The sequence below is a fragment of the Arvicola amphibius genome, chromosome 9, assembly GCF_903992535.2.
Source record: "Arvicola amphibius chromosome 9, mArvAmp1.2, whole genome shotgun sequence".
Classification (NCBI taxonomy): domain Eukaryota; kingdom Metazoa; phylum Chordata; class Mammalia; order Rodentia; family Cricetidae; genus Arvicola; species Arvicola amphibius.
The window spans coordinates 103,573,410-103,634,357 of record NC_052055.2 but is presented as its reverse complement, the minus strand read 5'-3'; the positions used below and the strand labels follow the sequence as shown (position 1 = coordinate 103,634,357).

The 60,948-nt window shown below is 44.0% G+C and overlaps 1 protein-coding gene across 1 annotated transcript; it reads right to left on the bottom strand.

The window, feature by feature from the left end:
- Nucleotides 1-1,448: 1,448 nt before the first annotated feature.
- On the bottom strand, nt 1,449-32,167 carry Ppa1 (inorganic pyrophosphatase 1). Its single transcript, XM_038343164.2, has 11 exons — nt 31,989-32,167; nt 29,070-29,128; nt 22,050-22,103; nt 20,154-20,273; nt 16,305-16,391; nt 14,862-14,988; nt 10,620-10,747; nt 10,158-10,243; nt 6,084-6,153; nt 3,364-3,406; nt 1,449-1,779 (listed from the first exon to the last, which is right to left on the bottom strand). The coding sequence occupies exons 1-11, from the start codon at nt 32,050-32,052 to the stop codon at nt 1,748-1,750; spliced, it is 870 nt and encodes a 289-aa protein (XP_038199092.1). The 5' UTR covers nt 32,053-32,167; the 3' UTR covers nt 1,449-1,747.
- Nucleotides 32,168-60,948: the final 28,781 nt, after the last annotated feature.

The window sequence follows — 60,948 nt, the reverse complement described above, 5'->3', positions numbered from 1 at the left end:
GAAGTGGGGATCAATCACTAGGTACGTTAACTTAGAAGTTATACCTTCTACCCCGCCCCTTCTTGCCTCTGCTTCCTGACTGCCACAGGGTTCCACTCAATCACTATTAGGTCTTATCATTCCTCACCTCAGGCCCCAAGCAACAGATCCAGCCAAGCTTGGCCTGAAACCTGTGAGGCCAAAATAAACCTTTCTTCCTTTAGATTTTCTCCCAGGTATTTGGCCACAAAACATAAAACAGAAACATTTTATTAAAGAGGAGACACAGGTGAGAAATGAGCACGAGATGCTTGACATCGTAAGCCGTGACAAAAAGACAAACCAAAGTAACAGGGAGACGTCACTGCGCATCACCTAATGGAGACAGGGGCATCCCTGGGGCTTGCTGGCCAGCCAGTCTAGCCAAATCAGCAAGCTCCAGGATCAATGAGATTGCCTCAAAGAAAAGGTAGAATGGAAACAGCTTGGCTCAGCAGTCAGGAGTATGCACTGACTGCTCTTACAAAGGATTGGAAGCTCAGTTTCCAGCATCCACATCAGGTAGCTCACAACCACCTGAAGTCCAGCTCCAGGAGTTACTAAGCCTCTAGCCGCAAATAACACCTGCACATACACAGGAATAATAAAGTTCAGATTGAATAAATATGAACACTTACCATTAGTCATGACCCGACCCGACATTTTTATAGATGAGGACAAACAGGTTTAGTGGTTTTGTACCTTGCCTGTGTACAGAACTGATAAGATGGGCCTCAGATCTCCCTAGCTACAAAGGCCATGAACTCATCAAAAAATTGTTCTGGCCGGGCGGTGGTGGTGCACGCCTTTAATCCCAGCACTCGGGAGGCAGAGGCAGGCGGATCTCTGAGTTCGAGGCCAGCCTGGTCTACAAGAGCTAGTTCCAGGACAGGCTCTAGAAACTACAGGGAAACCCTGTCTCGAAAAACCAAAAAAGAAAAAAAAAATTGTTCTGGCTGGTAACTTCAGTGCAATGCAAATGACTGAAGGGCTCAGTTTATTGATTAAAGAGGTAAATGCCACATTTACTAAAACTTTTGTTAAAGGTTTGGCTTTCTGCTAACACAACAGTAATTTACAAGGTTTTCTTTGGAATGCGATCCCAGGAACTAGGCATAGAACAGAACGTCTATATGCACAAGAGGTCCTATTCTCGCATGCCTCAAAACAGCTTATTTTTCTAAATAAGCACTTACAATGTTGCTTGGGTTGGCTCATAACTTGCAAAGTAGACCAGGCTGGCCTTGAACTCATGAGATATGCCTACCTCTGCCTCTTGGGTTTGAGGGTTAAAAGTGTGCACCACTGTGCAGTTTTATCTAGTAATATAAAAGGGAATTCTACGACTATTGCTAGGAAACTAATACTTTGCAGTATCTGCACCAGCTTGATAACATTGGCGCTGGAATAAAAAAATACCCTAAACCAAGTTTCAGCAAAATAACTTTATTTCCTAACACAGTAAACATATACATCCAATATGTGGTGCTTCCATGCCAACGGCTTTGAGAGTTAACATGTGTAAAAGCTGTCTTGGTTGAGATATGAAGTGTCTGCATGGCCAACCTTCTGAACATATTGGACTGGCCACAGCAGAATCTGAATCTGCTTCACTAGGTGAGTTACAGAAATTGAAAGCCTTGAAACGTTACTACGCTTTTGCATCTAATGCTTCCAGGTGAGCAGGATGCAGCAGGATCAGCTTGGATTCCAGGGCATCATCTCATCATCAGTTTTTCTGGTGATAGAACCATTTATCCACTGTAGCCAGAAAAAGAAATGCAAATTAGTCTCTGCTAAGAACGCAAATTATCAACATATAACAAAGAGTAAGCTGAGGATGTATGTGGCTCAGCAGAAGAATGCTGGCCTACCAAGGAATACTACATACAGGCCTTTGCATGGCTGCTCCTACCCATGACCTCTAGAACATGCATGTAAAGCTACAGTCCAAAAGCTAGTGCTTAGCACAGGCTAACGCCAGGGCCTCCTCACTAATTCTTATTGTTTGTTTGTTTGTTTTTGCTTTTTTCAAGACAGAGTTTATCTGTAGCTTTGAAGCCTGTCCTGGAACTCAGTACACCAGACTAGCCTTGAACTCCTGAAAATCCACCTGTCTCTGCCCCCTCCCCCACACCAGTGCCGTGATTAAAGGCGTGCACCACCACCGCCCAGCTCCTCATTCATTCTTTTCCCTTCCTTCTTTCTCTCCCTGTTTTGAGATTAGGTCTCATATAGTCTCGACTAATCTGAAACTCCTTATGGAGCCCAAGTGATCCCTGAACACTTAGGCACTAGGTGTACACCACCAGGGCAGCTTAAATTTTTTTTTAAAGCAAGCAGACTTTAAAAAAAAAAAAAAAAGAAGAAGAAGAAGAAGAAATTTAGATTCCTTTTCCTTTCCTTTCCTTTTTTTTTTTCAAGGCAGGGTCCTTCTGCAAAACCCAAGCTGGCCTTCAGCCTGTGAACATTCTGCCTCAGCTTCCAGTGGGCTGGGATTACAGGTATGTAGTACCTAACCTATCACAGAGATTTCCAAGATTGAAAGAGAGTTTAGAGCTCTTCTCCAAGTGAGGCAGGCATGTCTGCATAGAACATAGGATATAGCCCACGCTGAGCCCTCCCACAGTGGCCACAGGGAGGATACAAGTACCCAAATCAGGAAGAGGGAAGAAAAAGAGTGGCACACACTGTCCCATCCTTCACACACACACTGCAGAGCTTCAGCGTAGCTTCCCAAGTGAAGGAAAGACAGGCACAAAAAGACAAACAGCTTGACTCAACTGCAGAGTGGGGAAGGGCTGCTGGAGGCTGACGGCAGGGAGGCTTGATGCGATGGGGAGACGGGAGCTAATCAAACAGCCCATGCCAGTCACAGCAGTCAGCTTTATTTAAGGGAATGGGGACTATACTACTAATAATGTACTGCCTATTAATATCTTCTTCCTGCTGATGGGGAACAAACACAGATCTTCTAGCATGTTAGCACACTCTATATCTATCTACATATACTATATATATATATATATATATATAGTATATATAGATATACTCTATCTATCTATCTATCTATCTATCTATCTATCCATCCATGCATCCATCCATCCTCCCTGGGTCCCATTATATATTTCAAAGCGGCTACAACTGTAATTTTAAATGTTCGCCCACAAATAAGTATGTAAGGTGATAGATTTGCTAACTTGATTTAAGCTTTCCATATTATAAACATACAGCAAAACTTATACCCATAACTGTATGGAATTATTTTCCAAGTAAAAAAATACATATGTAATATATAATTTCATACAGACACACAACTAATAACTGTATTGACTCAGGTCTTACCATCTGTTGGTAGTGAGCAGGCAGATTCACATGGTGGTGGCAACTAAAATAAAACATTAAAATATTAAAATGTAGTCTAACCCCTAGAGGGAAATTTAAAAGCATACTGGTAAAATTGAAAAATAGACAGGAGACAACCAACTTTTAGTCTCTAAAACTAATTTACGGGAACAACACAGTGTGATCTGCTAAGACGGGGTTCTTAACCTGTGGGTTGTGACCCCTCTGGGGTCACATGTCAGATATTTGTATTATGATTCATAACCATAGCAAAATTAGTTATGAAGTAGCAACAGAATAATTTTATGGTTGGGGGTCACTAAAGCATGAGGGTCAGAGTACTAGGAAGGTTGAAAACCACTGGGCTAAGAGATCATGAGTCAGATCCCTGGAACCAGAATTATGGATGGTTGTAAACCACCATAAGGATGCTGGGAATTGAACCCTGCAAGACCAAGCAGTGCTCTTAACTAATTAGCCATTTCTCCAGACCCCACATCCAAGTCTCTTAATAACACACACAAAAGAATGTTCCTGAGCCACCTCACCCAGTTTTGTTTTTCCTGTTCATCTCATTGTCAGGATTCCTGTGTAAACAAAGATGAATCTAAATGCCCTGGGTTCATTACCAAGTCATTTTCCTTTGTAATGAATGACCCATTGATGAGGCCATGGAAAGTCAGTCAGGCCTCATTTGTTTTTGCTTGCTGCCTGATGGCATAAATAAATTTTTTCTTTAAAAAAATGATTTATTTTTACTTCGTGTCTATAAATGTTTTGCCTACGTGTCATCTATGCACCACGTGTACGCAAGGGCCCAGGTTGGATCCCCGCGGAGCTGGAGTTACAGGTGTTTGTAAGGCACTATGGGGTGCTGGGAACACCTGGGGACTCTGCAAACGCAGCAACTGGTCTGAACTACTGAGCCATCTTGTTCAGTCCCATAAATGAAAATAATTTTCAAATGATCTAGTTCAATCGTTTGCTAAATCCAAATCAGATTATTTTATTGTTGGTTTTGTTGTTGTTGTATTTTTGATACAGGATTTTTCAGTGAAACAAGCCTGGCTGTGCTGAAACTCACTCTGTAAACCAGGCTGGCTTCGAACCCACTGAGATCTGCCTGCCTCTGCCTTTTGAGTGCTGGGATTAAAGCATGTGCCATCACTGCCAATCCCAGCACGCAGTAAGCAGAGGTAGGCAGAGCTCTCAGTAGCTAGGACTACACAGGGAGACTATCTCAAACAACAAAACAAACAAACAAATCTCATAAAAGCCAGTGCTGCTGTCCTGGACTGTACTTCTTGTGAGATGGTTTTGTACTATACATCGCTCCTGCAATGACTCCTGAAGTGTGCTTACTCTCATGGTCTTGGCTACAAGCAAGTTAACTAACTTCCCATTTGGTCTCTTGTGGAAGACGGTTTGACAGGTGATGGGCTTGTACAGTACCCAGTACATTCAGCAATTGAAAGACAAGGATAAATCCAGATCCCTCTAGCAGGAAGAAAAGAGCCAAAAATCTAGGACTAGTTGGTTCAGTGACTGTTTCAGGAACTAGCTGAAGATAAAGTTAGATTATAATATTGAGAATAATCTTGAGAAACAGGGAGTTTCCCCCCTGTGACCATCACTGGTAATTTCAGAATTTTCCAATGATGCCCTCCCCACACCCTTTGGATTACTGGGTTGTGGTTTCTTCCCTTAAATACCCCTTCTCCCAGCTACTCGGGGTTGAACTCTTCCCCTGCGTGGGTTATGAGTCTCGGCTCCAGTGCACTGGCTCCTGTCAATAAACCTCGTGTGATTGCAGCAAGGACAGTCTCTCCTGAGTTACTGGGGGGGTCGTGTTATCCCGAAACTTGAGTGAGAGTCTCCCCACACCGGGGGTCTTTCACACTCACTCTGGTTTTTACAAGTCACCTACTTTGTATCTGTACAACTTAGGGTTGACCATGACCATTCTTCAGCTTTCCCCTCTCAAATGTCTATTCTGTCTGTGTTCATAGTTCTGACCTCAAGATGTCACACAGTCATATGCACACAAATGACATTCAAATACTTGTTGCAACAAGTATTTCTTGTTATGGTTTTGGTCCATGTCCCTTTAAGAGACAAGCCACGCCCATTCCCTCCCCATCCGCTGAGGCAGGCTGATCTTCAGCTTCTGGTCTGAGCTTGCTCTCTTTTCCATCTTCTTCTCGGACAGGCAGCTTCGCTTCTGCCTCTCTCCCCACTTCTCTGCTTCCCCTTCTCTGTCTCTCTCTCTGTGTCTCTCTCTCTCTCTCACTCTCTCCCCCTCCCCCTTCCCCCTTCATAACTCCCCTGAATAAATATTCAACCTCACCATGTCTCTGTCTTATGCCAGCCCGCCATGTGTCTCCCTGCCTGGGACCAGCCACTGCTCGGGGACCGGCAGCCATCTCTGCCTGGGACTGGCTGCTCCCAGAGCCCACTGCCTGCCACCACAAGGGCCGCCACCACTGCTCAGGCCACCGCTCCAAGACCGGCAGCCTTCTCTGCCTGGGACTGGCTGCTCGCAGGGCCCACTGTCTGCCACCACATGGCCTGCTACCACCATTTGGGACTTTATAGCATTTGCTGCTTGCCTACAGCTGCTGCCTGGGACTCTGTAGCATTTTTAAAAGAACACAACACTTCCCTTGGAGCGCCCTATCACTCAGCCGCTGAGTCATCTTTCAAAAGCAAAGGTTACGTACAGCATCCACAATGGCTTTGGCGGCATCAGGATCACACTTGAAGGGGCTCTCCGACACAGTGGTGTTCATACTAGTGAGCAAAGTGAACATAGTAAGAGGATAAAAGAACAACAGTCTCCACATCCATTCAAAAAACTAAGTTGATAATAATACACCAGATGGCTTTGAGGGGAGGGGGAAGCACAAGGTCTCATAATGTGGCCAGGCTAGCCTGGAACTCAGAGAATACTGGAATTAAAGGCGGGTACATCATGCCTAGACCAGATAGCATTTAAATTCGGTTTCACTGAAAGCTTTCTTGCTTATCCTAAACATCCTAATTATTTATTTTGTCAAGGTCCACATGCTCTTGTGGCTGATTTAGTTCAAATCTCTTAATAATTTAGACTTAAGAATCGGAGATCAAATCTGCTGTAGCATTCACTAAATAGCTGAGAAATGCAAATTAAAATCTGAAACATTTCTTCCCCAATTCTGTTTAAAAAAAAAAATGAAGCTAACAAAAACCTTGCTCCCATCAGTGTTGGTGAAACACGTAAAATATAGATACTCCTGATAGAAAAAGTACACGCCTTGACTCCCAGCACTCAGGAAGCAGAAGCAGGCAGAGCTCGGAAAACTAAACCATTTTTTGGGATTATACAGCTGAAAAATAAACAAAAACCAAACCAAAACAAACAAACAAACAAAAAACAGGCTTATCCACTAAATGGATTAGATAATCAAGTAATCTTATACACTGTATTGGGCAAATGTTTAAGATGTAGTTTCAAAATTAAAAAGCATGTTATAATCCTAATCACTTAGAATATTCTGCACACACAGAGCCGACAAAGCCTACAAACAGGTGCTTTCAGGGAAAATTATAATTTTATTTTTTTACTCATTTTTATGCAGCTGGGATCTTGCATGTATTAGGTAAGCATTCAATTAGTGCTAACACCCAAACCTTCAAAACTTGTACTTTATTATTTACTTTGAGACCAGGGACTCTTGTAGCACATGTAGGCCTCAAATTGGCTAAGGATGATCTTGGACCTGAGATACTTCTGATTATTGGAATTACAAGCATGAGCTAGCATACCTGGTTTATGAAACACTAGGATGGCATGCAGGGCTTTGTGCCCACGCTAGGCAAGCACCAACTGAGCTACATCTCAGCCTTAGAGTTAATTTTTAAATTAGAATTAATATTGTGGAACAGTAGGGCAGTAGTAGCGCACGCCTTTAATCCCAGTGCTCAGAAGGAAGAGGCAGAATCTCAGAAAAGATCTCTGAGTTTGAGGCCAGCCTGGTTTACAGAGCGAGTTCCAGGACAGAGAAACTTTCTACACAGAGAAACTGTCTTGACTAAGAAAAACAAAGAAATCCAAACACTTATTTATTTTGGGTATGTGTATATGTGTAAGCAAAGCACCATGTTAGGAGACAAATTATGAGAGTCAGATTTGGCAGGAAGTGCCTTTAAGTAGGAGCCTACAGAAGTGGGTCATCTCATCTTGAGGCGGGAGGAGGGTTAGGGGGAGTCAGAGAGCTCGTGCCTGTTCTAGCTCCTTCAAGGCTATTGACAAGAGGTCTGACTTAAGGTGCGGCTACTAACAAAGATAGCTTGACCTAGGGTGTGGTTACTTGGTGTTTTTGGTTTTAAAATGGCCCACAGAGGTGGGTCTGTTCTACCTTGAACAAAGGTCAGAGAGTTCAGGGGTATTCCGGCTCCTTCAAGGCAAGACCGGGGGTTTGACCCAGGGAGTGGCTGCCTACGGGATGCTTGGCCTAAGGAGTGGTCACTGTATGTCCCTGCCTAAACAACAGAATACTTAGGAATTAGTTGCCTGGTGCTTCAGGTATCGAAGAGGTGTAACTGCCCTGCTTGTTCTTCGTGTCATGTTAAAGCAGTCGTGCCGCCCCCCCCCCCCCCACTGCTCTTTGGATTGAGGTATATAAGCATATGGAAAATCACCGCCGGGAATTCAGCATCCACTGGATTGCCCTCGCAGTTCTACTCTGACTCTGTCTTTTTCTTTCTTATCTCTATTCTGTCTGCCTGGCAATTCTAATCCACACACCTAACCAGAAACATGTGAACCCCACTGAGGCTAGACCCCAACACCTTTACCTGATGAGCTACCTTAAGGGTTATTTTTGTTTTATTTTATTTATTTTGTCCCCCCCCCCTTGGGTATTGGGATTTAAGGTATTTAAGACAAGGCACCAACACTTATTCTGGAGTGACTTCGGTTAAGTTCAACTTCCTCTATCTATTTTACGCTTGGCAAGGATTAATTGCTCAGTTACCATTAACTATTATTACTAGTGGGAGTAAACTCAAGGAGCATGGTAGATGCTGGCATAGTAAAGACTGCTTTCTTGGTGGCAGTTAGTACAAGTCAATAACTATTGATCCCCAAAGAGCTCAGGGAGTCCTCAGCTTACAGATCTCCAGAGAGCTGACTGGAATGAAGCCACAGCCACTGACAAACGGTCTATGCCACAACTGTAAAACCACGGAGAGGACACTAGCCACCCCATCCTGCACATGCGTGAGTTCCACTGTTTGTCTGAGACAGCTTTTGTTTCTTTGGGACTCTGACTTCAAAGTCTGCATGAAGCAGTGCTGATGGTACTCCAGGCCGTCTGAAGAAGTTACCAGACTTCTTCATCCCAGCCCACACATACACATGCTCACATCAGAGATTACCAACACAGGCACTCAGCGCTATCCATTACAGAGTTCCCAAATTCTGACCTCAGGATCACCAGTATAGATCTAGTTTGTATTTGTTTAGAAAGGATTTAAAAAAAAAAAAAAAAAAGATTTCTTTTCATTTTTAATTGTGTGCACATATGTGTTAGTATGTATGTATATGCATGTGAGTGCAGGTGCCCAAGGAGGCCAGAGATGTATGATGCCCTGGAACTGGACTTGGACGGTTGTAAGCCACTTGAGATCCCAGGAACCAAACTTGAAGAACACTACTGATCCCCGCCCCCCCCCCCGCTTCCAACTCGCTTAGAAAGATCTTATGGGAAGTTTTAAGTTGTTGATGCATTAACTTTAGAAAAAAATAGCAAAATCAATCTTTTTTTAAAAAAAATTTTTTTAGTTAATTTGTTGACACAGGGTCTCAGGCCTTGTTTGGCCTGGAACTTACTATATAGACCAACTACTTTGAACTCACAGAGATCTACCTGCCTCTGCCTCTGAGTGGTGGCAATAAAGACATGCACTACCACATCCAGCATTTTAAAAAGTTTTAAAATTATTATTGTGTGCGTGCGTGTGTGTATAATGTGCCATCTGTGAAAATGCACACAGTATGGCACAAACATTGGAGGCCAGAGGAAAATTTTGTGGAGTTCTCAGGGCTTGAACTCCGATCATCAGGCTTGTGCGGCAAGCACTTTACCCCACTGAACCATCTAGCCAGACCTAGTTTTTTCTCTAAGTAAAGGTCAGTGTAGTATCTTGCAAGGCAGGCAAGGATGGGAATAATTTAGTAACCTGGGAACCTACTCGGTTTGGGCTATATACACCACCCCTAGCTAATAATGTATTGGCAACCTAGCTACTTTATGTTCAAGCATGCATATAGCCCTCTCTGAACAAGGTATCTAACTACAGTCTAACTTTCTCTGCCCCTAGCAAACATTAAATACAGACAGTCTGTATTCAAGTGTATTCCCAATATATCCAGAATGGAAACATAATTTGGCCTACTGAAATGGGTAGGAAGGCAAAACTGTGTCCTCTAATAACCTTTTAGAGAGAATCCCCTATTTAGCATCTTAAGACCATGCACAATTAGGCATGCATATGATTATGAGAAGGGACATGTCCAATAGGGAAAGTAAATGTACGACCTAATCTATCAAGACAGTGTATCCCTATCTAATCCGTATCATAGCTCCACTTTGAACAGACTTACTTTGTCATTATTTTAGTTCTTTGAATAACAGGCAACGATTCTAGAAACACTTACATAAATCCTGACCACTGGAAGCATTACAATCTCTAAAACATGTAATTTAAGCTGGCCTGTGTGTTCAAGACATAGAAAGAGAGTCAACACTTACCAACTGATTCCTTTCCCGTCTGTTTTCTTAGTCACTAATGCTTTCCAATGATCATGAGTGCTTTTAATAATGTCAACTGCAAAATTCTGTAATTTGAGGACAGGCATTAATTGGGATGGTAAAACGGAGGTCTTTTCTCATGACTTACATTTTCTCAAAATTTGATAGTATCTCTTGAGTCAGGAAGTAACTTAACAAAAGAAAGTTTTGTTAAAAAAGGAAGAGAGCACTTAAATAAAAGGCCAAGACTATCTTGCACCTTTAGAATTGTCTTATAAGATTGATTTTTGGGGGGTGGTACTAGGGATCGAGTACAGGGTCTTATGTATACTAGGCAAGCATCTACTATAGAAGTATATTCCTGGTCCCCCTCTTTCATGAATCTTTAGATGGGAACAACATACTTTTAATTATAAATCTCAATATAAATGGTCTAAAACAATGTTTTGAAAGATACATTACCTTGTCTTTAAATTCTGCATTGAACGCAAACTCATTTTCTGGTTTTCCATCAGGAACTTTATACCTTCGAAACCAGTCAACAGTGGCTTCTAAGTAGCCAGGTTTCAGCCGTTCGACATCAGAAATATCTAAGGAAAGAAAATAAACATATTGAATGATGCATAAGAAATTATTAGACATCCAACAAAAATATCGAGTGCTTACATTGAGAGAGACATGGGAAGGTTATGAAAAAGGCCAAGATAATATCAGAGCTGAGAAAAGAAAATCATCCAGTTTCTGTGAATAGCTTTGACACCAAGAGCTGAAGAGAGAGGATCAAGCATGACTAACTGCTAGTAGAGCCAAGAGAAATGAATAGGGTTATATAACCAAACCAGTTTGGCAGGTAGCCTAATTCCTATAAGGAGGTATGAGATACTAAAAAAGGCAAGTTGAGGCTGTATGTCAGAGGCTCACGTGCCAATTACACACCAAAAGACTCAATTGATACTTATGGATTACTACATTCTAATTAATTACAGCCAGGGCTACAGAGAGAAACCCTATCTTGAAAAATCAGAATAGATAAATAAGCCAGGAGTGATGGCAGATGACTTTAATCCCAGCACTCAGGAGTCAGAGGCAGGTGGATTTCTGAGTTCAAAGCCACCCTGGGCTACAGAGAAAGTTCCAGGACAGCCAGGGCTACACAGAGATTCTGCCTTGAAAAACAACAACAACAAACAACAAGCTAATCGACTTATTTTGTGGCGCTGGGCTCAAACCTAGGCCTTTGTATAAGCTAGGCGAGCATTCCACCATTGAGTTAATTGCCTAACCAGTGAGTGACATTTTGAATTCAAGTGGACTGCTTGATAGTATAGGCATTTTAAGTCACAAAATTTCTGCTCCATACAAGCAAGAGAAGCACTAAGAAGTCAAGATGGGCACGGTGGCATGCAGCGGTAATTCCAACATTCAAGGATGCTGAAGTAGTCGGATATAGAATTCAAAGCTAGCCCAGGCTACACAGTGAGACTATCCCCCAACACAAAGAAAACGAAACAATACAAAACAATAATGCCTTTAAAGCTGGGCAAAATGGCCGGGCAGTGCAATTAATCCCAGCACTCGGGAGGCAGAGGCAGGCGGATCTCTGAGTTCGAGGCCAGCCTGGTCTACAAGAGCTAGTTCCAGGACAGGCTCTAGAAACTACAGGGAAACCCTGTCTCGAAAAACCAAAAAAAAGCTGGGCAAAATGGTGCTCACCTGTGATCATATTATTTGGTAGGCTGGAGGCAGGAGAATCTGAAGTTCAAAGCCTTCCTGGGTTACAAGAGACTCTGTTTCAAGAAAAAAAGATACCAACCGGGCAGCGGTGGTGTACACCTTTAACCCCTTTAACCCCAACACTCAGGAGGCAGAGACAGGTGGATCTTTGTTAGTTTGAGGCCAGCCTGATCTACAGAGCAAGTTCCAGTACAAGCCCCAAAACTACAGAGAAATCCTGTCTCGGAAAGAAAAGAAAAGAAGGAAAAAAAAAAAAAAAGAAAACAAATAAAGTAAGAAGGAAAGCTTTAGTCCAGTTTGTCCAATTTTTGATCTACCTAAAGACCACCCAGCCAAGCATGGTGGCACGTGCTTTTAATCCTGGCAAAGAGGAGGCGGAAACAGGTGGATCTCTGTGAGTTCAAGATCAAACTGGTCTACATTTCAAGTTCCAGACCAGCCAGAGCTCCATAGTCAGACCCTGTCTCAAAAAACAAACAAACAAAAGTATGGAAAGCTTGTGAACTGGGAAATTACCCTCATAGAGGATGTAGCTAAGTTGGCAGAGTGCCTTGCCTACTTACACGAAGCCCTGGGTTCCACCCTTAGACGGCATGGACTGGATGGAGAGGAACACACCTGTTATCTCAGCTTTCAGAAAGTAGGGCTCTGTAGAACAACCCTCAAAACTCAGGAAAACGCATTACTTAAATTTTAATTAGATTTATTCATTTTATTTTATGTGACTATTGTGCTAGCATGTATGAGCACCACACATGCATGCTTGGTGCCTGTGACAACAGATTCCCTAGAACGGATTGTGAGCCACAGTGTTGGTGCTGGGAATTGAACCTAGGTCCCAAGCAAGAGCAACAAGTGCTCTCAACTACTGAGCCATCTGTCCAGCCCCACATTACTTTATAGAGTTGTTACCAATGACAGCACTCAGGAACAGCAAAAGGAGGGGATGCATGGGGACAAGCAGAGAGACAGACACTGCCTTAGGGTGACATGCGGTGTAAACAGCACGCAGCTTACTATGGCACTGACGTCCCAGGGAATTTTCAGGAGTCTATAGCTCTATTGCTGGGAACCAAAGTCTGGCAAATCAAAGCTGAAACAGTGAGTGGCTGAGCTCTACAAACTGTGGCCAGAGCATGCCACCAAGTATCTGTGATCATAGACCCTGCCCAGCACAATCAGAGCAGCACACCAGAAGGCTAACAAATGGCCCAAATATTCTACCGTACCAAGTTCAAACACAGCCCCTGTAACAGACAGATAAACCTTCTATCACTGCTTTTCAAGGACCACTGTTCTCCCAGCGTCCATGCGGTCACAGGCACACCAAAACACAAAGTACATCATTTCAAGGGCCCATGCTCAAGAAGACCTTCCCTGCTGATGAGCATAGCTATATAAACTACTTGGAATTTTGCATTAGAGACTTATCTTCCTCAGTTGCTTATTTGTTCGCTAATTTATGTGGTCTCATGGTTAGTTATCTGTTCTGGGTTACAATCCAAAATTTCAGCGTGCCTCTTTGATGGATGCGTCATTTACCGCGTTTTAAAAGCGTGTCACGACTGGTTCTACTGGTCGGTCCAGGATTACACTTTCAGTCCCTGCCCCAGATTGGAATCAACCATTTCTTCAGGGAGCCTTGATTTCTTTCTCTCTGTAAATGTTGCAAGAACCCCAGATTTGGATGCCAGGGGGTGATATCCCTACTGAGAGGGCCCCCAAACCCTTTGACTGAACAGATGTGTGGGTCCCAATACACACCTACAATCCCAGCACCTGGGTGAACTCGAGACAATATTTTGCCTGCTCGACTAAGAATACGTATAACCCTTTGCAGGAGGCGTGTGTGTGTGTGTGTGTGTGTGTGTGTGTGTGTGTGCGTGTGTGTGCGTGCGTGCGTGTGTGTGTAAAACAACATCTGGTTCCACTCGTGTAGCTCACTGTGACCTCAACTTGATCATTCTCTATAGTTACAAAGGACCCTGAACTACTACTGATCCTCCTGGCTCTGCCTCCCAAATTCTAACTACAGGAGTAGTAGCACACCTGCGAGTTGTGTACATTTGAATAGCAGACACAGGCGGACGAATGACTCTGAAAGGCAGGTAGAGAGTTAAAGCCAACCTGGTTTAGACTCTCCAAAGCAAAACAAGAGAGTCTGAGAGGCTCTGTAGATAGTTTCACAAACAGACATGAAGATTGAGTTCTATTCCCAGCTCTTAGGAAAAAGATGGCACAGCAAAGGGAGAGCTGCGCAGACCACTGGAACTTGTCAGCCAGCCTAGCCTAATTGGAGAGCTCTGTATCTGAGACAGGAGAGATCCTATCTCAAAAGACAAGGAGAGCCGGGCGGTGGTGGCGCACGCCTTTAATCCCAGCACTCGGGAGGCAGAGGCAGGCGGATCTCTGTGAGTTCGAGGCCAGCCTGGTCTACAAGAGCTAGTTCCAGGACAGGCTCTAAAAAAGCTGCAGAGAAACCCTGTCTCGAAAAACCAAAAAAAAAAAAAAAAAAAAACAAGGAGAGCCCCTAAAGAATGAAGTTGAGCTATGGCTTTCACATGCACAAGCGCCCCCTACACCCCCAAAACACCACCGAACTACATGCTTCAAAATGGCAAGTTTTATAATATATGACTATCTCAAACATGAAAAAAAAAAAAAACAAAAATAAAAACCACTATGATGGAGTGCTAAACTCCAACCGTTCTGTAGTAGAAAAAAAGTCAATGGTTGGACGCGTCACTCCTGCCTAAGAGTTTGAAGGCGTGAGCTTACAATTCCATTATCACAGGTTAAATGTGACTGTAATTTAATTCTGAACACCTTCATCCAGCAATCGACCTCTACAGTTGGTCTAAGTAGTAAGTTCAAGGACAACAAAGGCTACACAGAAAGACCCTGTCTCAACAACAGCAATAACAACAAAGAGATTATAAGGTTTTCTGTACACGCTTCAGATTTCCCTACCGTTATAATTGGCCGCATCCGGATCTTCCACATTAATGGCGATGACTTTCCAGTCAGTTTCACCTTCATCAATCATAGCCAATATGCCCAGAACTTTCACCTTGATTATCTCACCTCTTGTACACACCTGCGAGAGAACCAGAGTCAGAACAAAACCATACTACGGGGGGAACTGGAGCTTTTATTTTGGTAATAATAATAAGTAGAAAAGATGTCAATTTTTTTTCTGCACTTACTTTAGTCAAAAGTTTTCTTTTTTTGTCTTTTTTTAAGTACTTTTATTGCCAGCCATGATAGCACACACCTTTAATCCTAGCATTTAGTAGGCAGAAGTAGATGGATTTTCTTTTCGTTCAAGGCCAGCCAGCCAGGACTATACTGTGAGATCCTGTCTCAAAAATAAATTATTATTTCTGTGTGATGGATGCGGGGGTTATCCATGAGCCACTGCATTGCATGCATGTGGAGATCAGAGGACAACTGCATTAGAATTGATTCTTTCCTTCCATTTTCACGTGGGCTGTGGGGCTCAAACTCAGGGCAGCAGGCTTCTATAGCAAGCATCTTTACCCACTGAGCCATCTCACCAGCGCTATGTCTGTGAGACACAGCTTCCCTGTGTATTCAGGATAGCTTAGAATTTGCTATCCCAAGCTGGCTTCAAACTTGCAATCAGCCTGCTTCAGCCTTCTGGGTGCAAGGATCGCAGGTCATCATCTGTGTCACCACAGCCAGCTCTTGGAGTCTCAAAAGCCAGCCACATAAATAGTCCTACTTAGGTTGAAAACAGTACATACAGGACCGGTGCTCTTCTTGTTTGTTTGAGACACCTTCTCTCTACATAGTCCTGGCTGTCTGGGAACTCACTCTGTAGACCAGGCTGGCCTCAAACTCAGAGTTCTGCCTGCTTCTGCCTCCCGGGTGCTGAGATTAAAGGCGTGCACCACTACACTCTGCTCTGTATACTTTAAAAAGAAAAATAAATTAAGATATACCTCTTTGTGCTAAATAAGGCCTCTATGATTTGCTTTGGACACACCCTTTAATACATTTTGTCTTTCACAGAAGCTACTGAATTAAGCCAGTCATACATTTTTAAGTTTCTCACTTACTGACTCTGAACTTAATCCTCAGGACCACAATTAAACACAGACAGAAATTAAAAACGTAACATATTGGTTGGGTTGTTAACTACTTTGCTGAGCTTGCAATCTTGAATTTTAGAATAGCAACCCATCAGACAGAAGCCTTCCACCAGTACCTCGAGCATCAAGGGCTATTTGACTGGACTCGGTCACTGATCACCCCAAGTCCTCCAGGAAGCCTGACTATTTCACTAATGCTCATATTTCATATTTTACTCACAATAATTTTCAAAGTATAAACTTTGGTATGATTTATTAATTTCACTTTAATATTACAGAAAAAAATTGATTTCATTACCTTGCTTCCAATTTCACAAACATCAATTGGGTCATTGTCACCACAACAGCCAGTGTGTTTGTCACTGTGTGCTGGGTCTTCCCATGTCTGAAACAAAGTGAGGAGTAAAGCATACCATTCAGATACCCGCGCTGACCAAGGAGGCTTGACACTAACCAGCAACATGAGTCTTGATGCAAAATATAAACTTCAGCTGTTTTTAAAACTTTTACAATTTCCATTCAAGAACTTTAACTATACAGAAGAATTTTAATTAAATATTGGAACTATTATGCATAAAATGCTAAACCAGATCTAAGCTTCAAAACAGAGAATGAAGCTGGGTGTGTCAAGAGATGCCTTTGATCCCAGGAGACAGACGCAGGCGGGTGGATCCCTGAGTTCCAGGCTAGCCAAGGCTACAGAGTGAGAAAACATCTCAAAAACCCCAAAAACCAAACCCAGAAAATGACGTGCAAACACATCAAGGTATGATGGTGCATGCCTGCAATCCCAGCACCTGGAGTTGAGGCAGGAGGATCCCACTTTCCAGGCCACAGAGGTTTTCCCCAGCAATACCCTGTGTCAAAAACATTAAGGGCTGGGACATGTAATTCCATGGGAAAGCACTTGCCTAGCATGCACAGGGCCTTAGATTTGAGCCCGAACACTGAAAATAAAAAAAAACATGTTGATTAACTGTTCTAGGCATTTACTCTATCTGCTATCAGCTGGATTCTCTTCATAATAAATTTCTCCAACATAGATGAGGAGGCAGCAAACCTCAGATGTGAAATGATACCCTCTGATGTTGAAAGCTGCTGGCTGGGAGCCAAGGCTGAAAAGCTTAAATTACTGGCTCTCTTTCTTTGCTAAATTGCAGGCCAGAGGCACAGAGGAGCATCTCACAAAGAGCGGATGTGCGCTGCAGGTGTGAGGTGGAAAATGCAGCTGTTTAGTTAGCGTCTTTTATTCCTAAGCAGAACACATTCACGACTTGGATTGGCTTCCCCATTCAGCCGCAGGAAAAAGAACAAAGGGAACGGAGATAAAGGAAGGCTGCTTCCAACAAGAGGAAGGCAAAAGCCAGCCCCTGGAAGAAGCTCTTCCGAGCTGTTTCCCCACAGGGGCCACACTTCAAAGCTAAACACCAAAGCAATTGACTTGCAGAATAAAGTGCTGTAATTGGGGCAGACAAATGACTTTGTGATTACCCAACAAACTAGATGAGTTTGACCTATATCTGAATAACTTATGGAGTTTCACAAGGTTTCCACTTAATAATTCTACCTAATGATGAATAAACCATTATCCACAGAAAAAAACTAATTGATTGAACATGTGCTAACTGTCACAGGATCAAACGTATGCCCTTACTCTAATAACAGATACAAGCCTTTTTTTTGTTGTTGTTGTTTCTTCCTTTTTTTTTTTTTTTTTTTTTTAAATGAGACAGCATTTCTCTGTGTAGCCCTGGCTGTCCTTGAACCTGGAGACCTGTCTGCCTGTTTCCAAGTGCTGGGATTGACAGTTTATCCAATTTATCTAATGACTCTTTATCCAAACATTAAGAAAGGACCTACTATGTGCTGGGGATAGCTTGACAAACAAGGCTGGCTGTTTAAGAACACGGGAGCTCATCGTTATTTTGCCACTAAGAATCTGATCTCAAGAGAAATCAGAAGCTTACACGGCAGTAAGAATGCACATGGACAGATACTAAGGCCTCTGTCCTCTGAAATAGCTGTACAGGTTATATCTGATTTATGACTCCGAGGAACCACGGGAGACTAATGTGTCTGGCACCAAAATCTGGTGTAGTTTTGTGCTGAAGAAACAGGAATGTAGAAATAAAGAAACATAAAGTTGTAAGCCTAGGAGAATGAGAGCAGGCTGCCAGAAGCTTTCTCGGCAGCTTAAAGATTAATTGTTAACAGTGGGTTACTCTGCTTTACAACCCATAGCTCTGTTTGCAAGGCCAAAGCACCTCTCACAAACTGAGAATTAGCCTAAGATAACACCCCAGCCATCCGTGATTAAGGACGGATAAGAACTAAGTTAACTTTTAGGAGGTAGATATATGTGACCTCTGGGTTATATATTTTCCCTACTATGTGAAACTGGCAGCATCAAAGGGGAGAGCACAGGGCTTCAGTAAACACTACCTGGAAATACCAGGGAAGACAATAGAGTAAGTACAAACACTAATTTAACTGAAAAGCTTTGTTAATGAAGATTGTAAAGTATGGCAATATGTATCTGAGTTTTACCTCGAGATTTTAAAAATTCCTTTGTTCAGATATAAAGCTTGGTGCCCCTTACTATAGGAAGATGGGTTCAGAAACCGGCCTTCGCCACAGCCTTACAAACCCATCTCTGGCTGTGGTTTCAGCTAGCTGTAAGCTTTTTGTGCCCTGTGGTGGTTTTTTTTTTTTTTTCCCCCTTCCTGGAATAAAGTTTGCTTATGGTTTATTAGACTTGGTGGTCTGTTCCCATCTTTGTGTGACCCCCCCGTGGACACAACAGTGTGTGTGTGTGTGTGTGTGTGTGTGTGTGTGTGTGTGACAAGAAAGTTGCTAGAGTTCAGGCTAGGTTTTAAAAAAAAAATACTTATTTGATTGAGTGCTCTGTATCTTCCTGTTCATCTGCACAACAGAAGAGGGCACCAGATCTCATTACAGAATTACAAATGGTTCTAAGCCAACATGTAGTTGCTAGAAATTGAACTCAGGACCTCTGGAAGAGCAACCAGTGCTCTTAACCACTGAGCCACCTCTCCAGCCCTCAGGCTGCATTTCACACTCGTGGTTTTGCTTCAGCCTCTGGAATGCTGCGATTGCATGTATACGTGGTACCTGACTTAGAAATCCAGGCTGTTGTTGTGTAACTCCAGTTTAAACTGTATGTATTGTGTGTGTGTGATTCTGTGTGGGGATATGTGCCGCGGCAAACGTGGAGGTCGGAGGCCAATTGCAGCAATCAGTTCTCTCCTGCCACCATGGGACATGGAATCAGACTCAGGCTGCCACACTTGTGGTAGGCGTCAACTGCCGGGTCATCTCACTGGCTATAGCTGTGTTTGGCAGAGACAAGTCTCACTATGTAGCTGTGGCTATCCTAGAACTGGCTATCTAGACCATGGTCTCCTCGAACTGATGGCTATCCCACTAGGATCCCAGGTGTGTGCCACCACACCTGGCTAGAAAGCAAGGCTTTAACCGCTAACCCATCCTCTCTTGACTTACCACACACGCTACTAGATCTATAAAGATTGTAGTCTACAAACAGTCCATAGCGAAAGAAACTGTTCAGAAAGTCGGAATTTAAACAGAAACATATTTCTTTTAGTTAACCTTGGAAATAAGTTATTAAATGGAGCATTAAAATGTTTAAAATAATTCTGCCCCATTGCTTTTCTGCTCTATGATAGCAAACATTTTCTGTATTTAAACTTTTGAACAAGCCGGGCGGTGGTGGCGCACGCCTTTAATCCCAGCACTCGGGAGGCAGAGGCAGGCGGATCTCTGTGAGTTCGAGACCAGCCTGGTCTACAAGAGCTAGTTCCAGGACAGGCTCTAAAGCTGCAGAGAAACCCTGTCTCGAAAAACCAAAAAAAAAAAAAAAAAACTTTTGAACAAAAGTAAGTTAACTGTGGTCAAGTGGTGGAGTACACCTTTAATCCCAACATTTGAGAGGCAAAGGCAGGCAGATCTCTGTCAGTTTGAGGTCAGCCTGGTCTACAGATCGAGTTCCAGGACAACCAGGGCTACACAAAGAAACCCTGCCTTCAAAATCCCCCCCCCCCGAATAAAGCAAGTTAATTTTTACTAAGCTAAATAAACACATCTTCAGCGAACCTTGGAGGCATACCTGAGGGATGGCCCCATAATTCCAGATGTAGCCTTTGTAAGGGAACAGGTTTGTAACATAGCGGAGCTTTCCTTTCTTCACGTCTTGCTTAATTGGATTTAAGGGATCCTTTGTAGCAATCTGAAATAAAGATCAGATGGTTGTGAGACACTACTTGAATAGGATCTGAGGAAACATTTATGTATATATGTCCCTGAATTCCACCTTAATTACTTGTTTCATCCCTAACACATTGATAACTGAACTAATGGCTCCACAGTAACTATTACAGAAAATATACTTGTGTATCGCAACACTCAAGAAGAGAAAAAGAATATTTACTGATTCCAGAAAGGAAGAAGTAACATGGGCTGAGATAAATTCAAAGATTAAAGAGAAAAAGCACTGTGCTGGAGGACGGCTCAGCAGGGAAAGACCAAGCCTGACTACCTGAATTCGATCCCCACGACCACACCTACACCTTGTTCTCTGTCCTCCACAGGTGTGCCAGCACAGAAGCATCTACACACATATACAAGTGTTTAAATTATCAAAAACAAACAAATGCAATTTTAAAAAAACCAAGAATTTTAGGAGAAGCACAAAATACATATATTATCCAACTTCAGTATTCCTTTCTATTTTTCAAACATCTGAGAGCATGCCAGTGTGGGAAAGGTCTTTAATGAATTAATCCCAGCACTTGGGAGACAGAGGTAGGCAGATCCTGTAAGTAGGGGGCCAGCCAGGTCTACACAGTGAGTCTAAACCAACTGAGATGACAGAGACCTAGTGTCAAACAACAACAACAACATCCAAATGACATGAGGTGAGTGTCAATAAGGAAAGGCAACTATGCCATCACAAAGAAACAAAACAAAACAAAACAACACCCTCAAAATTCTGCCAGGCAGTGGTGGTGCATGCCTTTAAATCCCAGCACCTGGGAGGCAGAGGCTGGAGGATTTCAGTGAGTTCAAGGCTAACCTGGTCTCCAAAGCGAATTTCAGGACAGTCAGGGCTACACATAGAGACCCTGTCTTGGAAAACAAAACAAAACAAACAAAGAAAGAAACCTCAGCAAAGCCCAGAGAGCTCTTCCTGGCTGAGATGCTAAAGAGGAGTCCAGGCAGGGCTGGAGAGATGGCTCGGCGGTTAAGAGCACTGGCTGCTCTTGCAGAGGTCCTGAGTTCAATTCCCAGCAACCACATGGCGGCTCACAACCATCTGTGATGAGATCTGGTGCCCTCTTCTGGCGCCCATGTATATATGCAGGAAGAACATTGTGCATATAATAAATTAGTAAGGTCCAGGTAGGTTTAGGGGTGAGGAGATGGGCATGGCCACAGAAGACCAGCATTTGGGAAGCTGAGCAAGAGGACGGAAAGGAGTCAACGCCAGCTTGGGCTACACAGGGACAGCTTGTCGCAAGAAGACAAAATATGAAAAAGAGAAGCAAACATTAACACTGGCTTTGGGTCCATCAGAGGCAGTGGCCTGGGGAAGCAGTCAGGGCATATCTGTCGCCAGCACATCAGGAAGTTTAGCTGGGGTGAGTGGGAGACATACCTGGGAAACGGACTGAGACGAGACACAGGGAACCAACCACAAGTATGGATGGTTCTCATGGTTATGCAAATCAGTTGGCTATATAAAACTAATAAGACGGGGGCTGGGTAGACGGTTCGGCACTAAGGCAGCTTGCTGTTCTTGAAGAATCCAGTTCAGTTCCAACACCTAGGTTGGGCCGCTCACAACTGCCTGTACCTTGGGTTACAGCAGATCTTACACCCTTGTCTGTTTGGCCTCAGGGATCTCAACATACAACATGGCACACTCACAGACACATACATACAAAATATATAAAATTAACCTCCTAAGAATAGCTAGTACACCAAGTCTGATGATCTCTCTTACCTCCATTTTAGCATTTGACCAGCGTGGGACCTCAACCACCATGTGGAATACATCCTGGAAAGACAAGAGGCAGTGAGAAAAGCAGACCCTGCCGTTCTTATTTCAGTGTCTCCACCCTTTCTTCCAAAGGTAAATTAATTCCATCTGACAATTGAAGTTAACGACATCAACAAAAGGTAGGGGAAGGAGATAGATAGGTAGATAAAGACAGCAAACACAGGAGCTCAGAGAGTAGAATCAGGTGGCAGGTGCTCGGTCACTCACTCTAAGTAATTCTCTGAACTTTGCTGTGTTTGAAATTTTTCATAAGAAAGTATTTGGGAGTTTCTCCAAAGAACCTTTCTGAAAAGAAGGGATAATTCTAAAACAAATAAAAGAAAATTTCTCTCTGGAGAAGGCTATCTTCAGGAAAGTCACCTCCAAAGGCTGTTGCCATTCCCTTCAGTGTTCTGTAATTCCTCAGAGGGGGTGTGGGAGCTCCTGAGAGGAGCCCTGGAAGACAAACCTGGGCCGGGTGGTGACCATGCACTTGGGGGGGTGGGGGAGAAGAGGAGGCAGAGGCAGGCAGGCGGATCTCTGTGAGTTCGAGGCCAGCCTGGTCTACAAGAGCCAATTCCAGGACAGGCCCCAAAGCTACAGAGAAACCCTGTCTCGAAAAACCAAAAACCAAAAATGAAACAAACAAAAAAGACAAACCCCGAACCAGCCCAGGACCTGGGCCTGCTTCAGTAGGTGTCAACACCAATCGGCTGGATTACTGACGTGATTCTCCAAACTGGGCTGTTTTCTGAAGGCCTCCAAACAGAACTAGCCGCTTGACGACATTAACAATTGGAGCGCACTCTGATATTTTAACTAGTAGGGGGTCTAGTATAATTATAGCTCAGATGGTATAATACATTTCAGTTAATGATACATTCACTAGCGAAAATCCCTAGATGCCAGCAGCTTAGAAATGCGCACATCAAGTCAGATATGGATTTGACAAAGGCTCTTTAGCTGGAACTGAGCACTGAGTTGTTTGATCTGTGATCTTTCTGTGTTTCTGTCTAGAGCCTTCACCAGGGTGGGTACCCATGATCCATATGCAATTGCTCTTAAGACAGGTGTGGCACCCATTCGTGACCCCAGGAAAAGGGCAGCAGGAACAGGAGAATCATGAGTTTGAAGCTATCCTATCCTGGACCATAAAAAAAGACAAGAGTTTCACGGGGCGGTGCTGGCGCATGCCTTTAATCCCAGCACTCGGGAGGCAGAGGCAAGCGGATCTCTGTAAGTTCAAGGCCAGCTTGGTCTACAAGAGCTGGTTCCAGGACAGGCTCCAAAGCTACAAAGAAACCCTGTCTCGAAACACCCCCCCCCCAAAATAAAAGACGAGAGTTTCAAAGTAGAAAGGGAGGAAATAAAAACAAAACCCCAGGGTTTAGGTTCCAGCAGCAATATCCCAAAGGTTCACAAGGTGGCGCTGTTGCAGCATGAAAGATTAAATGAGAGCCTAAAAAACTTGGTGGTAAATTTTTCTTCTCTTTGTCCTCTCCCAACCCACTAAGGAATGGCATTTAATGCCTGGACATGACAAATGCCTGGAAGTTCAGCACATAGGACGTGGAAATAGGTCCAGAAGACCAGTCTCTGCTACACACCAAGTTCAAGGTTAGTCTGGGCTGCATGAGGCCCTATCTCAAAAAACAAAAATATCACAGAAAGAATTCACTCCTGAAAAAGGAAAAAAAGGCAGTGCCTGGCAGAGCAGTGTGAGCCTGTGCCTGGAGATGGGGGTTCAAGGCAACAAAGCAGAGCACTACCAGGTAGAGCTGAATCACTGACCTAAGGCTGGGAACGACACTGAACACGTTAATGAAATTAAATGTCAAATACACACAGACGCTAAAATTGCCTACTATTACAGACTATAAAAACAGAAAGGAAAAAAATCCTCAAAAAAATAGTAAGAAAAGAATTCTACTCAAAAGCTAAACAAATTTTTAAAGCTGGGGTATAGTTCAGTTGCTAGAGAACTTACTGAACTTGCATGAAAACCCAGGTTCTATCCCCAGCACTGGATAAGCCAAACCTGACGGCACGTGCCTATAATCCCTGGACTTTGGAGATGGGAAGGGGGATCAGGAGTTGAAGGTTGTCCTTGGTCGTAGGTTGGAAGGAGCCTGGGCTCAGAAACAAAATGAGGGCTACTTATGCGTTGAAGTTGGCACTGTGCTTGCCTAGCGTGAATAAAGGGGTGGTGTTGCACACCTGTAACCAACAGCTGGGAAGCAGGGGCAGCTGAGGGAGTCCTCTGCTACATGCAAATACAGGGGCAGCAGGACTGCATGAGACCCTGCCTCCAAAATTAATACTGCCCCACTCACTCACTTCTGGAGTTTGAAAACTTTATCAGACGAGCTCACACTATATCTATAAGGAAATGCTCCTGCCCAATAGCCGTACTTGGTCTTGATTTCAGACCGGGTTTTCCTATGTAGATCCAGCTGGCTAAACTCAACCTCAGCCTCCCAACTGCTGGGATTATAGGAGTGCGCCATCACACTCAGCCTGATGATGGCGCTCTCACAAAGGTACCAGGCTTCACCATCTCTGGAAAGTTTCCCTCGATCACTGCTTATTGAGTGACAAGGGAGTTAACCCTTAATCTTCAGTCTCTTAAGCTTACATTATAGAAGGATGTGTTCTAAGTAGTTAAAGGTAAATAAAAGACTGGCGAGACGGGCTGCTCTTTCAAAGGACCTAGGTTAGATTCCTAGTACCCACCCCACACAATGGCTTACAACCATCGTTAGGTAACTCCAGTCCTGGGGGATCTTCTGGCCTCTAGGCAGGCACATATGGTACACATACGGTACACAGACATACATGCAAGCAAACACTCATACACACTTAAAAAAATAAATTTCTGGTAGCAAAGTTGAGTGTCCCCTTATGCAAAATGTTTGGCGCAGGGTTGGTGAGCTGGCTCATGGGATAAAGGTACTTTCCAGCAAGCACGGCAACTTGAGTTCAATTCCTGGAACCCATGTGGTAGAAGAGAAGGATTCTACAAACTTGTCCTCTGACCTGTACACCTGTACCACGGCAGGGACACTCCTACACATACATGCACTCATAAATGATTGTAAAGATGGTGGGGACCATAAATGTTTCAGATTTCTGAGGTTCTCAGGCTTTGATAGACTTGCACAGGCTTTACTGGGTGAGCACATCTTATCTAGTAACACAAACTGCCCGGAAATCTGAGACTCCGAGTGTTCAGCTGAGGGGCTGGAACGGAGCTCCTTTGTCTTGTGGTTAGAGGCTGGCCAAACTCACTCCTGGAGTCAGAAACACAAACGGCCTTAGGCCCTTGTATAAAGAAACAACTTCATCTGCCATGTGAACTAAGACCAAGGCCCTGTTTCCTTTTCACAACTACTACAGAATGATTGAAATTTGCTTAGATACTCTAACCATACCTTTTATTTTCTCTTCTTTACAAATCAAGGAAGATTTTGTGTTCTCAGCTGTCAAATTTGCCTGATTTGTAATGACTAAGTATTTAAGCATTCAGTCTATCTAATTAGGAGCTTGACTTATTTATTTATTTATTTATTTATTTATTTATTTATTTATTTATTTATGCGATGGAAGAAAAGAGACAGCTTCTTTTTTATACAAGCCCACCAGGAGCCTGGAAAACATGCACACTCTCAGTACTAGTATTTAACATGAGCACTAAAGACAGCCCAAAGAAACACCAAACTTCTAAAATTATGGTAGCAAGTCATGACAGTTGAGCATTAAGGTGTGGATCTTGGTTGGGTGTGGTAACGTATGCCTGTAATCCTGGTGGGAGTAAATGGAACTCAGGAACCTGAACCAAGGCTATCAGTAGATTGAGGTCAACTTCCATTGTACAGAATGGGCCTGATCAAATTGCCTCTAATCCCAGCTCCTGAGGAGGCTGAGACAGAAAGATGGTGAGATCAAACCCTGCCTGGGATACAGAATGAGCTACACTACATAATAAGATCCTGTCTCAAAAATAAAGAGGGCTAGGAATACAGCTCAGTGGTCGTGTGTGCCCACCACAGTGTGACACCCTAGTGAGCAGCCCTCAATAACAAGAGGAAATAAAATCCAAAAACCGAACCAGAACCAAACTGATCTTTGTCTACCCAGTGTCCCGTACTGTTCACAGCAGGTTGACTTTTACATTGTTCTGAGTTTGCTCAGTCTCAGAAGACATTCTCAGTGAATGCTTTTAAATTTGAAACTGAAACAGACTCCCACACAAAGGACATTTCTACAATTAACAAGACGAAACAAAATCAAGTAAAGTCCCTGCCTTCCCCTTTACTGCCCACTGAGTTTGGACAGAATCCAGCGGGACAGCTGATTTACAAGAATTTCCTGATCTCACTGGCTTGCTGCCTAAGGCCAAAGCAAACCCCATATTGTCAGAGTCCTGACGTGGGATAAAAGCTCTAAGTCTTTGGGCATTTTCTGCCAAGGAGCTGAGTCGTTAAAAAAGTATACCATCACTGTTAAGAGGCATATACCCTCACAACCTACAACTACATACAAAAACTACTCATGGACACTTAATTTAGACTCTGTGGGTCAGGAAGAGGCAGGGAGATGCCTCATGAGGTAAGGGCACTTGCTGTACAAGCTAGCAACTGGAGTAGGATACCTGGAACCCATACAAGATGGAAGGAGAGAACTGACTCCACCAAGTTGTTTCCTGACTGTCACATGTGCGCGCGCGCGCGCGCGCACACACACACACGGCATTTGTACCTTCACACACACACACACAGAACATTTTTTAAGTTAAAAAAAATAAGATAAAATCACACTGTCACTCTTCTGTAATAGGTCAGGTCGCTTTTTTGTTGTAATCCAAAATAATATCTGTCACCCACACCCTTATTTATATTTCAATTAAATAACTTCCTTAAAAAACAAAAGAACCTTTTCCGGCTTCTTGGGCAGTGAAAAGAAACTGGAAGGCCCTCATGGTCTGACCACTGTCACAAGAGTCTTGTACTCTTATGAAAAAGATTAAATAATGACATCACAGACAACAAGTATACAAGACCTCACTGTCTCTGAGAGATGATGTTCCGCAGGACACCAAAATGCCATCTCCATTTCCTATTTCGGAGTGTCTTAACACTGCTACGGAGCCACACTACGGTGATCCTTGGCTAGAACACTGTCCAGCCACTTGTGAACATGGAAAACCAGCTCTTTAACACGATACTTACCTTCTCCACACGCCCATGTGCCATGAATGGCACCAGCAGTCCACCCAGACTCCCTGTTTCCTAGTCTTCATAACTCAGGAGGGCAGAGGGATTACTGTGATACAGTATGGCATGCGTACTACGAGACCATACATAGATACTCCAAGCCAACCAAACAAGACATTTTAATGGGGAGGATCCAGCAGCTCATACTGACTTTCAGGAAATCATAAGGAACAAGTCAGAGAACCTGAGTAAATCAACTGTGAGGCTCCCACAGGGGAAGGCATCCAATTAGAGGGCCCTGCAGTAACTGCACCACATAATTGGCCTTGTTTGCTCCACTGCCTCCAAAGGGGAGGGAGGCCTAGGTCAGACAGGATCCTCTGAAGCTACCTACAAATTGGATTTCTTGCCAGTGTGTCCCAGTGTCAGCACACTTCCTAGTAGAAGTATAACTCAATGTATACATCCAGTTCTCTCTTTTCAACTTTAAAAAAGCTATTGCGTGTATGTTTATCTGTGTGTGTACGTGTATGCACACAAGACATATATGTACAGGTCAGAAGTCGGTTATCTTCCTCCAGGGCAAGTGTTCTTTGCCCCCGACCCATCTCACCAACCCTATAGGTCTATTCCTATCTAAGAGAACAGCAGTGCTTTGAGCACAAGGTGAAGATTTTACCCTGACAAGATTGCCCTACGTGTGCTATGGAGTCTACACAGATCATGTATTAACACTGAGCTAAAGGCCAATGAGGGCCCATGAGAAGACCCTGCGGGTAAACACCTATGTTGTCAAGTCTAACAACCTGGGTTTGATTCCCAGACCTATGGTAGGAGAACCAACTCCTGCATGTCGTCTACACACACACACTGCTGCCCCCCAATAAATAAATAAAATTAATTAAGTTCATCAGTGAGTGCAACCTTTAAAACTCAGAAAGCTTTGTCTCTAATGCAAACCACACTTCCTAAAGGAAAAGCTAAACGGTGGAAAAGCAAATCAGAGCTCCCATGTGTCAAGTTTCTGGACAGTAAAAACTTCTCCGGCTGCAATATAAACATAAAAACCTGGGCTGGAAACAAAGATGGTAAAGATTCTTACTAACTTGTGGTAAACCTAACAATCTGTGCTAAAGTCAGATTTCTGCAGTTGATTGGTGTGTACAAGAACAGACGCTTCTTTTCAGATCTGTGTACATACCTTCCTTAACGCGATTTGCAAATTAAAACCTACTAAACAAGTACTAAGTATTCTTGTCCTCACTGAGTTTATTTCTACTGTTTAATAAACATTCCACAGTCAAAATTCTGTGCTACCTGGTTTATTTGAAACCCTTAATATAGTAGGAAAGCTTCAGTTCCAAACACATACACCGTGACCACACACACACACATGCGCACGCATACACACACAAACAGGCAGTTAACAACTTCTGTTTCTATTCTTTCATCAGCTTCTTTAAATCAATGACATAGTTTAATACTGCCTCCTCATTTACTTCACAAACCTTTGGCAGACAGCAGAAGTTTTTCAAGTGTTTATTGAGATATAAGCAAACTCATTATGTACAACTCGGGATCTAATTCAAGAGCCCATGTTTGCCAGACATAGCGGTACACGAGTTCAATTCCAGCACTCTGATGGATCTCTGAGTTCAAGGACAGCCTAGTCTACACAGTGAGTTCTAGGATATCCAAGAATATGTAAAGAGTTAGAAGGAAAGAAAGAAGGAAGAAAAAAAGACCATATTCAAATGACATGGATTCTTACCTTTTCTGCATACATCGGAATATCATGAAATGGAGAAATATACTGTCCTTTCTCATTTTCTGAAAAATAAATAAGAAAAAACTGTTAGGAATGGTTATACTATAAACTGTTATAAAGCACTTTTTAACACCAAGATTTTGATGGGCGGTGGTGGCGCACGCCTATAAACCCAGAAACTGGGAAGATCAGGAGTTCAAGGTCATGCTTGTCCACCGAGAAAGACTGTAGTCAACCTAGGCCAGGCTACCTGAGACCCTGTCTCAAAAATACCAAAAAACAAAACAAAACAAAAAGACAGCACCCAGGAGACAGAGGAGCTCTGTGAGTCCGAAGCCAACTTGGTCTAATATCAGTTCTGTATCAGCCAGGGCTAAAGAGAGAAAGAGAGATCCTGTTTAAAAACAAACATCTAGTGCATATTTTATATTCTCCAATTCCTCCCCAGGACCAGGTTTTCACCCTACATGTTCTTTCTGCTTATACTGGGTGTTAATTCCTATTATGAGAGCAAGGACCTAATTGTATTCCTCCTACCCCCAGCCTTGAAGGGCTTACTATATAAAAGGTGATCAAATTGCTTTTGACTGATCTTATTACAGCTAGCAGCTTACAGAACTTTGGTGAACTACCTACAGGAAAGAGACCAACCAAATTATTAACTTGGAAATCCATGCTCTTTTAGGTGACACTTCAGACCTGCTTCAACATAACAACTTTCCTTAAGAATGACCTAGCCACGATGACATCTTCACACTCAATTTTTATATTCTAGAACTATCATTGGCTGAAAAGTAATTCTAGCCCAAATTGGCACATGCCTGTGACCTGAGCTTTGGAGAGACTGAGGCAGGAGGATCAGGAATTCAAGGTTTTCCTTTGGCTGTATAGTAAGTCTGAGGCCAGCTTGGGCTACATAAGACCCTGCCCCCAGAAATAAACAAGAAAGCAAGCGTAATTTTAAAACTTCCTCAGAGCTGGAGACATGACGCAAGCAACCAAAACCCTCCCTTCCATTCAACAGGAAACCTAAGAATCGGTCGCACCATTACGTTCCTTCAAATCTAAAAATCAAAGCAGACCTTGAACATCCATTATCTCCAGGGTCCTTTCCATTAGTTGTGACTCTGTGTTCTATCGCCAAGCACATCTGTCACCCCCAAGGTTCACAATGAGAACCCTGCAATCAAGTCACACACCCCCAAAACTGCAAAATTAATTTCATAAAGTTTCAAGGTTACAATTTTGTGTAGGGCTGAATGCGTCACAGTCCTCAGCTCAAACTAGACTTTTATCTGTTTTGAAGAAACTGGGAAATGTAACACTATGAGGAAAATTAAAATTATTTCTATTAGGAATGGAAGCTATCTGTTAGGCGTGGTGCCTGGGCCTATTAGTCTAGTAGTTGAGAGGTTGAAGCAGGATGCCAAGATTAAAACTAGGCTGACCCGACCAGGAAAACTTTGTGGCTCCACCTCACCACCACCCTCAAAAAAAAAAAAAAAAAAAAAAAAAAAAAGGGGGGAAAATACTTTTCGTTTTGTTTTTCAAAACAGGGTTTGTCTGTGGGACAGCCAGAACTGTCCTGGAACCAGGCTGGCCTCAGAACTCAAAGATACAACTCCCTCGGCCCACCCCCTAGTGCTGGGATTAAAGGTGTGTGCCATCACCACCCTCAAAATTTAACATTTTTAAAAAGCTCAGAGAACCAGACTTGTTAAACTACACAGTGGTTCTAAATTATTAGTATTTCTCACGTTCCAGACAGTCCCTTTGATAAACTTTAGCCTAGTCCAAAGTCAAGGAGTGGCTTTCCCCCCCCCCCCACTAACAACCAAATGCTCACCGCCAGTACATTATCTAAGTTTAAAAAGGTATTTGTTCTGTGCGTATAGCTTGAAAACAAATGATCCTTCCAAAGGGTCACTCTGAGTTACACCGATTAATTCTGGAGCCAGCACTATTTCCAGACCAAAGTTCCTACATTCTGTCCTCATTGTCTAATTCTGTAATTAATTAAAGTGAGGCCCACCCTTCCCGGATTTCCCCCCAATGGTTTAATCTTTATTAGATGTATAAGATTAGGAGTTCACTGTCCCTTTCCGCCAGACTTCGATTTGCTAGGCACTTTGGTCATCTTTCCAGGACCGTCCACTGCCCTGTCCTTCATCCACTCAGACCTCGATACCCCTGTCCATCACTTCCGAACGAACAGTAAAGAGGTTACAAAATGAAAGGCCTTAGTTAGCACCATAAATGTATACCTAGAAGCTGGGGGCTGGGAGAAAGAGACGCCCCAGATAGGTAGCTTCTAGTACCAACAAGGCAGAAGGTGGCTCGACCTGGAAGGCGGAGCGACTCCATCTTTCTGAGTAGAGGGCAGGGGATAACTAGGGACTCAGGACTCGGGTCCCTGCACCGGGGTTAAGGACCTGGCTGTTCTCCCTTCTGCCCCTAAGCTATGCGTCACCAGCCTGCTTGGGGAGGCACAGCTTTCAATTTCCTAAGGAGCACACCCAGCCATCATTGCTTCGAGAAGGCTCGGGCGCACGAGGCAGGAGCCCTCTTCATCGAGGACCGAGCCGGCAAGACCTGGGCCTCAGTTTCCCATCTCAAGAACACCGGGGGAGAGCTCGATCCCTCTCGGAATCGAATTAAGGTCTTGAGAAAATCGCTGCCCTCCCGCCCGCGATGCTCTGAGGGCAATCCTCTTACGGTGACTGTTGTCACCTCCGGGCACCTTCTTAGGGTGACTCAGTGGTTTCCTTTCCCACGTGGCCCACGTTCCGATATATGGAGGGAGCGATCGCGATGGGCACTGGGATGGCGGCCGTCGCCGGCCCCACCGCCCGCCCGCCCGCCCGCTTGCTCCGAGAGATCTGGAATGAATGGGCGGCCGGGCCGCGAGCCGTCACCACTCACTTAGGAAGACGCGGTACTCGAGAGTGAAGGGCGCGGCGCGCTCCTCGCTGCTGAAGCGACTCATGGTGTCCGAGACGCGCTGCCACCGCTGCACAGCCACACGCAACCACGCAGCCCTGACACTCAGCAGCCGGACGAGAGGAGAAAGCCCGCGCCTGCGCACCGAGAGCTCACCAGCGGGTCCTCCGCCCCGGCCTTTTATTGTGCTAGGCTCCGTTTGCGCCCTGCCCCCGCCCCGCCCTTCTGCGCAGGCGCAATCTGCCCGACGCGCCTCCACAAGCTCCGCCCCCAGGACCGCCTCTGGCTCGCAGCCTGAGCCACGTGGCCGGCGCCGGCTGCACTCTAGAAGCTGTTCGCCTGTTGGCGGCTCCGCATAGATACAGCACAAAATACTCTCCAAACGCACACGGGGCGCTCACCTTTGACTCCACTCATATCCTGCAGAGGAGTTCCTTATCTCTGGAGGCCTTGATAAGCCACCTGCTTCCCACGCAGTCTTTATTAAAGTTCAGGGTTTGGCTGACCCGGCTCTGAAAATTATAGGCTGTGACTTGGCATGTTTTCGAGCTACCAGCGAAATGCCCGCTCTCCAATTTTTATATCGGTTGACATGGGGTAAATTTGCTCTTACTAATCTCCCTGACTCAGTTTCTCTTCTGTGTTGTTGGGGAGGGTTCTGCTTGAACCAGTTCGAAGTCGGTGATTCCTGCCTTCCGCAATTGCGGAGATTTTTCTCTCCCCAGAGCCACTGGGATTTGAGATTGAAGTACTGGGAAGGCCCAGGAGTACACCCGGAGTCCCTTGAGGACATTTCTCTCAGGAATAACTTCTTGGATCTTCTTTTCCTACTTTTGCTGCACCAGCTCAGGCCGGACACAATCCCGCAAAGAGTGAGGCTGTGGACATCGCTACCTTTCTCAGTCCTATAAGGAAAGGTTAAATATATGAAGAGAGAGAGAGACAGAGAGAGATTCTAATTATAAGCCAGGTATGGTGGCTCACACCTGTAACCCCAGTATTCAAGATGCTGAGGCAGGAGGATTGCCACAACTTCAAGAAACAGTCTGAGCTACATAGTGAGTTCCAGGCCATCCCATACTGTAGTATGAGGCTGTCTCAAAATAAGACAAATCTAATTATAACCCAAGAAATTATCCACATTTTTAAAAATAGCTAGTTTTGCTTTAAAAATGATAGGCAGAATTTCTTTTTGTTTAACTATGTATTTTTTTTGTTTGTTTTTTGGGACAAGATATTTTTCTGTGTAGTCCTGAATGTTTCAGAACTCATTCTGTAAACCAAGATGACCTTGAACTCACAGAAATCTACCGGCTTCTGCCTCTGAAGTGCTGGGATTAAAGGTATGTGCCACTATCGCCCAGTTTAGCTACGTGTTTTAAAGACAGTTTCCTTTAAACTAATTTCAAAACAGTATTATATAAAATGGTGTGTATAAACCAAGTATTAAGTGAAACCCTAATAAAATTAATTTCTAAATTTGCATGTTTGTATATACATGTCGCCCCAGTGCTTGGGAAGTAGAGGCAGGGGGATCATGAGTTCAAGGTTATCCTTGGTCAGTATGGACTACAAGAGACCCTGTCTCAAGAAAAAAAAAATAAAGATAAATTTCTCATTAGTTTTTGTTCCTCCCTGTCCCTCCTCCCAACTGCTCTACCAGCTGACACCCATTAATTTCACAGAAGGCTGTGACTCACTTACTTTTGAACACAACACCACACTGTTTCAGAACATGAAGGCAGAAAAAAAAGATATATTGTAGAGTAATAGCCTAGTCGGTAATACAGTGTAGGCATAAAGGCAGGAATTGCTGCACATAATAGTACACTGGAGCCAGTGGGAATGGGAATATGTTAAGGGCTACAACTCTGTTGAGTCCCTCAGTCTTTTTTTTTTTTTTTTTTTTTGTCTTTGAGCAGATGGAACCAGTTTTCTTGGACAAACCCTGAGTTTTCTCTCTGACTGAATGGACAGAAATGACACAATAATACTAGCCTACGTGCACTGTTCCTCAGAGCCAGGAGAGGTGATTACATCTCCCTGACCTCTGGACTTAAACTATCTCTGATCCACTGAATATATTCAGAGAGCCAATCAGCAGTCACTCTAGCAAAAACGCCCAGCCCTGTGCATCATCACTTTCCCTAGGCAGCAAGGGTAATCAGCCCCACAGGCCTTGAGGACCTTCTTCAGACAGGCTTGGTGGCAGGCTCAGATCATTCCAGCCCTTGGGAGGCCGAGACAGGAGGATAACAAGTTCGATGCCTTAGGCTCCCCAGTAAGACCCTATCTGAAAACACTGCCCTGGATGGGGCCTTGGGCTTAGCAGTTAAAACATTTTGTGCTCTCGCAGAGGACACAGGGTTCAGTTCCCAGCACTCACAGGAAGTTTACAACCTTCTCTAACTCCAGTTCCAGGGAATCTAGTGCCCTGTTAATGGTCTTGGGTCTCCAGGACCCATGCAGTACATACATACATACATACATACATACATACTGCAGGCAATCATTCATACATATTTTTTTCGAGACATGGTTTCCCTGTGTATTCTTGGCTATCCTAAAACTTGCTTTGTAGGGGTCAGGTTAGCCTGGAACGCAAAGATCTGCCTACCTCTGCATTCTGAGTGAAAATACATATGCTTTTTTATGAAGCCTGGCTAGGGGCTAGAGAGATGGCTCAGTGGTGAAGAGCACAGGTTCTTCCGGGTGATATAATTTCAATTACCAGTGTTCCCCATGCTGGCTAACAACCATCTGCCACCCTAATTTCAGGGATTTGATGCCCTCTTGAGGCCTCAGTGGACCTCAGGCACACAAACACAGACATACATCCAAACAAAACATCCATATATATATATATATTTATATATATATATATATATAAAATAAAAAATAACGACTTGTTTGTTTTCTTATTTCAAGACAGGGTTTCTTGGTACCTTTGGAGCCTGTCCTGGAACTCACTCTGTAGACCAAGCTGGCCTCAAACTCACAGAGATCCACCTGCCTCTGCCTCCTGAGTGCTGGGATTAAAGGCGTGTGCCACCACCGCCTGACAATGATCTTTTTTTTTTTTTTTAATTTAGAAAATTAGGGCTGGGCGGTGGTGACACACGCCTTTAATCCCAGTGCTCTGGAGGCAGAGGCAGGCAGGCGGATCTCTGTGACTTCCAGGCCAGCCTGGTCTATAAGAGCTAGTTCTAGGACAGGCTCCAAAGCTACAGAGAAACCCTGTCTTGAAAAACAAAAAAAGAAAGAAAGAAAGAAAGAAAGAAAGAAAGAAAGAAAGAAAGAAAGAAAGAAAGAAAAAAATAGGTTGGAGTAGAGCTCAATTGTTAAAGTGTTTGCCTAGAATACAACAGAGCCTGGGGTTCTATCCCCAGGACCACATAAAACCAGGCGTGGAAGCATATGCCTATAATCTTACCACTCAGGAGATGGAGACAGATGGAATTTAAGGTCATTCTTTCTTTATGGCAGGTTTGAAGAAGGGACACAGCATGGGATACTACAGACCCTGCCAAAAGAAAGCAGGAGGTAGAGAGATGTATCAGTCAGTGCAGTTCTTACTACAAGCAAGAGGACCTGAGTTCGGACTCCCAGCACCTATGGAAAATGTCAGGAGTGGTGGTATGTACCCCAGTAATTTGAGTGCTGGGAGAAAGAGACCAAAGGGTGCCTGAGGCTTGATGGCCAACCCATCTAAGCACATCAGTGATGTCCAGGTTTATTGAGAGACCTGTACCAAAAATTAAGGTGGAAAAGCAATTGAGGAAAATACCTGACATCAAACTCTGACCTCCAAACACACACACACACACACACACACACACACACACACAGAGAGAGAGAGAGAGAGAGAGAGAGAGAGAGAGAGAGAGAGAGAGAGAGAGAGGCACATACACAGGCACATGTGCACAGGCATACACAGATAGGTAAGAGGAAGAGTAATTGTTAATTTTAAAAACGGCAGGAGAGAGAGTCCCACCATACAACAAAGCTCACATGGGAGGTTTTCTGGAAGAGGAGACAGAAGGGGCAGAAAAGGGTTCAAAGAAGGTGGGCAGAGAGGGGGACGGAGTGGGCACAGAAAGGGAGGCAGAGGTGAAGCAGAGACTTGTCTCTTAAAGGGACCTTTTGCACCCATCTACAGATTACATAGGTAGTGATGTATCAGCCATAAAAACCTGGGCTGGCCAAAGTACTGCCTGGGTGCATCCTGCCAGGTGACAGGCCAGCATACTACCTGAATCCTAACATTCCCACTTTTTCTTTCTTTCTTTTTTTGGGGGGGGGGGTGGTTTCGAGACAGGGTTTCTTTGTAGCTTTGGAGCCTGTCCTGGAACTAGTTCTTGTAGCACAGGCTGGCCTTGAACTCACAGAGATCCACCTGCCTCTGCCTCCCAAGTGCTGGGATTAAAGGCATGTGCCACCACCGCCTAGCTCCCACTTTTTCTTATTATAAAAAGGTGGGGGAAATTAAAGAGGATAGCAGGTAGAACAAGGATGGGGGCACTGGGTTCTCAAGACTGCTTCCTGCTGATTTGTGGGTGTCAAAATCTTGGACCTGAGAAAGCTGGGCTGCTGACCACGTCCTGGGGTAGTGTGTGTTTCACTGCTGACTGGGCTCTGTGGAACTGTCCGGTGCCTCTTGGACCTGATGAAGTGCTGGCAGAGAAGAGGACAAAGTCAAGGGGAAAAAATGTTTTTCTTAGGTTCTGGTCATTGAGGGAGGGGAGTGTCAAGACCAGGGAAAGGTGGGGAGGCATAAGCTGTTTAGGTCCTGGGAATTAGGAGTGCATCTGACCTGTTCGAGGTGAATCCAAGTCGATTTCCTGGAACTTGTAAGAATTTTTTGAGTTTGTGAAAACATAAGTTTTAAACACATTAGAAATGGCAGTATACTCATCCCACAAATGATTCTGGTTAAAAGCATTAACACTCTTTCTTCTATCCAGAAAACTGTGGCATATGATTTTAGCACAATGAAAAGCACCTTTGAAGTCTATAGCTGGGAAACAACCAAAGGGAATTTAAAATCGTGATCCTGTATCTGTGCTGACAGTGGTAGTGTGAGGACCTGACTTTGCAGACTCCATTTCAAACAAGGGGCTTCCCCTTAACCAAATGTGACCCTGGCCGACCTCGGGTCTAGGAGTGTTCTGCCATAGCAGAATTTGAATGGATACCTTAGAAGTAGCCAATTGAGGAGCTAAGGAGCAAGGCCATCAAATGTAACAAGCTCCTGATGTTTTCTGCAGACATCCCTGTCCTTACAGATATCCTAACAGCAATGTATGGTCCTTTGTTAACAGTTCTCACCCAAAGTTTGACCAATGGTTTCAGAAATAATCTTACCCTGTACCGCCTTCATCCAGTCCCAAGGCCCCAAAACATGTAGTCACCCTACTTTTGGACATTGTCCTTTTTTTTTTTTTTTTTTTTTTTTTTTAGACATTGTCCTTTAAAAGCTCTCCTTTCCCCAGGCTCAGGGCCTCATTCTCTTTGCACCCACTGTGATGGTGTGTTGGAAGAGTGTGATCCAGACTTGAGTTTGTTAAACAAAGACCCTCATGAATTTTGCATCGGAAATCAGCTCCGTGAATTCTTGTGAGGTTCAGTAACACAGGCATAATATTTGGTTCCCTGACCAGGAATCCCACGATCCCATAGACCACTAGTTTGCTCTGTTTTCTTCTTCTTCTTCTTCTTCTTCTTCTTCTTCTTCTTCTTCTTCTTCTTCTTCTTCTTCTTCTTCTTCTTCTTCTTCTTCTTCTTCTTCTTCCTCTTCCTCTTCCTCTTCCTCTTCCTCTTCCTCTTCTTCTTCTGCTTTTCTGGAGCACCTGAATCTGTAGCCATGATCGGTAATGGTTAGGGAGTATTCATGATCACTGGGGACCCGAAAAATGTTTCAGATCCCCATGGGGAGTGGGAAGAGAAAGGTCCCCCACTCTGTTAAGTGGGGACAGAAAGTTTCACCATCTGTATAAGTAGGGACAGAGAGCCCTACCCTGTCTGGACAGTATTTAGATTTGTCTCTTTGTCTTTAGCTTCGATGGGGTAAACTCTTTCTCTGTGCCCTCTGTCTCTTGTGGTGTCTATGTTCATCCGTATTCGTGTTTCTAACTGTGATGGATGCTAGGGAACAGAGGATTTTCTCCACTTACTCCTAACCTACTACCTAGATATGGATGCACATGTTCAAATCTGTCACTTCTGATTAAACTTGTCATCTTTTGCAGGTCGGAATTGTTATGGTACGAGCTGGCACAGCGGGTGAGAGAATACCCTATGCTGACAGAGCGTGAATGGGAAGTTTTATTGGGAGAATGGAAAGGAGTGTGGAAAAGGGAGTGAGAGGCAGAGAGCTGCCTCTTCAGAAGAAAGGAGGGGAAGAGGGGAGGGGATGGGGCGGAGTCATAGCCTTGGTGTAGAGATCCGGCTGTCCTAAGAGGAGGTGCAGTACTATTCCCTGGAGCCTGAACCCTTCCTGACAGCGCGTAAGGCTGGCCCCCTGCTGCCAGACTGGGCTCTCCTGGCCCCGGCCAGAGCCTGGGTTACGCCACTCTCCACGATGGGTCTGGCAGGCAGTGTGTGGGTTCTCGCTACACTAAGTCTGTGTACTGGGTCCGCTTGCCCAGCGGCACCATGGTGGCACTTAAAGCAGTGGACTTTAGCCGCCACAATCTGGGAAGCTGCTTACACGAGTTGGGCACGCGGGCAAGCTGGGAGGGGGCGGGATCTGCAGCTTCATTCATGACCACACACACACACACATACCCTGTCTCTGTATCTTGAGGGTCTCGCATTTGAAGGGGTGAGGGAGCTGCACTCTGCAGCTAAGTGCAGGAGAGCCTCTGGGTGCTAAACTGAAGAGAACTAAAGAAAGTTTTCGATAAAAGTTTTTATGTTCACTGGAAGGCGAGAAAGAAGGCAGGAAGGAGACTGAAATAATGAAGAGAGGGAAAAGGAAAGGGAAGTTTGTCTAAAATAGAAATGTTTGAGAAATCAGATAAATGGACTGAAGGTATACAGAAATTTGAAGATGGCCAGGGGATGTAAACTACGTTTGCTGTGGTTTCTCATACCAGCAAATATTAAATTTGAAAAGAAAACATAAAATTAGTTAAAAATTTGACCATATTAGTTTAATTCTGGTTAAAAAGTTTTGTTTGTCTTGTTGAGTTTTGTCTATTTCTTGAGAAAATTGGGTAGGCTTGTTGAAAAGTTTGTGTTTTCTTGTAAGTTTTGTTGCAAGCATGGAGCGGAGACAAAAAAGGTTTGAATACTTTGTTATCTCTGCTCCAACAGCTGTCAGCCAAGACCAGCTGCTGCTGTGGCGGAACCTATGGGCATGACTCAGAAATTATCTCTGAGCTCTCGTCCCTGGATTCAGATGAGCAGGAATTCAGATGTCTTTTTGATGTAGATAGCGTTAAGATTGTTTTATGCTGTTCTTTACTAAAAGCTGGCTCTAGAGTTGGATTATGGGTCTTCCTTCGCTAGACCCGGGCATGCTTATTTAAGTTTCTGCTGTGTCAGTCTGAGCCCGGGACACAGTGACAACAAGAAGAAAACAAATCAGAGCAACCAAAAAATCTGGACTTAGTTTACACGAACATTCTCTACCTTAAAATTTATAAACTTTAGCCAGGCAGTGGTGGCGCATGCCTTTAATCCCAGCACTTGGGAGGCAGAGGCAGGTGGATCTCTGTGAGTTCCAGGCCAGCCTGGTCTACAAGAGCTAGTTCCAGGACAGGCTCCAAAGCTACAGAGAAACCCTGTCTCAAAAACCAAATAAATAAAAATGCAAAAAAAATTATATATTTATTTTATTAAATATGGTTAAAACTGGTTAAAGTTAAAATAAAACTAGTTTAAAAGTTAACTAATAATACTGAAAATTAATAGCTTAAAATCTAATGCATGGGTAATTTTAAAGAAACCATAAGACGTAATTCCACTTTGGATTCTGGATTGCCATTTTGCTAGATTTTTTTTTTTTTTAAATGGAGGCCACATAATTTCACTGCCATCTTGATTAAAGTTAACTGCATGGAGTGAACCTAACTAGGAGGCAACAACTGATCTCCAGGATAGTTTGGATTGGGGTAGGCTTTTGTATGATGGTTATTCTTCTGTTTTGTATGATGATTAATCTTCTGTTCTGAAAACAAGGCATATATATATATATATATATGTGTGTGTGTGTGTGTGTGTGTGTGTGTGTGTGTGTGTGTGTGTGTGTATGATTTAAAATATTAAAACTGCACCTCAGTGCTGCTGCTGCTGCTGCTTTTTCTTCTTCTTCTTCTTCTTCTTCTTCTTCTTCTTCTTCTTCTTCTTCTTCTTCTCTTCCTCCTCCTCCTCCTCCTTTGTTTTTTTTTTTTGAGTTTTTTTGTTTTTTGTTGTTGTTGTTTGTTTATTTTTTCAAGACAGGGTTTCTCTGTAGCTTTGGGGCCTGTCCTGGAACTAGCTCTTGTAGACCAGGCTGGCCTGGAACTCACAGAGATCTACCTGCCTCTGCCTCCCAAGTGGTAAGATTAAAGGCATGTGCCACCACTGGCCGGCACCTCAACGCTTTTATACACAAGAATGTACCTTGCTCTGGCAGTTAAATTTTGTAATTTGAGAGGCACCCAGGTAATAATGGTTGTAAAGACTTAAAGGCATCATAGGGAGCAGCGGAGACTAGAGCCCCAAAGGAAGTCCAATTATAAGGATGGACCTTAACAGTTTTAGAAATGCCAGTGGCAGGTGATAGTCACCAGAAGCACCAGATTCAGTGGACTGGAGCAGGTTATGAAACATTTGTACTTATAAAATGTTCTATATTGTTAATGTTTGGACTTTAAAATAAAAAGCTAAAAATTAGGGTCACAGCCATAAGCGCCAAATACTAACCAGAAACTGGGATGTGATGCAGCAAGACAATGACCTAAGCTGTCTGACGGGGGGCTTAGAACAACTTCTAAGCCCCATGGGTCTCAATCCTTTGGGGGTCATACAATGGTAGCCTAGGACCACCTGCATGCATGTCCGATGTTTGAATTGAGATTCATAACACCTGCACAACTACAGTTGTAAAATAACTATGGGAAAAAATGTAATGGGCATCACCACAACATGGGAAACCTATAGTGAAAGGTCAAAGCATTAAAAAAAAATATTGAGAATCAATAGCTTAAAGAATGTATCTCCTTGCTCAAGGTCTAATCAGGCTTAAAAATGCATATCTAGCATTGTCTCTGCTAACTTTGCTTAGCTTAAGTTATTTGGATAAACTGAGTCATATATACTAAAAGGAGCTTCAGTAGAAAAATTGTTGTTCTTTACGGCCCATACTTAACAGAGATAAAACTATAAAGTCCTTCTCCCAAGGTCATGTATTCAGATAAAGCTCCCATTCTTGCAGGGGGCTTGGAGAAGGTCCTTGCTTGCTAAAAAGGGAGTCACCCTTCTTTTCTGGCAAAAGGAACTTGTGCCCCTTCCATTAACATGTGGCTGTGGTACCTCAGAACTTGTCAAGGGCAATGCCATTCCCTAGGCTCCCTCCTGTTCCCATATTGCCATGGACCCTTTCCTTGTCACCTTGCCTTCCAAGGAGACAACATTAACAGCTGGATACAAACTTGTTCTGTAATTCCCTTGAACTGGCTAATTTAGTTTCTGTATTAGCTCAGTTCAAAATCATTAATTAAAGGCTAAACCTGACAGGAACGGAATGTAAAGTCCTAATCTTACAAAAGCTGCTAATTTATTGTAGATTGTTAGGAAACACAAGTTAATAGTCAGTTATCCTTGAAGTATTGATATAATTAATTACAGGGATAAGTCTTATTTAGTCCCCTGTATATGTTTTCAAAGTCAAGCTTAAAACAAGTAACTTGAAGCTGGCAGTGATAGCACATGCCTTTGATCCCAACACTCAGGAGGCAGAGACAGGTGGATCTCTGTGAGTTCAAGGCCAGCCTGGCCTACAGAGATAGTTCCAGGACAGGCTTCAAAGCTACAGAGAAGCCCTGTCTCAAAAAACAAACAAACAAAATCAAAAACAAAAAACAAGCAACTAGAAACAGAGTTTGTCTAATCAGATATACCCAGGCAACCCTCAAATACTTCAGAGATCTGCAGAATGTGGCATTTAAAATGGTGATTTAAAAGTTTATTATCAGACAGAGACTCCCAGATCCTAGCAGTGACCAAAGATCTCTAAGGAAGATTATGGAACACGATGTCTCCACCTGGATTATGATGATGCTGACCACTGGTCGAGATGCCCCCAATGCAAGACCTGCTGCCAGGACCCGGCACAGACTGTGGACAAACAGCTGGACAGTGGAGAATTGATTGCACCACTTTTACCTAGATGAAAGAAGGTGTTTTCCATGTCCCTCTTCCACAGCACCTTATGAGCCTGGTTGAAGATTGCTGTTCTTATACTCCTGCCTCTGGATATGGCTGTATATGGACTGGTCCCTGTCATTTTTAATAGATTCGGAAGCTGCCTGGTCTGAACTCAGGTATAATTTATTCATCATTCTTGGATCTCTGAGAGTATTGATGGCTAGGTTAGCTATAACTTTGTCAGCTTGGCAGCATCATACTACCAGATCCCTCTACAAGGCTATAGCCTGCTTGTTAGCCCATATTATGTATATGAAAATCAAGACTTGCTTTTCCTAAAGCTACTAAGTCTCTTGATAAAAAAATGTTTTAAGATATATAAATGTCTGAGAATATGAAAGCTCATAAGCTTTGAGGGTCTCAGAAAATGATTTAAGATGGAAATACAGGCTACAATGGTATAAATAGATGATTAAGATATGAAAAATGTTTCAGATTTCTTTACTCTTCTATGGTATAGTTCTGATAAGCTGGTAGAGCAATGACTACTTACTGTTTGGGTCACAAGGTCAAGATTTTAGATTTATTTTGATTGTCATCTAAATATAAACTTAAAGATGTTCCTCATCAGGCCAAAGACATCTCTGTCCAATCCATACCTGGCTCTCTGTACAGAAGAAAAATGTACATGCTTCTAACCCAAATCTGTAGTTTTTGCTAGGATTCAAAGTTATGAGTCTGTCCCTGCTGTTTTACAGACATCTGCTATCTGCTTTTGCTATGATACAGATTTCAACATGGACCTGGAAGTTTCAAATGTATTATTTTACTTTAAGTATATAAATTTTTAACTTCTGTAAGTTTGAACTTGTCTCAACAGGTTTCTGCTTGACTGGCAGACACATCTAAGCATCAGTTGCTAACTACAACTTGCTCCAAATAACTGCAAGTCTGGACTTGTTGAAAGCTGATATGGACCAATCCAGCTGTCATGAATGCTCTCTGTCTCTTCAACAGAGCCTGCAAACCAGATGCTTCTGATAATTACCCCATGCCTGAATTCCCTCTTTTCTTTTGACTAGCATTTCAGCCTTCTTAGCCCCTGACAACAATGCCCTAAAGTCAGCCTGAAGCAGTTACAGAAAAAAAAAAAAATGTCATCCTGTGATCCCTGGTTGAGATGCCAAATCTAAAAAAAAAAAAAAAAAAAAAAAAAAAAAAAAAACCCCCCTTACATAAGGGGACTATGTGCAACACTAGGTAAAAAAAAAAATGTTTCTGTGTTGACCATTCATGGGTAGTCAAAGAATCCATAGTCAAAGTTAGAGAAGGACTGGCCGAATGAATAAAAAAAAATCGCAAGGCCAACAACCAGGGATGGTTTGAGTCCTGGTTCAATTCATCACCCTGGTTTACTATCTTAATTTCTACTCTAATGTATCCACTCCTTTTTCAAGTTATGCTACTCACTTTTGGACTTTGCATTTTAAACAAATTGGTATGGTTTATAAAAGAAAGATTGTGGGCCATCTAGCTGATGGCATTAGGGATCCAATATTAGTCCTTCCTCCAAGAGCCCAGGGAAACTATCGAGCTTAAGAGAGTCCCATGATTGGAATTCTCAGGGACCAGCCAGAGTGGGGAACATGAGGACCTGACATTGCAGGTTCTGTAAAGAAGGGGCTTTATCTTAAGCTCTATAGTGATGGAGGTCAACCTCAGTTCCAGAAATGTGCTGTGATAACAGAATTTGAATGGACACCCTAGAAATAGCCAATCAAGGCACTAAGGAACAGAGTCATAAAATTTAATGAGGTCCAGATGTTTTCTGCAGAAATCCTAGTCCTTGCAGATACCCTGACAGCAATGTATGGTCCTTGTTAACAGTTCACACTCGAAGCTTCACCAGTGGTTTCAGAAATCATCTTACTCTGTACCCCCTTCACCCAATCCCAAGACCCCAAAACGTAACCGCCCTACTTGCTGCTCTTTAAAAGCTCTCCTTTCCCCAGGCTCAGGGCTTCACTCTCTTTGCACCCACTGTGTTGGTGTGTTGGAAGAATGTGGTCCAGACTCTCATTAATTTTGCATAGGAAATCGGCTCCGTGGATTCATTTGGGGTTCAGTGCTAGAGCTAGATTAATAGCTTATCAGAATTTTATTGATTAGTGTTAAGTATGTGAACTTTGGGGGTCTTAATATAACAGCAGCATAATGAGAGAGAGAGAGAGGAGAGAGAGAGAGAAAGAGAGAGAGAGAGAGAGAGAGAGAGAGAGAGAGAGAGAGAGAGAGAGAAATTGGGAACATGTTGTATTCTTTTAAATGTCTCAAATCACTTTTTTTCTCCTCAGACCTTAATAACTTGCATTTGTACACCTTAAAACAATTTCTTAGAACCTAAAATGTTCTTAGATCCTCACATCTTAAAATACCTTTTATTTCAACAAAGGAATGGTAAGAAGTTCTTCACCCAGCCTTCTTCTTACTTTCTATTTTGAGATGGAGTCTTACCAAGTTACCCACCTGACCTTGAGAGGATGAGAATTGCACAGGATACCAAGACCAAGTTCTCAGCACAAAGGAGATGTATTTGCCCCAGAGGGGCGGAGAGCAGGGAATAAGAGATGAAGACAGGAGACAGAGGGCCAGGAAGAAGGGAAAAGGAACAAGGAATATTTGCCCTGGAGGGACAAAGGACTGCTTCTGGGGAGAGAGGAGACAGACGTGATCTATAGGCAAATGGTTTATAAAGGAAACCCGTGTTAGGATGGGTTGGTTTGTTTTGATTGGGCATGTTAATTAGGGCGGCCAAAGGTGTGTGTGGGGGTTGTGACTGTTGGACTTCAACTTTGCCAGGAGTTGAAAGACAGGAGGAGGAAGTGGCCAGCCAAATAAGGAAATAGATTTTAGCAGTTAGTTTTAGGAATATAATCTAACACTTTATCAAGGAAGAAGAAATGGGGGGACACGGGGGGGGGGGGGGCACAAGACCTACCAGAGCTGTGTTTGTCTTGCTCTTGCTTCCTAGAGACCTTGCACTTATTCATCTGGCCTCTGGTTCCAGAAAGCTGTGATAACAAACCTGTTCTATTAGGCCTGACTCTGAATTCTGGCCTGGCGGTGGTGGTGGCAGTGCAGGCCTTTAATCTCAGCACTCGGGAGGCAGAGACAGGAGGATCTCTGTGAGTTCAAAGCCAGCCTGGTCTATAGAGTGAGTTCCAGGACAGACTCCAAAGCTACAGAGAAACCCTGTCTTGAAAAACCAAAAAAAAAAAAGAAAAGAGAGAGAGAGAAATTTTGTTCCAGCATTCAGGAGACTGAGGCAGGACAATTTCCCGAGAGTTCAAGGCTACAGAGTGAGTTTGAGGCCAACCTGGGCTGTAGTGTGAGACCCTGTCTCAATCAAGAAAAGAAGGTACTCTGTAAGCAGTTTAGAGCTTGGATGCTTGGTGGAAATGGAGGATGCTGGAAGCCTCATCAAGCCTTACTAATCGATGGCCTCTGTGCAGAATGGTCTCCAGGCAGGTTTGCTTCAGGGCATCCAGCCAGCCCTTCCTCCACCTTCAAGGAAGGTGTCGAGAATGAGCTAAGTGGGTCACAGTTGCCAGTGGTTTCTTCTCTTCAGTCATGAAACTGTCCCAGCAGGAATGAAGATATCCTAAACAGACATTTGTGTCCTGCCTGTTGCTTACCAGACTTCAAAATAATGGCCCTCCAAAACTGGAATCCCCCAGGGTTACATGCTGAGAGAGGAGACTGAAGCCCGGTACAGCCGGGTGGACTGGTCTCTGGGAAACAGGCACAACACAGCTCTGGTAACTTGTAAGACAGCCTTGAATGGAGCAGAGCTAAGAAGGATCACACTTTGACCACTGTTCAGCTGTACAGACTTCTTGCCCTCTATTTAAATCTGAATCATGTCAGGACCCAGAAGATGGACTGGGTGGGTGGGTGGGTGGGGGATAGGAGTCCTCTTTGTTTCTCTTCCCTGTATGGACACATTAAATAAATCTCCTTTTTCTTCTTTCTTTTTTTTTTTTTTTTTTTGTGTGTGGGGGCGAAGGGATGGATGACACAGGGTCTCACCATTGTAGCCTTGGCTGGCCTGGAACTCAGAGAGCCACCTGCCTCTGTCTCCTGAGTGCTGTGATTAAATTAAAGGTGCTTCCCCCCCCCCCACTTCCTGGCTCTTTTTCTTTTACTAAGTGTTAGGAATATTCCTAACGCGAGCTCTCTGCTGATGCAAAAATCCCAATCAAGCCAAATCATAACAAGCCAAATTAAAAAATATCCAGGAAGCCGTGAAAGCGACCACAAAGGGAGAGACTGGGGCGCATGAGAAAACTTTCTGGGAAAGCAGTTTAAATACACTGGGGGAGTGGCCAAGATTTTGGAGGGCTGTCTTGTCTTGAACTTCCTCCGGGGAGGGGTCAAGGCTTGGCAGACACAGGGACGGGCCCGGCAAAGATGGAGGCCAGGATAGAGACGGGGCTTAGGACTTACACTAAGAATTACTTTATCTCTTAAATTCAGGGCCTGGGCTCTGACTCTGACAATCACAGTTCTGTTTCCTGTGATGAAGGGCAGACTGCTAATGTGTTTCCTTATCTTAAAGTGCACATATACTTCTAAATGCTTATTTCAAGCCATAGAGATTTGGGGGTTATTGCCATAGCATAATCCAGCAAAAACCAACGAATACAAGTAGTTCACCCTGCAGAGTCCCATGAGACATCAGCTCGGGAGCCGAGCCAGCATGAAAAGATCAACATCAAAGAACGATGAGACACTACCCAAGTCCTATGATGTCTTAAAGCCGCTGACTTAAACAACCCTGGATCTGCTTGGCCTCCGAATGTCTCATTCCATTACATAGTAATTCCTTGCAGTTTTAATGGTAAAACTTGGGTTCAATTGAAGATTTCTGTTTCATAAAATCAAAAGAATCTCGACGAAAGCAGACGGATGGCCCAGATAAAAGCAAAATCCTGACACAATTACAGCATCCAGAAGCCTGGAAGACATCACGCTGAACAATGAGAAGCCCAATGACTGCAGCGCAAGTGCTTCAAGCTTTTGCTAAAAAAAGAAGATGGATAGATAGATAGATAGATAGATAGATAGATAGATAGATAGATAGAAAGACAGACAGATAGACAGATAGATAGAGCCAGATTCTAATCCCAGCACTGGGGAGGCTGAGTAGGAGGATCAAAACAATAACAGGGTGGAAGGGCTGGAGAGACGGGTCAGAGGTTAAGAACATTCATTGCTCTTCCAAGGCTCCAAGTTCAATTTCCAGTTCATAACAGCACTTCATAGGGGTTTGTAACTCCAGGAGCTCTGACACCCTCACACAGACACACATGTAGACAAAACACCAATGCACACAAAATAAGAATAAATCATAAACCTTTTATTTATTTATTTTTGTTTTGTTTTTTTGAGACATGGTTTCTCAGTGTAGCCTTGGCTGCCCTGAAACTCACTCTGTAGACCAGGCTGGCCTTGAACTCACGGAGATCCACCTGCCTCTGCTTCCTGAGTGCTGGGATTAAAGGTGTGTGCTACCACTGCCTGTCCTAAAAATGTTTTTAAAAATAACAAAAATGGTGTATATATACAATATCTCTAACATAAACCATTTACATATAAATGTTTTTATGTATGTGCATTTATGTCATTCCCACTTATATGTTAACAACAGAGCCCTGTGATCCTGTCTGATGTCAGTGTGTGGGGAAATTTGGTCTTTAAAGGGGCACTACACATAGGCAAGCATGTATGTGAAGAAAGAAGCAGATACTGGGTACAGCAATATTTTCGATCATTAAAGCCTTAGTCACATATGTTCATCTCTCCCCTCACCCACCAAGGTGGATTTGCAGCCTCTCCTGCTGCATGTAGTATAATATCTAAATATGCTTCTCTAATCCAGAAGCTTAGGAACAGAGAAATGATCAAGTGCTCTGGACTCTCTATCTAGTTCTAATGTGCAGTTTCTGAACAAAGATTGAGTGCCAGACTTGGTAGCGTGTGCCTACAGGCCAGCACACCTCCCAGCATTTAGGAAGCAGAAGCAGGAGGATCAGAAGTTCAAGGTTAGCCTCTGCTACTTACTGAGCTGAGGCCAGCCTGACCTACGAAGACCAGTCTCATAAACAAACAAACAAACAAACACAAATCAGCATTTACTGACTTTCATTCACTGAAGGAGGAGGTGGCACACAACCACTCCGAATCTGGAGCTTGTATTTGTGCTGGGTATAGGAGGTATCAGTCAATGGGTTCAGTCTTCCCACAGTTGCCCCCAGTATCATTTCTCAAAGGCTCTTGGCTTTCTAATCCCAAAGGGTCCTTTTATTCCAACCATGCACCCTGGCTGTATATGGAAAATCCTTGGGAGCCGAGTTGTCGTCAGCCTTTTTCCTGCCCACAGAGACTTGAGAACACAAAAATTGTTCAACAGCCACAGTGCCCTTTCACCCAGGCCAGTGCTGGTCAATTACACGGTGCTGGTCGATTATACAACACTCTTGAGACCCTGGATAGCCTCTGTGGTTCCAGGCAGCTCCACATCATCTTATCTGTATCTCTGTTCTCCCCAGACATAATTATTAAGGAAAGATCTAAATTTCCTAAATTATTTGCTAGATGGGTCTGTCCCAAGACTTTGACCTAGTCACGCTTATTACTCAACGCATTTCTCAATTTCCAGCCCTTTTTTGTCATAGGCGAGCAACAGTTCAGTCTCTTGACCACAGACTTTTGGATTCTCTCTCTCCTGCCCCCTGCTTATTTAGCCAGTTCTTTTTCAAGCTCATTTCTTGCTTATAGAAAGAATCCTGTCCAGCACGGCAGTCCGTGCCTCTAATCCCAGCACTCAAGAGGAAAAGGCAGGTGGATCTCTGTGAGTTCCAGGCCAGCCAGGGCTACATGGAGAGATACTGTGTTAAAAAAATAAGTAAACGGGAGGCAGAGGCAGGCGGATCTCTGTGAGTTCGAGGCCAGCCTGGTCTACAAGAGCTAGTTCCAGGACAGGCTCTAAAAAAGCTGCAGAGAAACCCTGTCTCGAAAAACCAAAAAAAAAAAAAAAAAAAAAAAAAAAAAAAAAAAAAAATAAGTAAATAAATAAATCTTGTCACACACATCTAAAAGCAGCCAAGTAAAATACCCTTGTCTTAAACTGTGAGCTACTCCGTGATTAATCTGATTTCCAAGTGGCTGAAGAACTCACCAGCAGGTCCCAAAATGAATGACATAATGTTTTGTTCCTGATACTATTACTCAATCTGTCTATTTTTCCTCTTTTGTTCTTTTTTTTAATTAATTAAAAATTTTTTGAAACCAAGATATTCTGGGATCCAGACTAGCTGTGAGAAGGAACTTGAGCTCCCGCTCCTTCACCCTCATTCTTAAGCAATGAGATCACGGATGTGTACCGCCACGCCCATTTGTGTTTGGTTTTGCAGCAATAGGGATTTGTGCATGCTAGACAAACTCTTCACCAACCAAACAACTTGCACAGCTCATATTAGCCCGTTTTTTAAATTATGTTGTAAGAGATACATTGTTCTTGTAACAGACAACCTTGCTCTCACCAAACCCTCTACACTCTTGATTTTGTTGCAGAAAACAAAGTGCTCGTGTTTCTCTCAGAGTGCACACACACACATATATATAATTATTATTACATTGTGTACTTATTATATACATTGTATATGTCAGACATATACACACACATATAATATATACATATGTATGGTCCACATCACACACATAATATATCACATATACAATGTATATGTAAATGCAAATTGTGAAATATATAACGTATATTGTATATATTACATACAGTGTAATGTATATCGCTATTATATTATATGTGTATCATTATATTATATATGTTACATCATATATGTGTTATATATTATATATAATTGTATATTTTACAGCATATAATAGTATATAACAACATATATATACAAATGTGCACACACATATATACAATACATATGCAAATGTGCATATTGTGCATATGTATGTTATAGTATGATACACAATATAATATAAATACTATATGTGTATATAGATTATATGATATATTGTAATGCATATGATATATATACGTGTGTGTATGTATGCATGTATACAGGGTCTCGCTATGTAGCCTTAAATTCTCAAATTCATGGAGATTCACTTGCCTCTGCCTCTAGAGTGCTGAGATTAAAGGCATGCACCACCACACGTAGGCACATAGTGGCTCTTAATGCTTTCGGTTATATTGACAACGGCCCCCTTTCCATTCACAGGATCAGGTTCAACATCAAAGTAGTAGGGAAGTATACTCACGTACAGGAGTGACTGTAGGACAGCGGTGGATGCACACTGCTGTTACAGGAACAAGCATGAATGCTGGGAAACAACACAATCTTGGATACTTTTGACAGGACCTTGAGAAAGCTATTTTTGTTGTTTGAGACAGGGCTGGCCTGAAATTCACTACGTAGACTGAGCTGGCCTCAAACTCTTAGCTGTCTGCTTGCCTCTGCCTCCCTATAGAGGGGATTTAAGAAGTAGCAGGGTATCGCACTGGGTCCAAGAGAGCTCTTGTACAGGGGTGGCTCTCCCCACCTCGCATATATACTTGCACACATGGATAGATACTCACATAAATACAGGAGAGCACGGCACAGACACAACAGGCCCAGGACGGCAGTAGAGTCAGAGAACACAACTTGGGGTTGCGTTTTAATAGCCCATTATTATAAAACAGAAAATTATCCAGGATTACCAATGACTCTGGCCAGGATTTTATAGAGAGCAAAGCATGCGGAGGGCCGAAAGTCCCAAGTGTGTGTGTTAGAAATGGCTCTGGAACTCAGAAGAGAAAGGCTGGCGCCATTTCCTTAGGAGTGGGTGTTATGATTTGCTGCTGGCCTGGTCCGTCACCTGGGTACCCTGTCCCTTTATAAGAGACAAGCCCCGCCCTCTCCTAACCCCTCCCCTTTCTTCAAGGAAAGTGGCTATCATGCCTCCTCCAGCCTGCACTCTCTCTCTTTCTGTCTCTCTCCTGAAGAGGTAACTTCTGCTCCTTCTCCCCCACCTCTCTGTCCCATCTCTCTTGGGAAGAGGTGGCTGCTGCCTCTTCTCCCTCCCTCCCCCCTCTGTTTTTCTCTCTCTCTTTTCCTCTCCCTTTCCCCTTCCCTTCCATAACCCACTAAGTAAACTCTATATCCAAACTCTCTCTGCATGGTGTATCTGTCTGTCTCTCACCCTCTGTGGTCTCCCACCCACCAAGGTGACCCACCAAGGCCTCAGGGGACTCAATGAGGCCTGGGACCCACCGAGGCCTTAAGTCACCCCTCGTGGGACCGCCGCCCCTTGTGGGATCAACCCCCCCCCCCTTATATCTTTAAAAAAGAGTAACAATGGGAGCTAATGAAGGTGAGGCCATCTAGACCAGAGGTTCTCGACCTTCCTAATGCCACAACCCTTTAATACAGTTCCTCATGTCGTGGTGACCCCCAATCATAAAATTATTCTCATTGCTTCTTCATAGCTATAATTTTGCCTCCGTTACAAATCGTAATATAAATATCTGTGTTTTCTGATGGTCTTAGGTGACCCCTGTGAAAGGGTCATTTTATCTCCAAAGGGGTCACCACCCACAGGTTGAGGACCACTGACCTGTAGGAATAGCACAGAATGAGAGGGGCAGAGGGCAGGGGACAGAATCCAGAAGAGGTCATGTATTCTGGAAGGCTATGAGAAGAGGCATCCGCAGAAGAAAGGGCTAGATCAGGAGATGTGCACCTTAGAAGCCGCAGGTGTTTTTTAGAAGTGGGCAGTCACCCCTGTACACAGCTGGCTTCTCTGCCTGGGTGGCTCATGAGCATCTTATCATTAATAAGACTGAGAGTGTGCTCGCCGGGTCTCCTTTAAATCTTCTGCCTTGGCAAGCTGTACCTGCCCATACAGTGGACCTGGGGGTCTCTCTGGGTTCATATCCTGGTAGTAGTCCTACCCAACACCCACTCACCATTCCCCACTCCCTCCTAACAGGGCTATTGTTCTTCAGACCTGCAGTCACCTGACCCTGCACACACATCCTAGTGGTTCTGGAAACTCGGTGCCAGCCACAGGGAACAGCCCTGATTAGACCAGTTTAATCACGAAGTCTCTGCTCTTGCTAACGTCTGCTTTGGCTGTGGTTATGTGACTCAAAGCTATGTAAAGGGAGTTGTGAGAGACTTAAGGGAGAGGCTCTCTTGCTTCTGCGGGAGTTGTGCTCCAGCAGGAGCTTTGGCTTGGATAGATCAGTCCTGTTCTCCCATCCTTGGCTGACCATGAACCAAAGGTGAAGAAGGGATTTCCTCTTCTAGAAAGAAACACATATGATGGGATTCCCATGACAGGAGGTTGGCTCCAGAATGGGTACCTGTTGGAGTCATGGAGCCATAAGTATTATACAGTAGATGTACAGCGGACAGATTCCTAGACAGACCCACACATGTACCACTTGTGGGGACCCGTTTGCAGAGCTTTGGCAACACTTGTCTTTGGATAGTCGCTGTCAATTCTGCAAAAACCTTGTGAAGCCATGACTCTTCTTCCCTTCAAAATAGGATTCATTCCCAAAATACCGCAGCAGTGTGACTTCCTCCTGTAAGGGGCAACAGAATGACCTTCCATAGGGCCTTAGAGTGATAACATTCACTCTTTGTTCTAACAGTCAAATCTTCATAAAGTCAATCCCCCACAACTACCTTTTCTAATAGACCCCATAGGAATTTCAAAAAGATAGAAAGGCAACGTGTCTGCCCCTACTGACAAACAGGTCTGGGCTCCCCAAAGCTGGTTATCACAGTGGAGACTGGGGTGAGGGGAGTGGGTGAGTCCAGGGTTCAGGGACGCCTAGCGATCTTACCTAATGGTTTGGAATGTCAAGTTATTTCCCCTTGGATGCTGGCCCTTCGTGGGTGGTGCCACCTTTTCCTGGAACGCTGCTTTGCCAGGTCCTACCTGTTTTTTTTTTTTATGATCTGAAATGCATGTTGATATCATTGTCAATGTCTGTGTGGGTTGTACAGACTGGAAACCTCATGGGAGGGGGAACAGCAAAGAAAGAGGAACAGCAACAAGCACAGCAAGGACACCAGGAACAAAAAAGAGCGAGGAATCGCGTGGGCATTAAGGAGAGCACAGAAAGAATAAGGAACATGCAGAGGTAATGTGCTTGAGTTAATTTTTTTTTATTTACCGTCAGATCCTATTAGTCAGATTTTCACTTGCTGTAGACGGCCTGCTCTGAGCCCTGAGGGGGTGCTGAGGCTGGACTCAAGGCCCCCCTATAGATACTTAACTCCTTTTGGACCAATGAGGGTAGGCTGCTTCCCACTCACGACAAGAGAGATTTCTCTGTCCGCCTCTCTGCACACACACAAGCAAATGCACTAATCTAATATTACTGTTGTTAAATATAATGACAAATAATTACGGAGCAGAGGTCATTCTAGGAAAATAAAGATGATAATTCCCTTCAGAAATAAAGTTTATTAAAAAGTCCTTATGGCCATGATTGGGCCTTGAGGTAGGAGGAAGAAAACATTAGACAGAAAATGGTACAATGTATGAAAAGCAGCTAAATGGCCTTTAAGGGAAGGAGAGGCTTAACCTTTAAAACCTGGAGAAGAGCTTCCTTAAGAGTGAGAAGAAGAGGGAGAACGTGTTGCCCTGAGATGGACAGCAGGAAGAGTCAGGGAGACTTCATCAGCGCAAATCCAAAAGCCATCTCCCTAATATCAGCCTTGTCTAAGTTGGGGGAGGGGAGGCTGTCAGGAAGTTCCACGTCACACGATTTAGTTCAACACAGCCTATGTGACAGAGAGCACAGAGGAGCCAGGTACTTGTTAGGACCATAGAGAAGAGATCAACTGCCAGACCACCAGAGAGCTTCTTAATTCTCTGTCCCAAGGAGAGCCGCAGGAAGACATGGCCTGATACTGCCAGGCTATAGGATGTGGCCTTTCAAAGGTGACCACTGTCTTCAAAGGGGTTGTAGGCCTGTGTTCTAACAGCCAGTGGCCACATTCTCCACCACACGGAAAAACAGACGGGGTGACATTAGTACCGCACATGGCAGAGGTGTGGACACAGCCTGACTTCCAGGCTGACTGACTTCTTGGATCCACACATCAGCCAGTCTCTTGCACTTGCCTTGCACACTTCCTTACACCAATAAGCTTTTGGTTCCTGTTCCGGGTGACTGAGAGCATCGCCAACGGTCCACCCTCCCCAACAGATTAGGTCATGCTGAATCCATCTCTCCAAGGTCCCTTGTACTTCCCTTCCTCACCCTGACTGCCTCAGCCAGTCTCCTTAGTTCTCCTCTGGATTCTGCGATGTCTCCTTCTTTAGGGGGAGACTGTGAACTCAGTCACCCTCCAGTCCACTGTCCCTGCTGCCACTATGAGGTTTCACCTCCCTACTTCATGCCTTCCTCTCCAAGTGTCCTCTAGCCCAACCCTTCAGATTAACTTTAGGTTGTTTCTGGGAATCCATTTCTGATGCCCCTCAAGCTGTCCCCTAACCTCTTTGACCAACCATATGGGACCCCACTACAGAAAGGATTGTACTATATTGTGACTTTTTTTCTCTTCTGCCTTTGCCACTGGAAAGTAGGGAAGTTCATGAACCCTCCACCCCCCACTAATACTCAATAGATACTAAGTTTTGAATGAACCTGCTGGAATTTTCATTTAAACTGTCCTGTTGTTGTCTTAGTTATTGTTCTATTGCTGTGAAGAGACACCATGACCAAAGCAACTCTTATTAAAAAAAGCTTTAACTGAGGGCTTGCTTTCAGTTTGAGAGGTTTAGTCTGTTGTCTTTTTTTTTAAATTGTTGCTGTCTTTGTTTTTGTTTTTTGTTGTCTTTGTTTTTGTTTTCTGAGAGAGAGAGGTTTTTCTGTGTAACTTTGGTGTGGCGAACTTGCTCTTTAGACCAGGCTGGCCTCGAACTCACAGAGATCCACCTGCCTCTGCCTCCTGAGAGTGCTGGGATTAAAGGTGTGCTCACCACCTCAAGGCTGTTGCTGCCTTTACGTTATGGCTATCCTAGTCAACAATTCCACTCCTACAGCAGCAGCTAGCCACAAGAGCTGCAGCCTGAGGAAATTCTGTTCCTTCAGGCACCAACTCTTCCAAAGCTACAAAGGGAATTTATCTAAATCTCTGTCCTTCTCAAGAACTCAAGATTCAAAGGTTGAGGTAGAAGAAAATCCTGCTCCCCAGAGAGGCTGAATAGCAAGCATCTCACCTAGCTCACCAAGAAGTTCTCCTGTATCTCCTTGCCCCTCCTTAAAAACCCTTCTCCACCTGGCTCCTCCCTATAACTTCCCGTTAGTTAGTTGCTGATACAACCTCCTGATCACAGGTGAATTTTATTTAATCAAACATATCTTTGCATCATTAAACAAATGTTCCAGAACATTAACAAAAGTAACATACCTTAAAATAATATTCTACAACATTAGTCCATGATAATCATGATTGGAAGCCAGAAGATAATAAGCTGGAGCAGAAGCTGAGAATTTTACATCCTGATCCCCAGGCAATGGGCAAAAAGAGACAGAGACAGAGAGAGAGACTGGACTTGGCGTCTACTTTTGAAACCTCAAAACCGCCCAGCACCAAACTTCCTCCAACAAGGCCACACCTCCTAATCCTTCCCAAACAATTCCACTAACTCATACCATAAGCATTCAAACATATGATCCTTTGGAAGTCATTCTCATTCAAACTGAAATCAAAATTTAATTAGTTTTAATTTTACAGGATTTATTTTCCCTTAAAGTCACCTGTTAAATAACTGAGCTTGACCTTGGCTCCAGAAATGTGCAGCAATAGTGGAATTTGAGCAGATATCCTGCCTGAAAATAGCCAATTAAGAAGCTAGGGAGCAGGTCATAAAACTTAATGAGGTCCAGATGTTCCTAGGAGGCATCCTGTCCTTGAAGATACCTTGTCAGTTATTAGTGGCTCTTTGTTAGGGTTTTGGAGCCCAAAAACTGACCAATGGTTCCAAAAACTACCTTACCCTATGCCCTCCTTACTCAATCCTAAGGAGACAAGACACGAACTCCCCTGATTACAGCATTTCCCCTGTAGAAGTTCTCCCCATCCCTGGCCTCCGACCTGCAGTTCCCTCTCCCACTGAGATGGCATGCCGGAGGTGTAGTCCAAACTCAAGTTTAAATATTAAAAACCCTCTTGTACTTTACATCAGAATCCAGTTTAGTAGAGTCTCTTTTGGGGGATAATTAACTTGGGCATAACAAAACCACTATACATGTCTCTTCAACAATAGGTCATAAGACAGGTGATTTGGAGTCGTGTGAAGAACACCAAGACTACCCAGGTGTGGTGGCACAGTCAAATGTCGAAGATAAGGAAATGCGTTTCCAGAATACATGGTGTCAGGAGGCAGAGGCAGGCGGATCTCTGTGAGTTCGAGACCAGCCTGGTCTACAAGAGCTAGCTCCAGGACAGGCTCTAAAGCTGCAGAGAAACCCTGTCTCGAAAAACAAACAAACAAAAAACAAACAAACAAACAAAAAAAAACAGAATACATGGTGGCATGGGGTGCAGGCCCGGGTTCTGCTTTACTTTAGGATTCAGGGTCCTTCAAGTAAGCTAGGGGACCTGTTCTGAGTTAGAACCTCTACTCTGGCTCTGCCATCTCCTACAGTTTCTCATCCTCTCTGGGTACATTAGATCCCCTCTCAAGAACTCTACTATCAGCCAGGTGGTGGTAGTGCATACCTTTAATCCCAGCATTTGGGAGGCAGAGGTAGGCGGATGTCAGTGAGTTCAAGACCAGCCTGGTCTACAAAGCAGGATGGTTACATAGGGAAACCCTGTCTCGAAAACACAAAACAAACAAACAAAAGAACTCTGGTGTCTAGTTAAGGTTTCTTGATTTTCTAGAGCTCCTGCTATGTCATTAAACACTGCAAAGATCACTCGAAACATTGTCTAGGGGCTGGAGGGCTGGCTCAATGGTTAAGAACACCTGCTCATCTTCAAGAGGACATGAGTTCAATTCCCAGCAACCCACATCAGGAGGCGCACATCTGCCTCAACTCCAGCTGTTAGGGTAAGGATCCCACTGCCTCTTCTGGCCTCGCCCATAACCCACACATACATGGTACATTCACAAGACACACAGGTGCATACATAAATAATAAAAGAAAAATAATTATTAAAAGTATTTAAAGATAAAACTTTGCCTGAAGTTAGGAGTGGTGGTGCTCACTCACTATCCCAATGTTGGAGAGGTGAAGGCAGGAGGATCAGGGGTTTGAGGTCATCCTCAGCTATACAGCAAGTTTGAGGCAAGCCTAGACTAAATAGGACTCTCTAAAAACCAAATCAGGCTGGAGAGGTGGCTCCATAGTTAAGGAGTACATACTATTCTTTTTGTTTGTTTGTTTGTTGCTTTTCATGACAGGGTTTCTTTGTGCAGCCTCGGCTGTCCTGGAACTCACTCTGTAGACCAGGCTGGCCTCAAAAATTCACAGAGATCCACCTGCCTCCCCGCCCCCCCCACCCCGCCCAGTGCTGGGATTAAAGGCTTGCGCCACCACCGTCTGGCCTGTATCTATTATTCTTGCAGAGGACTCAAGTTTGGTTCCCAGCACCCCCTCGAGCAGCTCCAGGAAATCCAGTATCTTCTTTAGGCATCAGTGAGCAGCTGTACCGTGCATAGCCACATGTACGTACTCCACAGACACACATAAACATACTTCTAAATCGCCTGCCGCAGCCTCCTGGGTGCTGGGATTTAATGTGTGCATCACCACACCCTGTCCCCCCCTTTTCCCCTAATCTTAAGGAAAATAATTAGAACAAAATAAACCCACTGGAAAGCAGTCTACACAGCTTGTCATTTTATTTGACTTTCTCCTCACCACTCAATGTGGTTCTGTAGACATGGGTGTCCCGCAGTTGTCTTAGAAGCCCCCTCGCCTAGTCTCCATCTTCTTGAAGGAACAGGCTTTTCATGACGAAGACACAAAAGGAGAGAAACTATTGGTGGCACGGAACTAAAAAGCCAGCCCTCGAGCCCTTTCACAACAAGTTTATTTTCTGCAAATCATGGCAGAGGCGCCAGGATCATTTTCCAAAGACCTGGGAAGGAGAACATAAAGGCGGTGATTATGCTGATTGCATGAGGCCTTGGAGGACCACCGGATGGACGAGGGGTCCTTCCCCGGGAGCCAGAACAGCAAAGAAGGCTTCTCAGTGTTTGGTTCCTCTGACCTCTGCATAGAAGGGAAGGCAGCGGGGTACTGGGGCGGAGGGGGATAGCAAACACCCCTCAAACACAGGATGATTTACTACTTCCACTGGCCCTGCCATAGATAAACTCGCTTCTCCAAATCGTTAAGCTTGGGTTTTTCCACCTATATTTATTTTCTTGCTGGTACATGACAACAGCAACATTTTTTGGTGGCCAGATTTGAAGACCAGGCCATGGCAGTTAGAAAGGGAACACAAACAACAGGGCATGATGTGACAGCCAGGCCAGGAGACCTCATTCCTTCTGTGCCCACAGGGCAAGGGAGCCGGGACTCCCCGGAGGACTTGATGTGGTGTTGGATCAGGCTGTATTTGTACCTCAGGTTGCTGGTGTTAAATCTTTGGAAGCCTTTGACTGTGATGGAAATGTGGCCTGGGACCAAAGCAGCAGCCCGGAGCCTGTGGCTGGCTGGGTTTATTTTTAGGATTATAGGAAACCTCCATCAGGCCTCCTGGTTTAGTTCTGAGTCTCTGTTTCTTGAATGTAGGAAAGAAAGGTCACTGCAACTGGTCGGGGGTGGGGGTGGGGGCGGAGACCATGACTTGAGTCTCAGCACGTGTTCCATTGTCAGAAGTAAGCAACAGGCACAGAGCACTTGGTACAGTCCCTAGCGCGTGTGCATGTGTGCATATGCGAACACGTAAGCGAGTGCGTGGAGTGTGTGTGTGAGAGTTTAGGTGTACTTGTGGAGATCAGAGGACAACTTTGTGGAATCATTTATCTCCTTCTATGGCAGTTTCAGGAATGCCTGAATTCAGGTCATTAGACATGTGTAACAAGCCCTTTTACCCAGCAAGCCTTCTCACTGGCCCATGCCTGCAATTTAACAGGCATTGAATACATGTTTTGAGTTGACCAGAAATGTAATTGCTGTAAGTCAGTGGCATTGTGCTGTGGCATTGTGCTGTGGCATTGTGCTGTATACTTGCCCCTTATTCTTCTGCCCCTCTCCTGTCTCAAGGCAATCGCACACGCTGCTTGCTCTGGATGGCGCTGTCTTTCCATGCTGGTTAGCTAGTTTCTTCTCTCTATTCAGATCTCTTTTCAAACATTACCTCCTTGGAGAGGACATCCCCACCCCACCTCCCACAACTCACCTTTTATGTTGTGTAAACTCCTTTATTTTATTTTAGACATGGTCTCACTACATAGCCTTGGCTGGCCAAGAACTCACTATGTAGACCAGGCTGGCCTCAGACTCACAGAGATCCACCTGTCTCTGCCTCCTGAGTGCTAGAATTTGAGGCCATATAAACCTATTCTTGATGACAGGCCTGTTATACTAACCTGTGCAGTTTGGCGAGTTCAAGGCCAGCCTCAGCTACCTAGTGAAATGGGTGTCTTAGAAACCAAGTTAATAATAATTGTGAGTATTTATCTTCCTTGTCAACTTGATTAGATCTGGATTCATGAACATACCTCTAGGAATGCCTGTGATGAGGTTTCCAGAGAGATTTAACTGAGGAGGGAGGGCCCAGCCCAAATGCTGGCAGCACCATCCATGGGCTGGGGTCTTAGACTAAAGAAAACGGGAGGGAAAAGGGAGAAAGCGAGCCAAATGGCAGCATCCATCTTGATCTGCTTCCTGGCTGCAAATGCAATGTGACCAGCAGCCTCATGGCCCTGTCACCCTGGCTGGACCACTCTTGCTGCCACACCTTCCCGCACACTGTGAGCCAGAACAGCCTTTCCCTGCCTTCGGTTGCCTGGGCCAGGCATTTTGTTACAACAAGTAACTTATACGGTAGTTTGTTAAAATAAAAGACATAATGTTGGCCAGTAGGCACATAGAAAGATACCCAACATCACCAGTCATCAGGAGAACTTTAGAAAGAACAACAATCCTAAGTGTCAGCAAAAACACAGAACAACGGCAACTCATGTGCACTGTTGGTGAGAACAGAACTTAACGGCAGGCCCCCGCTAGAAGACGGAAGTACATACATAGCCCAATACAGTCATTTCCTACTCACCAAGAGAACGCACATCATGTGTGCATGGAAGGGCTTGTGTAGGCATGACCACAACAGCATGACCCGTGATGGTCAACATGATAGTCATCAACCCTAATGATGGTCATCTAAGGGACAGATAGACTGTGTCACTACATACACCACAAGAGCATACTACTCAGCAGCAAAAATGAACAAACTAAGAAATGCCATGACGTGACCAAACCTCAAAGTCATCCCGTCAAATGAAAGAAGACAGACTCAAAACGCAG

Bases quoted from the DNA above. Each gene is read 5' to 3' on its own strand.
- Ppa1 (XM_038343164.2), bottom strand. From the start codon at position 32,052: ATGAGTCGCTTCAGCAGCGAGGAGCGCGCCGCGCCCTTCACTCTCGAG. The intron at 16,392-20,153 runs GTATGCCTCCAA...ACTTTGTTTCAG, and splicing joins ATTATGGGGCCATCCCTCAG to ACATGGGAAGACCCAGCACA. The intron at 6,154-10,157 runs GTAAGTGTTGAC...TTTGCTCACTAG, and splicing joins GACGGGAAAGGAATCAGTTG to TATGAACACCACTGTGTCGG.